We start from the raw sequence: 72089 nt of genomic DNA, 5'->3' as shown, positions 1-72089 counted from the left end.
TTCAGTTCTTCTGTGAACACAATTTGTCTTTACTTTACCATTAGTCAAATACAATCTCTTAAAAAGTAGGTTCTGATAAACTGGAATAGAACAAGAATTTGCATGCTAAAATTTTCAAACCAAGTGGCCTCACCATAGGCTCTTAAATACAGATTTTATTGAAAACCTCTTAAAGTCAATTAAAAGTTTCCCCTTGTCTTTGTTGTGGTGTGGATACAAAAAACACATGCATTTCTTAAATCATACATTACTCGTTAGAATCTAAAGAGGCTTACTACAGATAAAGGTGATCTGGATAATGAAATATGAAGCAATTCAACATTAGTCAGTTAGTACTGATTGATTATATTCCCTAGTGAAGTGGTCACCAAGCAATGGATCTTGATCCACTGGTAGATCTTGGAGCCCCTGCTTTAGATCTCAGATCTTCTTGGAGTTGATGTGAGGATGGGGTGGAGGGTTGAGTGCCCACGTGCATGCAAGCATGCACCCCAGCCCAGCAAGTCAGTCTGTGGGGAAGGGAAGGGGCAGGGGATAGATCAAGGCCCCCACAATGAGGGACAGTGCTGCAAAGGCAGGAGCAGGGGTAAATAGAGTGGGGCTCTGGCTGGGTGGGACTTACTCACCGGGGAGGCACATCCCCCCAGTTATTTTTCTCCCTTTGCCTTTATCTGCTCCCCCTACCTTCCTTCCCCCTAGACGTACCTGCTGGTGGGGGGTCAGGGGTGGGAAACAGAGGTGCGCAGTAGATCGTGGATTGCTTTTAAATGCCAAAGATGATCTCCTACTTTAAAAGGTTGGAGACCACTGTCCTAGTGCATCATTGCCTAGTGCATTAACATGATAAGATGGTTAATATACACATTGTTATCCTCTCTGATGTGTATCAGAGCTACTTAACTGTGTATTATACATGCTAATTGTTAATAACTAATATATATATGTCCCTTAAGTTTACATAGTATAAGCCTGTAATATGAATGAGCAGAAGGATCGATCTTTATGAAGTCGTTAGCAGCCATGTTGTAAAACAATGGATAAGTCTAGGAGCAGGCTATTAAAGTACAATACAAAGTGTTGGTGGGGGAAGAAAAAATCCGAAGAATGACAGTGTAGCCATAAAATAATAATCCAACAGGAGTGATGTGATGCCAGACCCAAAAGTCACTTACACTCTCCAATCAGAAGCAACAGTTTCCCAGCCATTCACTCTGTGTTGACAGAGATAAAACCAATATTAACATTTAGACTAGGGCTATCTAACTTCTAAGTGTCTAGGTGCCATAGGCCATGTACTTCCAGGCTGGATATCATATGAGACACTCTACCACACTCCACGGCCCAGCATGAGCCCCCAACCCTGTCACTACAACATGCAGGCCCTTGATGCTCCCCATGGCCCCAGTGTGCAGAAATGCCTTATAATGCAGGACCCTCTGTATGGATTTGTGATGCATGGTGTGGTTTCACCCTGCAGTTCTTCCCCCAGAAGAGAGGGAAAGCAAAGCCCACCAGACTGACTACACTGTATCTGAATGAAGAAAAAAAAAGCAGTATGGTTAGGAAAGGAACTACCAGGAATTTCAAGTGGGAAATTGTCCATATTGTATATGACAAAAAAGATGTGTATTAAAACCATGCATTAAAACCATACAAAGGCAGTACTGGAAAAGTAGAACCTCAGGAGGTCATTTTATCCAAACAACTACTCAAAGCAGAATCATTTCATCAGAAGCATCCTAGACAGTATTTGCTAATCTGTTGTTAAATACTTCCAAAGATAGATATTCCATTACTTCTCACTAATGCAATGCCAAGAAAGTGTAACCATATTGGTCAACAGGAAGCACAAAAGTAACTGTGTAGTATATTTTCAAGGATATCTTTGAATTACAATTTCAGTGAGTCCCTGGACAAAATAAGGACATACAATGGTCACTCATCAAAAGCTCTTCATAACATACTCCAGTGCAGCTGCCTGTATATGAATGCTATCAGAGGAAATTACTGAAATTTTTGATGATTTTGAAAATCTGAAGGCTAATAATATTGAGGTTCTTTGTTTTTTTCCCTTAATTTTCTTTCTGGTATCAGAAAGCAAGCTGAAAAGGAGTTCTGTGCTCTGAAAAGGAGTTCTTTCCCCTTTCCCCACCTTTCCCCTAAAGGTAAGCATGTGTTCTCTTCTAGGTTGGCGGACCTCCTCTGGCGGGCTTTAAACTAGGCTTGTTGGGGGAAGGGGAAGATGAGGGCAGAGGAAACATCAGACTGCCAGACCAAACAGCACCCACAACTGCAGCCCAGCCCAGACCAACGAGCGAAGTGAATAAACAGGTAAGAAACAGGGGCCAGGGTAACGCTGGGACTAGGGGGTCAGTACACACATCCACAGGAGGCCTCAAATGCCTCTACACAAATGCTCGTAGTATGGGCAACAAGCAGGAGGAACTCACCCTCCTGCTGGCTGACACCAGCCCGGACATAGGGGGATTACGGAAACGTGGTGGGACTCAACACATGATTGGGCAGTGAATGTCAAGGGCTATAGGCTGTACAGGAGGGACAGGATAAGAAAGAGAGTTGGGGGCATGGCACTCTATATAAAGGAGGAATACATATCCTCATCAATTAGCAAGGAGTCAGGGGAGGGGCACTCTGAAGTGCTTTGGGTTAGAGTACAAGGCAGTCAAGGGGAAAGAGACTTAATGGTGGGAGTCTACTACAGACCTCCCAACCAGGGAGAAGAGCTTGACCAGGAATTCTTGGGTCAGCTCACAGAGGTAGTGAAGGCTAAGTATGTGATAGTCATGGGGGACCTGAACTTCCTGGACATCTGCTGGGAAGAACAGTCAGCCAGGTCTGAACACTCACGTAGGTTCTTGGCGAGAGTGCAGGACCTCCATCTAACCCAGGAGGTGCACAGCCCCACCAGGGGAGATGCCTTGTTGGACCTAGTGCTGGCCACGGGTGATGACCTGGTGAGGGGGCTGTTGGTCCTCAACCACCTGGGCAACAGCGATCATCGTCTGCTGGAATTCACCATCCAGCGCAAGGTGGCAAAGGCATGCAGTAAGGCAGCGACCCTAGATTTTAGGAGGGCAAACTTCAATGAGCTAAGGAGGATAGTTGGAGAAGCGCTGAGGTCCTGGAGGGGAGGGGAGCCAGGTGTCCAAGGAGAGTGGTCGCTCCTTAAGGAGATGATCCTCCAAGCCCAAAGAAAGGTAATCCCAATGAGGATCAAAGGGAGCAGGAGAACACACAAGCCTCCATGGCTCAGCAAAAGCATCCGGGAATGTCTCCTTGCTCAAAAGGAGGCTTACATTCAATGGAAAGAAGGAGTCATCACCAGGGAGGACTATTCTATAGTTGCTCGGGGATGTAGGGGGTAGTTAGGAAGGCCAAGGCAGAGATAGAACTGGGACTAGCTTCTCAGATTAAGGACAATAAGAAGTCCTTTTTTAAATACATAGGGGGTAAAAAGAAAGGTCCCGGGTAATGTGGGGCCCTTGCAGGACGCATTGGGAAATTTGGTTATCACACAAGATGGCAAAGCTAACATGTTTAATGATTTCTTTGCCTCCGTCTTCCTAAGTAGGGACCAGAACAGCCACCTCCCTGCTGGGCCCCCCTCGGGCCCCGGGGGAGGCAAACCTGGGCCACGGGTTAGTGAGGATTTAGTTAGGGAGCTTCTGGAGGGGTTGGATGTATTCAAGTCAGCTGGTCCAGATGATCTCCACCCTAGAGTTCTAAAGGAACTGGCCGAGGCCATTGCCAGTCCCCTGGCAGGGCTTTACGAGCACTCGTGGTGCTCTGGTGAGGTACTGGAGGACTGGAAGAGGGCCAATGTGGTTCCCATCTTCAAAAAAGGCAGGAAGGAGGACCCGGGAAACTATAGGCCAGTTAGTCTTACCTCGATCCTAGGCAAGCTGTTGGAGAAAATTATGCTGGCACACATCCAGGAGGGGCCAGCAGTGGACTGCATGCTTAGGGGCAACCAACATGGGTTCATCGGTGGCAGGTCCTGTCAGACCAACCTGGTGGCCTTTTATGATCAGATCACCAGATCATTAGATGCAGGGGTAGCAGTGGATATAGTCTTCCTGGACTTCCAGAAGGCTTTTGACACTGTCTCTCACCCCGTTCTCATTAAGAAACTGGGGGGCTGTGGTGTAGACACCCACACAGTCAAATGGGTCGCCAACTGGCTGGAGGGCCGCACCCAGAGGGTGGTAGTGGATGGGTCCTTCTCAACCTGGAAGGACGTGGGCAGTGGGGTTCCACAGGGCTCAGTCCTCGGGCCTGCACTGTTCAAAATCTTCACCAGTGATTTGGACAAGGGGGTAAAAAGCACCCTGTTCAAATTTGCTGATGACACTAAGATGTGGGGGGACGTGGACACACTGGAAGGATGCAACAGGCTACAGTCAGACCTAGACAGGTTACAAGGGTGGGCGGATGGGAATAGGATGGGTTTCAACACAGACAAGTACAAGGTGATGCACCTGGGGAGGAAGAACCGGCACCATACCTACAGGTTAGGGAACTCCCCTCTTGTCAGCACGGAGGCGGAAAAGGATCTTGGGGTCATCATTGACTACAAAATGAACATGGGCCGGCAATGTGGAGAGGCAGTCAGGAAGGCCAACCGTACCTTGTCATGCATCCACAGATGCATCTCGAGCAGGTCCAAAGAGGTGATCCTCCCCCTCTATGCGGCACTGGTCACACCGCAGCTGGAGTACTGCGTCCAGTTCTGGGTGCCACACTTCAAGAGGGATGTCGACAGCATGGAGAGGGTCCAGAGGAGGGCCACTCATATGATCAGGGGACAACAAGGCAGGCCCTATGAGGAGAGACTATGGGACCTGAACCTGTTCAGCCTCCAAAAGACAAGGCTGAGGGGGGATCTTGTGGCCTGTTATAAACTAGTCGGGGGGATCAGCAAGTATTGTGGGAGTCACTGTTCCCCCGAGCACTGCCAGGAGTGACCAGGAATAATGGTCACAAGGTGGCAGAGGGTAGGTTTAGGTTAGATATCAGGAGGCGCTACTTCACAGTCAGGGTGGCTAGGGTCTGGAACCAGCTTCCAAGAGAAGTGGTGCAGGCTCCTACCCTGGGGGGTTTTAAGAGGAGGTTAGATGAACATCTTGCTGGGGTCGTTTGACCCCAGTATTCTTTCCTGCCATGGCAGGGGGTCGGACTACATGATCTTCTCAGGTCCCTTCCGACCCTAGAAACTATGAAACGATGAATATACCAGTTAAGTGTTTTGTGTATCCAAATGCCTACATATGAGAGGGGGGGAAGGAGTCCCCCCCAGAATAGCCCGAATGCTGATGCTGATAGAAAAGCAGGCTCAGAAGTTTCACAGCTGCTTGAGCCTGCATAACAGCGAGAGCTGTGGGCATGGCTCCCAAGCAGCACAGGCTGCTCAAAAGGCAGTTGGGTTTCAGCTGGGCTGGCGCCAGGGAGTGTGGAGTATAATGCCAGCTGGGAGATGCTGGCTGTGGAGCTTGTAGGCTCCAGCTGCAGCCACCATGAGAAGGAGTTCAGTGCTTGCCAGAGGACCCAGATGGGTGAGGCAGAGGGCAGCTTTGGGAGTAAGGGAGCTCCACTGAGAGGCAGCAGCCTCAAGGGACACCATCAGGAAGCAGAGTGGCTCTGACTAGGACCTCAGGTGCCAGGGCTGAGGACAGCTCCTCAAGCTTACAGGCATCCCCAGACAGCCCTACAGCAGGCAGAGCATGGGGAATCATGAGCTTTCAGGAGGGGGAAGTAGATGGCGCCATCTGGAAGGACCACAGCAATGGGACCACAGGTCAGCCAGGCCCCAGGAAGGTGACACCAGAAGAACTGGCAAGGGCTGGACACAAGATGTTTGCCTGTACACATGGTTATTAAGATAATGGGGACAGACAAGTCTTCCCCAAGGAACTGAGGGCCCAGAGAGAGGGAATCTTGGGAGTCTGCTGGCAGAAGCTTATCATTTTCAGTTGAGTTCTTCAGTTATAGTTTGATCCAGGATGGGACAGGTTTCATTTCTCAGGAGAGGGGAAGCTCTAAATGGACCCCTAAAGATTGATGGCCAGGAAGACCCAACCCTATCAAGGCGGGCAGTATGGGAAGACCTGCAGAGAGCAGCATCTACCCAGGCCAAGGACATTGTAAGGGTGGGGTAAAGGGGAAGTTTGGAGCCCCACAAAGACATAGGGTTGAGACCCCTCTGGGTCCCCTGACAGAGAACTGCCTTCCCAACAATAATACCGAAGACGTGGCAGGAAAGAAAAGGGGCAGCACCCATACCATCTAGGAGGCAACGGAATAGAGTATCACCCTGATGTTATTGGGGGCAGGGTGCCAACGAAGAGGTCTCCAAAGCCATACAACACTTACCAGTGACATACACCCATGATTAAACATATGCGTGTAACGTCCAAAAATATGTCCCAAGCAGTAGCATTGGGAATCACAGATACACTGAAGATTGCAAATATTTGTAATTCCCTTTATAATTATTTGGAATAAAGAGACCAATAATCTTTGAAGCTACCACCACAGTGTTTAATACAATTGCATCTGGAACAAAATAATATTGTCTTTACTTGGTAGCTTAGCCTATCAAAGGGATGTTTGGACATTCTATGAATGCTATTGTTTTCCTGTCCTTTAATAGTGGAAAAGGATCAGATTCCCACCCCAGAAGTTCTGGCTAATGAGAAAAATTGTATCTAGTCTCTGAGAATATCTAAAGATCTTGCAACAGCAGCTTTCAGTCAGATACAGCAGGTTGCATTTTTTTTTTTTTTGTGACAATTAAGACTGCAGTGTTAAAGGCAAGTTTCCATGGCAGAATGCTTTATTTCAACCATAAAAGTCTGTAAGCTCCTACAGGAGAGGAGGTGCTCAATAAATGTAATATATTATTGTTTCAGTACTTTGCATAAAAAAGAACAGCCCTAATAAAAACTCACAAAAGAACATTCTGAAAGTTAATGTTCAACTGATAGAAATAGCCACTGACAATTGAAAAAGATTCTCAAAGTATTGCATTGTATTGAATTGCTTATGTTGGGCATGGGATTACTCAGTCCCAGATTTGCCTATACTTTGCCTAGAGATTTAAAACTTCTGGAAATTTCTAACCAAAAAAAATCAATAATAAAATACTTAACAGTGCTTCCAGCTGATGATTTTAACATTTTTAAATGATGGCAAATCAGTTTCAAGAAATTGCACTATCATTTAAAATATTTTATTGCTAAGCAAAGTGTGGCAGGTCACCTTTGGTGCCTGCCACTTTAAGGGCTTGAGCAGGCAGCAGAGCAGCCTGCAGGTAATAGTAGAGCAAATCAGGGGATCACATGGCAATCAGGAAGCTGCCTGATTGGAGGTGGGCTTGGCTGCTTGAGTATAAGACCAGGCCCAGGGAGCAGGGCCAGCAGGTGCAACCGGAGAGCCAAAGGGTGAACATCTCCAGGCTGGAGTACTGCTGATCCCAGAATACCTGGAGGTCAGGGTAGGAACCGTGAGGATGGAGGAGATTCCTGGTCCTGGGCTATGTCCTGAAACTATGCCCTGTTGGGGTTGGATAGTGTGGTGGGGCTGCTTGTGGCAGGGCAGTCTTCAGCAAATGCCACACCTATGCCTCCCCAGTGAAAGGTGAGGGTGGGGTGCTGGAAAGCCTCAGCCCCCACTGCTTTGTTGGTGACCCTGTGGAGGAGAAAGGCTAAGGGAGCACACCCTTATAGAAAAGCACCAGGCTTGGGCAACAGCACAGGGACCAGGAGGGCCCAAGGCCCAAGGACTGAGAGAGCGAGGCCTAGAGAGAAGCTGGGAGTGGGGTCCAGGCATGTCAACAGACACCTGAGGCCCAAGGAGTGTAAGGCCCAGAAGCCCCAATGAGGGGTGGAAAGTGACTGCTGGAGGCCATGTAGAGTAGGGTTCAAGGGGGTCTGGAGGACTATGTGTAGGTCATCTGGACTTGAGGCCCCAGTGAGGGGAAGAGTTGAGGCCTCAGTGGGGGGCATGTGGCCAAGGCATGACCAAGGGCACCTGAGGCTAAGTTTGAACCAGAGGCTGGCCCTCGCCCAGTTAAGGGGCAGGGGAGTAATAGTGGATTTTTGGATGCCACCTGGAAGGCCTGGGATACAATGTAGGGTTGATATGGAGCTAAGTATTGTGCCCTTGGTATTGGGGCATTAAATGGGCAGCCTCCCACCAGAAGTAACTTCTCTTTTACAACAAAGGCATGACAAGCGAGTCAGGTGGGCAGACTGCCCGAGACAGGTGGGCGGGTCCAAGTTGTAACCAACCCCGAGATGGCTCCCTGTCACACAGCAATGTTAATTCTTGAGCAGAGATGAAACTATTAGTCAACTTTTCTGTCAAGAGACTCTGTGGATAGCCATCCATTGGTTCATATGCAGAGTTCATGTTTGCAACTGGGAAAACTAGACAAGTTTTGCTCATGACTATGACCCAACAGTGTGACAAGGCTACCAAAGGGGCCAATAAAATTCTAGTGTGCATCAGCTGCTGTGTGGTAAATAGATCCAGGGAGGTACTCCTCCCTCTCTATTCAGCATTGGTGAAGCCTCAGCTGGAGTACTATGCCCAGTTCTGGACACCACACTTCAAGAAGAACATAAAGTCGAGAAGGTACAAAGAAGGGCCACCCATTTGATTAAGGGCATGGAGAGTATGCCCTTTGAGGAGAGACTCTGGGAACTGGGCCTGTTAAGCCTGAGGAAGAGAAGGCTGAGAGATGACTTGATAGTTGCCTACAAGTACCTCAGAGGGGAGCATCAAGAATTAGGAGTGCAATTATTCAGGAGGGCAGCACAAGGGAGGATGTGGGCTAATGGGAATACACTATTAGAGGGTACATTCACAAAGCACTCAACAATATACAAATTTATTGCTATAATAAATAAATATGAGCAAGAAACATTAAATATTTACAGCAAAATTAGTATGGGACACCTTATACAATAACCTGCAATCAACATATTGCACCACTTTGAGGGACTGCAAAAACATGAGCTGGGTGATTCACAGCATATGCAATAATTAACCTCCTTGCACAGAATAAGCATTAACACTTTGGAACAGGTAAGTCAAGGCTTCAACACAATAAACACATATGAACATCAACTTGGATAAATGCAGGTAGGTTGAGTTAGCAATACCATAGACATACACAGGCACAATACCCCAGGGCTGGCTCTCCATGTGCTCATCTACACCTGGTAGGCCCCGAGCAGCCTTGAGCTGCTCCCAAGGCCAGATCTTCATGTGCCAATCTACACACTGCCTACCCAGCCACTAGCCAGTTTTGCAGGCTCGAGCCGTCTCAAGCGGCTACTAGATCATGAACACCATGCGCTGATTCACATACTGTCGAGGCTTAAGCGGGGTCTCGAGGACAGTTGTCTCCGGAGCTCCTCTCTCCTCACTGTCCTTTGCCACATTTCTCTTTCCAGTGGGCCAAGCATGCTCTCCTTTTATATGCTTCAGGAGCTCCACCCTGAACCAGGTCCAGACTGCTCCTTGCCCCCTCCCTTCAGGGAAAGGGCATGGCCTTTCTTATCCTGGCTTGCTTCCGATTGGTGGATGGGCTCCAACAATCATAATTGCAGAATCTTGAGCCCAGGACTTATCTGGAACTCAAAAGGTAGGTCTGTTACAGCTGTTTTTGGTGTTTCACAGCAAACAGGATATTAGTAATGGATCTGACAAGATATTGATCTGTCCAGCAGTCATCAGTTCCTTGCATGGCTCACAGAATAGGGACATCCATTCAATGACCTGATTTAGTAATAACACAGTGAAGGAGGTGCCAGTGCTTAGAGAAAGGGTGTATCCATGCGTTCTTGTGACTGTCTGAAGAAGATCTTTGTGTTGACAAGATGATGCTCCACACATTGCTCAGGAGAAGGATTGGGATTTTCCTTGCTTTGCAACAATTTCACCACCAGGTGCCACTTGGATTCACTTGGTAATCCATGAAAATCCACTGAATTTCTATTGCAATGCTGCAGCAAAACTCCAGGGCCTAGTCTTGCAAAATTTTACAGATGATTTAGTTCAAGGTTCAGATTAATGAAAAATACAACTTTTGGGGGATTAAAAAAAAATTGTTCCCTTTGTTCACATGCACTCTGTGGCAACCCAAATTGTTATGGGTTAGGCAATTCAAAGGTTTATTAAAATTACTTTTTGTAGGACTGGGTTTTTGGTTGTAGCAGTGTTGTTCTAAGAATATAGGCAGACCCCTGGGGTTTTAAACTTGTCATGGTTTTTGTCTCCCTGTGGTTCAGGAGCTGTGGGTCAGGAGTCAGGGGCATTAGCTGGGGACTCTGGGTCAGGAGTGAGGGACACTGGCTGGGCTGGGGGGGGCATATCAGGAACGAGGGAAACTGGCAGGGCTGGAGGGGTGGGGGACTGCAGGTTGGGAGTGAGGGGTACTAGCTGCACTGGGGGGAGGTCAGGAGTGAGGGGAACAAGCAGGGGACTCTGGGTCAGGAGTGAGGGACAGTGGCTGGGTGGGGTGGGACAGTGATGGGGCTGGCAGGGCTGGGAGGGTAGGGGTAACCCAGGTGGTAAATATAACCCAGGTGGTACTCAGTTGAAGTACCCCCTCTCCAATTGAAGGGATTTAGCAGGTGCTAGTGTGCTATGGGAGGGGCATGTGCTTATTAGAACATGGTCAAGGTTTGGCTACATTCTTCTCGAATACTACCATGAAAACCCTGCAACAATGTCTTTCAATGAAGATAATTTAAATGTTACATAATAAGAAGGATTTGCCAAACATTAGTAATGGTACACATATTGATGTTTTTCACTAGGGTTTAAGAGGCTGGATAATTTAAATACTGCTATAGGACTTACAGGAAGGCTCTTTAACCTGTACCAATCCTTTCTCTTGGGGTTGCTGTGCAGAGAACAGGAGTTACAAATCTCATTGCATCAGGTACTCCAGAGATAGCTTCCTTGGGGAGACTTAAAGGATTCCCTACAAACAATCAGCACCAACACAGAGATACCAATATGTGAGAAAATTTATTGTAGCTTTCAAACATCTTCCTCCCAAGAATGACAATAGAGATCCCAGATGAACTTCCTAGGCTCATTTTTTTTTCAAATATCAGTGACTGTGTATATTTCCATGTTTGTTTTAAAGCAGCAAAGTCAAGAAACAGAGTGAAAGATAATACATTCCATGTTTCAGTTGTTGTGCCATAAGTTAGGGACAATGACAGATAAGCACTGTGTAATTGCCCTATACTTAAAATGTCTTGGGACACATTCATATTTACAATAACAACAGGGAGTTGGATTCCTGCACTCTATTTTCATGTTTGTTATTAACTTGTTGTGCAATTGTGACTACTTTAATCTGTGTTATCTCCCTTGACCCAACCAAAACAATAATTAACTACATTGCAGGGACTTAGTGAATCTTGTTTAGTATGTGTGAGGCATCACAATCCTTAGAAGATGCTATAAATCTTAAGATATTTCACAATCCTTTAAAATTATAAAAAAGTTAAGATAGTATAGGCTTTGAATCAATGTGTTTGAGTTAATCTTATTTGGCCCAGCAAGTTTTTATCCTCCTTCCCCAGGAGATGGGGTAAAATATGTATTTATTATACCTGAATCCAAACTTGATATGTAGCTGGCCTTCTGGGAGACCTTCTTGAAAATTAAATTTAGAACTCAAAATTAGCTGGTAGTACTTTTTTTTCTCTCATCATCATAGTCATACCCATTTTTATATTTTATTTTTATATGCATATACATATATCAAGGAACTTCCTTCCCTGGTGTAATTCCTATTAAAAAAACAAGGGTTTTTTGTGGAGAGGCCAGGGAGCATAATACTGGTATCTTTTATTTTACCAGCTGCATAGCTGTGCCTTTCTTCAGCTCTGGAAAAGAAGCAGCATTAGACTAATCTATGAACAGATAAAACAATTTTTTTTTCCTTAACTCCATTATATAAATGAAAACAGTCACCTAAACAAGTGGAAAAGGGCTGTAAAAATTATAGAACAATGAAAACCTATGACTACAGAGAAGGGAAAAGCAGTGAAATAGATAATAACGTGAATGTAAAACCATATAAAAGGAAAAGAGCGTCCTTAATACCTGCGGAGTACTAAGAGGTTAGCAAAACCATCAGTAAATTGTAATGAGTGATAAAACTATTAGCTGTACATACATGTTACAGCTATTGCACAATTAACTGGCTAAGTGCACAATTAACTGAGACCATTTACATGTGCGAAGTACTTGTCATGCCATAAAAATGTCCAACCAGCTATAAAATTAGACCTTGAAAATGTGTACTAACTTTATGGGTGGTTGCTATTCAGCTTTAATTTGCATGTGTAGCAGGATCCACCCTGAGGCTTGGAGCCGCATCAGCTGACCAGGGACTTTCAGTTCTGGCAGCACTGGGCAGCTGAAAGTCTGGGTCCCACCAGCTGCAGGGTGTGGCTATGGTCTACTGCCCCAGGGTTATGTGGTACACCCACAGGGCTGGGAGATCAAAGCAACTATCTCCTAGCTGCAGGGGGCTCCATGCACCCCTAGGGCTAGGAAATTGCAATGGCACCCTGCAGGTGCCTGGTCCCAGTGTCCACAGCTTCAGGACTCTGGGCCCCAGGACCAGGGGATACTGCCAGGTCCCACCTTCCACAGTTGGGGAATGTCAGGTATACCAGCAGCTGCAGGATGGAGTTGTGATTTCCCAGCCCTGGGGGTGCTCTGTGCATCCCCAGGGCTGGGAGACTGCAGTAGCTGTGATCTCCCAGCTGTGGGGTCTCCACTCACCCCGGGAGATGGGAGACCACAGCTGATGGGGCTCCCAGCATCAGGAGCTTGTTTCCTGACTCCAAGATCCCTTTCTGCCTCCGTGCTCTCAAGAAGAGAGTTTCCCAACTTATAAGTGTGCTGCTGGTTACTACTGCCCAAGTGCAGCACCCTGCACTTGTCAGTATTGAAACACTTCCTATTTTTGTTAGCCCACTGCTGCAACCTATCCAGGTCTTGCTGCAGTCTTTCCCTCCCTACTAGTGTGCTCACCTCACCCCAAATTTTGGTATCATAAACAAATTTCAACAAGTTGCTTTTCACCCCGTCACCCAAATCGCTGATAAAGAAATTGAACAGTGCGGACCCAAGGACCAAGCCCTGGGGGACTCCACTGCCAACTTCTCTCCAGGTCGAATATGATGCATCCACCAGAGTGCGACCATTCAGCCAATCTGTAATCCATCTGACTTTGTAGGCATCAATGCCACAGTTGCCTAGTTTTTTGATGAGGATGGGGTAGGAGACCGTGTCAAAGGCGTTGCTGAAGTCCAGAAAGACTATGTCCACGGCGACACCCGCATCCAATGCTTTTGTGACCTGATCATAAAAGGCAATCAGGTTGGTCTGACATGACCTGCCCCTAATGAAACCGTGCTGGTTGCTCTTGAGCATCATCTCTGAAGCTGGCCCATCACAGATGTGCTCCTTGATGATCTTCTCAAAGAGTTTCCCTAGGATTGAGGTAAGACTGACAGGCCTATAGTTCCCCGGGTCCTCCCTCCTCTCTTTCTTAAAGACGCAGACCATGTTAGCTATCTTTCAATCATCTGGCATCTGGCCCGAGCACCATGAGTGCTCATAAAGCCGTGCCAAGAGCCCTGCAATACCCCCTGCTAGCTCCCTCAACACCCTGGGGTGGAGAGCATCTGGACCCACTGATCTGAATACGTCCAGCCCCTCAAGAAGCTCTCTAACCCAGTGCTCCCCAACCTGAGGTCTGGAGGCGTTCCCCTCAAGTCCGTCATGCATCACAGTGGGGAAGTTCTGGTTCCTGCACAAGAAAACAGAGGTGCAGAATTGGTTAAAGAGGTCTGCTTTCTCCTCTGGCACAACCACCAGATTGCTCAGCGTATCTTGCAGGGGCCCCATGTTTCCCAGTGCCTTCTTCATCCTCCCTATATATTTGAAAAAGGACTTTTTATTGTCTTTGACCTTGGATGCTAGTCCTAGCTCTATGTCTGCCTTAGCTTTCCTGACAGCCCCTCTACAGGCCCGAGCAGAGGAGGTATACTCCTCTTTGGAGATAGCACTCCCCTTCCACCACGTGTACTCTGCCTTTTGGCAATCAGGCATTCCTGGATGCCCTTGGCAAGCCAGGGGGCTTTTGGGCACTCCTGCCCCCCTTGCTTCTTGTTGGGATGGTCACCCCTTGGGCCCTGAGTATCGTCTCCTTAAGGAATGACCACTCATCTTGGGCACTGAGCTCCTCTGCTGTTGAGAACCCCAGCGCCTCTCCCACTAATTTCCTCAACTTGTTGAAGTTGGCCCTCTTGAAGTCCAGGGCTACCACCTTGCTGCAGGCCCTTGACATCCTGCGCTGGATGGTGAATTCCAGCAAGCGATGATTGCTATCACCCAGGTGGTCAAGGACCTGGAGGCCCCTTACCAGGTCATTGCCTGTGGCCAGGACCAGGTCCAACAGGGCATTTCCTCTGGTGGGACTGTGCACCTCCTGAATTAAGTGGAGGTCCTGTATCTCAGCCAGGAACCTCCTGGAACAGTCCGACCTGGCTGACTGTTCCTCCCAGCAGATGTCTGGGTAATTTAAATCACCCATAACAACTACATCCCTTGCCTTAAGTGCCTCTGCAAGCTGGCCTGAAAATTCCCGGTCCAGCTTCTCTCCTTGGTTGGGGGGTCTGTAGTAGACCCCAACCGTTAAATCCCTCTCCCTGTGGCCCCCTTGTATCTTGACCCAGAGCACTTTACCTTGCCCCTCCTCTGACCCCATTCTGCTGGCAGAGGATGTGTATTGCTCCTTGACATAGAGCGCCACACCCCCACCTTTCCTTCCTTCGCTGTCCCACCTGTAAAGCCTATAGCCCCTAATGCTAACTGCCCAGTCATGGGATGAATCCCACTATGTTTCTGTAAACCCTATTATGTCTGGGTTTGAACTGGCTATTCTGAGGGCGAGTTCCTCCTGTTTGTTCCCCATACTATGAGCATTGTTATATAGGCATTTAAGGCCTTGCATGTGCCATGCCCTGATTTGGTAGACTGTCTGGACCCCTGGTTTTTACCTGGGCACTCCTTGCATTTGTCACGTGTCTTGCTCAGGTGGTGTCTCCACATCTTCCTGCAGCCTCCTCCCCTGGTGAGGCTAGTTTAAAGCTTGCCATATGAGATCAGCCAATCTAGAAGAGAAGACACACTTTCCTTTAGGAGAGAGGTAAAGCCCATCCCGCCCCAGCAAGTCCCCTGCCCAAAAGCATGGGTCATTATTTAGGAACCCAAGGCCAGCCTGGTGGCACCAACTGCATAAGCACCAGTTGACCTCGCCAATGCAGGCCTCATGTCACCATCCCCGCCTATTCACCAGAAGAAGAGAAGAGAATACCACCGTCGCTCCCGTCTCCTTAAACTTGTCCCCCAGAGCCTCGAAGTCCTTCATAATGTGGTCAGGGTTGCCCCTGGCTGCGTCATTCATTCCCACATGGATGACAAGCATGGGGTACTGGTCTGCATGTCGGATGTAGGCCGGGATCCTCTCCGTGATGTCCCTAACCCGAGCTTAAGTGTTTAGTTTTAAAGTGGAGCACTGCCCGTGTGCTATGAAAAGCTCAACACATTTCTCCTGGAGCACTCTACTCCAGAGAAAATATTTTCCTTTCAGTACATCCAATAAGCAATTTCCAAGGGGGCAGCATTCCCGCTAAGCTGCATGGTGTGTGTGGCCACGCAGGCATGCTCATGCTATGCTGTCAGGTGCGCTTGCGCAGCTGCACAACTTAGAAAGCATCCTGCAAGGGGTATATGTTTTCTGAAATCAAGCTCATTTTCTCCACCACTATCATAAGGTGGGGATTGTGATAGCTAATGACTTGCTAAATTTCAGGTTTCAGCATTCAGATATTTCAAAATGTATAAAGCTTCTGCCCAAAAGACCTGTGTGAAAATGTTAAAAAGCAGTAGATTTTTTTATTCCCTTACCCTCAGGTTATATATCTATGGGTGCATCTACACAAGGCTCGTTAATGCACATTAACCTAATTTAATGCCTGTTATAGGTGCATGTCTACACTTGCATGCCCTTAATGCACATTAAAAATGGTGAAATTAGGCTAGTGACACCTAAATTTGATACCTGCGAATGCAGGTACAGGCAATACTTGACTTAAGACATTTTCAGTTACAATGAATGGCACTTACAATGTTTATAAATTGACACCCTGTTTTAACTTTCTGACATCAGTTTCAACTTTATAATGTTTGATCTTATGATGCTTGAACTGATGCCACTCATCTCACCACGCTTGATCTGCATCACCCATCTCTCTGGAGAACATCTGTTGAAACTTCGTTGGACACTTTCTTTAAGAAAGCAGACAAGACTACAGAAAAACCTGAAGCCAAGACTTCTGAGAGGACTCTGGCCAAGAGCCCTTCAAAAAGTCTGGCAAAGTCCCCTCAAAGAAGTCCTTCCAAATCAGTGTGATTGCTATTTACAATATAAATACATTAGTGTAGCTATATTACTCATCTATAATTGATTGAGTACAAAGTTCTGGGTTATTTTTGGTGAAAATAGGGTATCAGGCCTTGGTTCAGGAAACAATCCCAGATTTATAACATTGTTCCTATGGGAAAATTGGTTTGAAATTGTGACATTTCAACTTAAGACGCGGTGTTCAGGAACCAAATGTATCGTAAGTTTGAGAACTGCCTGTATCAAATTTAGGCATCATTGTTAAAGAACATTAATGCACATGTACAGACAACTAGCACTATCTTTAGTACTGGATCTGCACAGCCACTAGGGGCACATGGCAGGGCTGCAAGGACTTGGCACTAACTTGGCACTAACTTTATTGCTAAGTCCCTGCACCCGTAGACACTTGCCAAAAATTGCTTAACGCATATTAGCTTAATGAGCATTAAATTTAGTTGTGCTTAAACACACGTGTAAGTGTGCCCTATATGTCATAACTATACATGATCTATATCATATATAGATACCTATATATAAATATAGATCTCTCTATACAGATATAGATATTGCCTATATACTGTGATCAAGCATGTAAAAGTTTATTCACCAAAATTATAGTTTTTTGGAGATTCAAGAATATCTAATGAAAGAGGATTATAATGTTAACAATTTTGCAAAAGTAACTTCACTTTTTTTTTTAAGCCAATGATGTGTTGGAAGATGTTTTGAAATAACTGTCTAAGTAGAGGATTAGCCTGTCAGAGAAAATCTTCAAGATTTAAGCAGAAGCATGACTGTGAATTATTTGGATTCTTGCAGCTTCAGGCTTGAAGACCATGACAATATCCTTGGGTTAAATGTCTTCATTATACCCATGTGTGCTGCTTTTCATTGACCATTTACCATAGAATGTTACATCATACATAACTGTGGCATTGGAAAATTATAACGGTTTAATATAATGTATATGGATATTAATTATTTCTGTTGATTGAAACAAAATATAGCCTCCCCCTTTAAAACATCAGAGAAAATCAACTTCCTATTTCTTATGACATTTCACATCAAAAGATAAAAGACATGGAATATTTTCAAAATATTTCTGAATATATTAGAGAGAGTATTTTCAGAAACACTAAATATTAGTCACCCAAATCAATCAAGAACAGACCTGTGTTAGTTCCACTACAAACTTTTTGGTATCTCTTTTAGGGTGACGTTAAATGTTACACTTGAACCATACTAAGGCACTTAAAATATGAACATCCACATGATAAAGCTCATTAACTGTTACTAAGTGTTTTCTGAGTGTCTCAAGATTATTCCACTTCAGACAAGGGTTAACTCTGGGCTGAAGGGAGGTTGTCAAGAGTTATCAGACCTTTCACAGAAAAACAAGATAGATCTGGTTAGCTAGGGCAACGATCTCTTTTCAAAGAGATCTACCCAATTTGGATCTAAGACATGAATTCAATCCTGTGCCATAACAAGAGAGGGCCTAAACCAACAGGCTGTTAAGAGAGGTGGACACAAATTCATCCTTCAGGCTTTATAAGCAGAGGAATGCTTAATGTAATAATCCTGCCAGGGTTTAACTGTTTGCTAGTGTGCATACAGATCAGCAGCATCACAGCTTTAGTGGTTTTACTCATACTTGTGACAGCTGAAAATTATGTCTAAAGGTACTTGCTGAAGGCTCTATGAAGATTAGACTAAGTGTTTTTCTGTTATTTGTTTAGGTATTAAGCTATATGTTGTTGTTAAGACCCTAATTAAAGTAAGGCCTTGTATGAAGTAAGGCCTAGTAAATTTAGCAAGGCTTTGAAGTAGTAAGGCCCTGTGGCATAGTTAAAATTAACCTTATCAAAGGAATGCAAGACTTGTACTGCTATTGGTCAGTCTAAAGACAGTTGAAGTAAAAAAAATCTGAATGGCTGTAACTTATCGGCAAAGCTCAGAAATTATAAATGGGCTGGCACATCTGGAAATCATTCAGAAGGAAGATACAGCTCTGTGAAAGGGATTAATTAGCTGTTAATCTGAATCAGTGAGCCCGTGGATCTCAAGGAGCCCAAGGACTGAATACCAGGGTCCTTCCTGGTACCTCTCAGACAGTGCTGATCAGGGGCACCTGACTACACTGAGCTTTGTGGAAAAAGAAACTTGTTGCCAATGCAAATTATTATTGTCTGTCATTATCTGTCTTAATATACTACGCATAGTCATGTTTTTGTTAGATCAATAAACCTTTCTTACCTTTCTACCCCTCCCCCAACCACACTCTCAATCAATCCCAAACCCTCCACAGGCAGCTGGGACATAAATTGGCATCACAAACAGGATTGAGAGGCTCTGGTCCAGAGAGAAAGGTCAGAATGGAGGGAGTTGCATGGACCCCATTGGTAACTTTGCTTAATGAAGTGATAGGGATGGAGAATCCTGGGTATGATAAGGATAGGTTCAGACCTGCTTGGAGTGACCTGGGAACTGTACCCAATCATTGGGCTACGTTTGCTGCTGTTGTCCAAGGTAAGCCCAAGAAGGGATGCCTGTCATGGATGCTGGCTACATGCCTGCGGTTAGGGGCCAAAGAGAATACCTAGCTCTGGGAAAAGGTCACCCAGCTGAGTAAGGAGTTAGAAGACGTGAAAGATTCCAAAAGCATGGAGTGCGAGGTGGCGCAAGCTGCTCAGAGCCACTTGGAAACATTAGAATGGAGGGAAGGAAAAATTACGATCGTGCGCATGGCCGCTTCCCTCCAGAAGAGGGCGCAGTTAGCACAGGCTGTGGAGCCATCCTTCCACAAGTGTCTGTATAGAGAGAAACCAGAAGTTGGGCTCTGGGAAGATCAATGGGAGGAAATTGATGGAGAGGAGGAGATTGATGATGAGCCTGGTGCTGAACCACCCCCATATGTCCCTGCCCAGAGGGAGGAACCTGTCCAGGCCTTCCCCGCCCAGAGGGAGGAACTCAGCCAAGTTTTTCCATGGTGATAACTCATTCAGAGCCACAAGGAGGGAATCCCCGAACAGAGCTGTATTCCTTTACCCATGCTGAGATTAAAAATATACAAATCAGCATGAGTCCAAGCCAGGAGAGCCAGTGATAGACTGGCTAGTTCAAATGCATAGTGAAGGGTCATCTGCAATTTCAGTGAGTAGAGCCAAAGCAGCTGTAACTCAATGTAGCATGCTCCCACTAACCCTGCCTCCCATGAAAGGAGTACACAAACCCCAGTACTGAACTCCCCCCAAGGCCACCCAACCTATCCAGTGTATTATAAGACAGCAGTTAAAAGACAAAACTATTATCCAAACCCACTCTCTGTATAACAATCCAGTGTGGTCAGTGTACAAGCCGCATAGAGAGTGGCAGCTAACTATTGACTTTTGAGCTTTAAATGCTAATAACTGACCCCTTGATGGCTGCCATCCCATCACCACCAGCCTTGACAGAAAGCATCTGGTGTTATAAGCCTGCATGCATAGGATCCATTAATATCAAAGACATGTTGTAACAGTATGTGTTTGTAGCCATAGAAGTTATCACGAGGATAACATTCGCCCATGCCTCGGTGAAAGCTACAGCCCAGGACACTTATGCAACACTGGAAACTCTGCTAGCTGTGTATCCACCACCTATAGAACTACAGAGTGACAATGGCCCTCACTTCCGCAATCATCTTGTGTATGACTGGACCACGAAACATAGCATGTTATGGACATATCACATGCCATACCATCTGCAGTCTAACGGATTGGTAGAGCAAGCCAATGGCATCCTCAAATGCAATTTGCAGTTGGCTGCTAGCCCAGTTCTTAGGGACTAGGACTTGCACCTAGATTGAGCTGTCAATTAAGCCAATAACCAACCCCATTCAGGAAGTAGCCCTACGTAATAGGCCTTTAGATTAGGTGGTCCCCACAAACCAATGGTAGAGCAACCTAGGAGTGGTAAGCCAGAAAAGCTCCAGGCAAGAGTAGTAGTAAAGCATCCTTAAAAAAATAAATAGGAAGAGACACTATTAGCAAACAGTATGCATAATACATGGTAAATATTTAAGTCAGATTCATCTAACAGGAGCCAAGCTCCTTGTTCTCTACAGATTAGATCTGTCCACAAATGCAGCCATAACCATTCCTAATTAAGCCTGCCACTGAGGATGAGTCCTACTCTGTCACTGGTCTGAATTGACTGGCACCATAAAGTAGTAGACTGTTATAACTGTACTCTTTTTATTAATGCCTTATTGTGTTTCCTGGGTAGGGTATGCCTACTATCCTTCTTATTACCCAGATATTAATAAACTTGCTCCTGAAGACCTTAAGGAGTGGCCTGACCCTGAAGAGCAACCCCCAAAAATGCACTCAGATGACCTTCATGTGGTCCAGCCACAGTATCCATACTAAAAAAAAACCTGTCATCCTGGACCAAGTGAAGTCCTGGTCTCTAAGTAGAAAAAACAAAATAGTAGACTGGCAAGGTAGTAACTGTCGGTGCATTTGTGGCACCATTTGTTATCTTGGGTACATTCGTTACCTAAAGGCTAAAGTGGCTAACTGTGGGAGGAGAGGTAATTGTTGTAGATCTGCTCATTTCAGGGTTTGTTGTTACATACTTCCTAAGAAAAACCCCATTAAGCTCAGCGCCCCTGAGTCTGTGCCCACAATTGTGCATTCTGCATCTGTTCAGCCTCTCGAGCCACTGTGTTAATGAGAAAATCTGCCCCCTCCCATTCCTATGGCTGACAACACTCTCCAGCAATGGTGTGAAGCCCACCAGGTGGAAGGGTGGGCAGCAAGTTAGAACAAAGTTATTACATGGTTTATAAATCATACCTATACAGAGGCGTGGTAAAATAGTACCCACTATAATACAACTAAAAAGAAGCTGTATCTGCAAGTCTCCACCACTTATCCCCATCCTTTTATACCAGTAGGGTTCCTAAAGCAAATTAGTGCTATGATTTTGCCAGGGAAGTGCCATTTCATCAACTTGGTATATCGTCCCCATGAGCGACAATAAGAACTCTTTTGCTCTCTGGGAGGTGAAGCATGTTTACAGGCTCACAAGAAAAAAAAAAAAAAAGATCTGTAAGAGGACAAAGTGTTCACCACTATTATCTCTGGCCCTCCGCCCATGGGAGGCCCCAAAACCACCTGTGTATAATTCCATACCCTGGTGGAGGTCACAGGTTAAGATCCCACCCCATTCCCTAATGTAGTGCATGTAGCTTTGGCATCTCAACTGTAGCTACATAGTGCTTCAGCAAGCAAGAGGTTTCATAGTTTCATAGTTTGTAGGGTCAGAAGGGACCTGAGTAAATCATCAAGTCTGACCCCCTGCCCTGCCAGGAAAAATTACTGGGGTCAAATTACCCCAGCAGGGTCTTCGTCCAGCCTCCTCTTAAAGACCCCCAGGGTAGGAGCCAGCACCATTTCGCTTGGAAGTTGGTTCCAGATCCTAGCTGCCCTAACTGTGAAGTAGCACCTCCTGATGTCTAGTCTGAATCTACCCTCTGCCAGCTTGTGACCATTATTTCTAGTCACACCTGGTAGCGCTCGGGGGAACAGCAAGTCCCCCAATATCTGCTGATCCCCTCTGACTAGTTTGTAACAGGCCACTAGATCCCCTTCACCCTTCTCTTGTGGAGGCTGAACAGGTTCAGGTCCCGTAGCCCTGCTGCCCCCTGATCATGCGAGTGGCCCTTCTCTGGACCCTCTCCATGTTGTCCACATCCCTCCTGAAGTGCGGCACCCAGAACTGGATGCAGTATTCCAGCTGCAGCCTGACCAGTGTCGCATAGAGGGGGAGTATAATCTCCTTGGACCTGCTTGAGATGCCTTCCTGGTTGGTCTTCCTGACTGCATCTCCACACTGCCGGCCCATGTTCATCTTGGCATCAATGATGATTCCAAGATCCTTTTCTGCCTCTGCACTAATGAAAAGGGAGTTCCCCAGCCTGTAGGTATGCTGCTGGTTCTTCCTCCCCAGGGGCATCACCTTGCACTTGTCGGTGTTGAATCCCATCCTATTCTCATCTACCCACCCCTGTAACCTGTCTAGGTCTGATTGCAGCCTATTCCTCCCTTCTGGTGTGCCCACATCCTCCCACATTTTGATGTGGTCAGCAAATTTGAACAGGGGGCTTTTTACCCCCTCATCCAAGTCACTGATGAAGATGTTGAACAGTGCGGGCCCAAGGACTGAGCCCTGCAGAACCCCACTGCCCACATCCCTCCGGGTCGAAAATGACCCATCCACCACCACTCTCTGGGTGCGGCCCTCCAGCCAGTTAGCGACTTATTTGACTGTGTAGGTGTCAACACCACAGTCCCCCAGTTTTTTAATGAGAATGGGGTGAGAGACAGTGCTGAAGGCCTTCCAAAAGTCCAGGAAGACCACGTCCACTGCTGCCCCTGCAACTTAGGATTTTGTGACCTGGTCGTAGAAGTCCACCAGGTTGGTCTGACAGGACCTGCCTCTAATGAACCCATGTTGGTTGCCCCTAAGCATAAGCTCCCCCGCTGGCCCCTAAGCATAAGATCCCCCATGGACATGTGCCAGGATAATTCTCTCAAAAAGCTTCCCCAGGATTGAGGTAAGACTAACTGGCCTATAGTTTCCTGGGTCCTCTTTCCTCCCTTTTTTGAAGATGGGGGCTATATTGGCCCTCTTCCAATCCTCTGGCACCACACCAGAGCACCACAAGTGCTCATAAAGCCCTGCCAGGGGTCCTGCAATGACCTCAGCTAATTCCCTCAGCACCCTGGGGTGGAGATCATCCAAACCAGCTGCTTTAAATATGTCCAGTCCCTCCAGAAGTTCCCTGACTAGATCCTCGCTGACCCTTGGCCTAGGTCCGCCTCCCCTGGGGCCTGAGGGGGTCCCGGTGAGGGGGCTGATTTGGTCCCTGCTCAGGAAGATGGAGGCAAAGAAGTTGTTAAATAGGTTAGCTTTGTCATTTGGTGTGACGACCAGATTTTCTAGCTTGTCCTGCAGGGGCCCCACATTACCTGGTGCCTTCTTTTTGCCCCCTATGTATTTAAAAAAGGACTTCTTGTTGTCCTTGACCTGGGAAGCTAATCCCAGTTCCATCTCTGCCTTGGCCTTCCTGACTGCCCCCCTGCAGCCCCGAGGAACGGCAGTATAGTCCTCCCTGGTGATGGCCCCTCCCTTCCATTAGGTGTACACCTCCCTTTTAGTTAGGAGACATTCTCGGATGCTTTTGGTGAGCCATGGTGGCTTTTGTGCCCCCTTTGATCCTCATTGGGATTACCTCCCTTTGGGCTTGGAGGATCATCTCCTTAAGGAGTGACCACTCTTCTTGGACACCTGACTCCCCTCCCCTCCCCTCTGGGACCTCAGTGCCTCCCTGACTATTCTCCTTAGTTTATTGAAGTCCACCTTCCTGAAATCTAGGGCTGTTGCCTTGCTGCAGGCCTTTGCAACCTTGCGCTGGATGGTGAATTCCAGCAGGCGATGATCGCTGTCGCCTAGGTGGTCGAGCACCTGCAGCCCCCTCACCAGGTCATCACCCGTGGCCAGCACCAGGTGCAACAGGGCATCTCCCCTGGTGGGGCTGTGCACCTCCTGAGTTAGATGGAGGTCATTCATTTTGGCTAGGAACCTATGTGGTTGCTCTTCCCAGCAGATGTCTGGAAAGTTTAGGTCACCCATAATGAGCATGTCTTTTGACCTAACTACCTCTTTGAGCTGACTTAAGAATCCCTGGTCTAGCTCTTCCCCTTGGTTGGGTGGTCTGTACTAGACCACCACTGTTAAGTCCCTTTCTCCTTGACTGCCTTGTATTCTAACTGAGAGCACTTCAATGTGCCCCTCCTCTGACCCTGTGCTACCTGATGAGAATGTGTATTCCTCCTTAATGTAGCCTTAGCCCTTAATATTCACTGCCCAGTCGTGCATTGGGTCCCACCACATTTCTGCGAGCCCCACTATGTCTGGGTTGTTGTCAGCTAGCAGGAGGGTAAGTTCCTCCTGCTTCTTTCCCATACTACCAGCATTTGTGTAGAGGCATTTGAGGCCTCCTGAAGATGTGTGGACTGGCCCCTTAATGTCACCAGTGCCCTGGACCCTGTTGCTTACCTGGGTATTTGTTCTGCTAATCTGTCTAGACTGGACTGTACTTGTGGGTTCTGCTTGACTTTACTTTAGTGGTCTTCCTCTGCTCTCATCTTCCCCTTTCCCTGATGAGCCTAGTTTAAAGCCCACCAGAGGAGATCTGCCAACCTAGAAGAGAACATAAGCTTACCTTTGGGGAAAAGGTGAAGCCCATCCCACCCGAGTACATCTCTCATCATGATGTACGGGTCGTTGTTTAGGAAGCCGAAGCCTGCCTCAAGACACCATTCCGGAAGCCACCAGTTGGTTTCTGTGATGCAGGTCTCATGTTGTCTTCCACGTCCAATCACTGGTAGGACAGAAGAGAATACCACCTGTGCACTATCTCCTTCAGCTCGCCCCCCAGAGCATGGTAGTCCACCCTCAGGTGATCAGGGCTTCTCCTGGCTGCATCATTAGTACCCACATGTATTAGGACCATGGGGTAGTAATCGGTGAGCTGGATCACAGCCTGGATCATCCCCATCATGTCCTGAATCTTTGCTCCAGGCAGGCAGTAGATCTGGCGTGTTGAGGGGTCCTGGCGACAGATGGGGCCCTCTGTACCTCTCAGGATGGAGTCACCTATGATGCTCACTCGATGCTTCCTCCTCCAAGACTGCTTAGCTTCGTCGGCCTGTTTGGAGCATGGAGGGTGTGGAGTTGCCTCTTCAGGTGCCTTCTCTCCTTCCTTCTCCTCCAGTGTTGCCAGGGCCATGTACCTGTTCTCCAGCTGGACTGAAGGAACTGGTACTGCTTTTCTGCGAGTAGCCCTGGTTCTGGAGGTGACTGTCTGCCACTCAGCAGTGTAGGGTACCTCCCATGGTGCTTCTTCCTTGGGTTCATGGCCCTGCAGGGAAAGGAAATAACCTTCAATTTCATCCGCCACCTCCCTGATTCCCCTCAGCCTGCTAACCTCCTCCTGGAGCTCCCTCACCTCTGCCTCCAGGGCCCTAAGGCGGGCGCCTGCAGGACAGGTGTGGGGGCCCCCAATCCCTGCTCCCCTGGCCTTGCTGGGCATCCCCCACAGGCTGGGGGGTGGGGGGACACCAGCTCCCTCATATTTCTGTCTGGGTGGAGGCCTCAGACAAGCCCTGGGAAGCTGTGCCCCCCAGGCAGGGGCCCTAGCAGCACTCCGCGTAGACACCATCGTATGAGTTGCTGTTTATTTATAGGTTAGTGCAGTGCCTTCACCCTACCCTAGCAGAAGTCTCCCTCTTGGCCCTTCCTGCCTGCCTGCTGGTGTCAACACCAGCACAAATGCTGGCGCGCTCTTAGAGAGAGCGCCTGTTGCACTCTCGGGAATGCAGCTCCCTACCAGCTCAGCTAAAAAGGATCCAGGGAACTTCCCCTCCAGATCCGGCTCATCTGTGTCCAGTCCTTCTGCCCCACTTACCTTAGGGGGATCAGCTGATGCTGCCCCTGCTGCCAGTTCCACTGCTGCTGCATCCGCCTCCACCTCGGGTCAGGTAAGGGGGTACACATGTGTGTGGGATGCACGTGTGACTAGATTCCTCCTCTCCTCCCTGCTCCTGGCTCCCAAGTGCAGGGGGCTACATAAAATTATGGCTTTTAAAGGCCACCGTTTGAAATTCCCACCGCTGCCCCAACAGCCAATCAGGCGCTCCGGTCTTCCCAGATCGCCTGAATGGCTAAAGTGTGACAGATGAAAATTATATCTGTATGATAAAAGTGCTTGCTGAAGGCTCTATGAAGATTAGATCAAGTGTTTTTCTGTCATTTGTTTAGATATTAAGCTATATGTTGTTGCTAAGAGCCTAATTAAATCTTAAGATGTAGTAAAGCCTTGTATGAAGTAAGGCTTAGTAAATTTAACAAAGCCTTGAAGTAGTAAAGCCCTGTGGCATAGTTAAAATGAACCTCATCAAAGGAATGCAAGACTTCTACTGCTGTTGGTCAGTCTAAAGATAGTTAAAGTAAAAAGAATGTGAATGGCTGTAAATTTCTGGCACAGCTCAGAAATTATAAATGGACTGGCCAATCTGGAAATCATTCAGAAGGAAGATACAGCTCTATAGAAGGGATTAATTAGCTGTTAACCTGAATCAGTGAGCCCGTGGATCTCAAGGAACCCAAGGACTAAATACTAGGGTCCTTCCCGGTACCTCTTGGACAGCACTGATCGGAGATGCCTAACTTTGCTGAGCTTTGTGAAAAGAAAAACTTATCGTACATCAGGCACCAGAGGAGACTGCTGATAAGTTGCTGACACAAATTATTATTCTCTGTCATTATCCATCTTAGTATTCTTTGCATAGTCATGTTTTTATTAAATCAATAAAACTTTCTTACCTCTCTACTCCTGAACCACACTCTCAATCAATCCCAAGCCTTCCGCAGGCAGCTAAGACAACACACATTGGCAAAACCTTGGTACTAAGAAGGGTTCTATGACAGCTGAGTAGGAGTTTTAAAGATCTCAGTGATATCTGAATTTTGGATTTGGGCATCAAATTTCTTCTAGTTTTCCACCCAATGACAGGTCTGCTTCTGGGAATTCCAAGAATTCCCCAAGGTGTGACAGTGCTGAGCAGCTGGGTATCCAAGTCCCATCAGGATCCAAAAAGTATTCTATTGTCCCTGTACATCCCAATACTGTATGTGTTCTAAAAAGCACAAGTATGAGTTTGCAGTCTTTAAGAAACCCAGCCAGAGGAGGAAATACCCTCTTCCCCTCCCCTCTCATCTCTCTTTCCCACCTCCCAAACAAATGATCTAACCACCAAGGTAGAAAATATTCAGAAACCTTCAAGTTCTCTTAGTGCCTACTGAGGAACATAGAGATAGTTCCAGTCTCTGGTCCAATGCACCACCTCACTGATCCATGTTTTTGAGAAAGAAGCCTGCCCCATCTCTAACTGTAACAGAGAATTTGGGTTGAGTCTTGACTGGAGAAAGGTTGAAGGGCAGCCCTCAGCAAACCATCCCATTCCAGGATTTCAGTGGGAGTTAAGGCATAAACTTGCCACTGGATAAAGGAAGGATAAAGCACGCTGGGGAAACAAGGGCAAATAGAAGCCAGGTGAGAGGAGCTCCTATCCGACAGGAGGAGCATCTGTTGATGGACAAAGAGTGTGTGCATGGGAAGAACTGAGGACTGTTTATGTTAACTTGGTAGGGGTCTGGAGAGTGAGTGCATGTGGAGGACTGAAGAAGATTTGTTAACCCTCTAAGAGGCCTGGGGCGGGGGTTGTTTTGTTTTGTTTTGTTTTTACTGTTCATTTTTTTAGTAACACCTTGTAGACCAAAGTGGCTAAAAAGGAAGGTTCAGAGGCCACAAAGAAGAGTGCTCAACACCCTGTGACTTTTTCCCCCATTGTTTTTTAATTCTGTTTACACATCCTTTTTTGTTTCTGGGATGGAGGGAGGTTGAAGACTTGACAGAGCTTGGGGCCAAAACCCGGATTGGTCAGGGGTCTTGATGAAAGCAGGTAGGCCATAGCTCAAAGAAGTCCTAGTCAAAGACAGAGAAACATGGTGAGAGAAAGAGACAGATCCCCATGCAGACTAATCAGACAAGTAGGCTGGGGAGGAATAGGAGAGAGCAAGGCACCCACAGGTTAACTTTGGCTCCCCAAAAGGCAGCCTCCTAAAAACGGTAGAGTAAAACTTTGTTATCAGGCATGAGTAGGGTAAGGAGGGTGCTGATTATCTAAAATTTCTGGTTATTTGGGCTTGCATGCAGTGATGGCATGGGGTGGTAGATGGCAGTGGCCACTGCATGCAAACCCCTCCCCCACCTACTCCTGCCCCCCGCATCCAGTCAGCTGGATGGTGCCTGCAGGGGGGAACTGCTACCCTCACTGCCCCCCAGCCCTGCTCAAAAAATACTTGATGCATATGCCAGATAATAGAGTATTCTGGTTAGTAAAATGACAGTTAACACAGCTTTTACTATATATCAAACCTAATGCCCAGGCATGGCTAGCAGGAGAGAACAGCCATGTTAGGGTGCCATGGTGTCTGGATGGGCACAGTGCAACTACCAGGGAGTGTCATGACTATACCTAGAGATGCACCCTGTTACAGGGTGGACATCTCGGTCCTCTGCACCGCTTCACCTGCAGCTCCCTGCGGGCCCCCCCATGGCACAGCACCTCATGGGTTCTTTGGGCTGCTGGCTTAACCAATGCCATGGAATAGGCTGCACCATCCAGTCCCACCTCCTGGGGCTTGCTCAGACAGTAGAAGCCAGGGGTGGAAAGGGGGCCCTAATCCCCAGCACTTGCTGCAACCAAAGCAAAAGGCAGCAGCAGACAGGCAGGAGGGCCTGGTCTAGAAGTACATAACTTATAAACTGAGGGGTTTAATAAGAAATTATCAGAGAACAAATACATGGTTATCAGATTGATATAAAGAGAGAGAAAATACGAATTCAAAAAGGTACACTCCTCAAATATTTATCGATAAATAGGAGACTACAGGCCAGCTGGATGCACGTATACACCCTTTGACGCATTCTAAAATCAACTGAAATTCTCTAGACATTTGGAGTGTTTCCCTTTTGTTACATCTGTATGGAGGATGGAGGGAGCAGATGGAGAGCCTGCCCTTTGGCTAGCAGCTGGGTCCTGCTCCTGGTCCTGGGACACTGCTGTGTGCTCATTGGGATCCCCACACCTCCCATAGAGGGGTCTACCTGCCAGACAAGGAGCCAGGCTGACCTGTCCCTGTCCCTATCCTAGACCCCTGTTGACTCCCTGGGCCCCTGCTGCTGCCACAACTAGGCAACACAACAGCTCTAGTTTCTTCTTCTAAGAAGGGAAGAGGAGAGGCGGGAGGCACTATCCCCCTTACTTTCCACTCTGTTCTCCCATCCCTTCCCTATGACGGAAAGGGGAAGGGAGCAGCAGGGAGAGCCAGTTTGTTGCAACCTGCTCTACTGCCTCCCAGCTGCAACCCTCTGAAGCATTCCAGCCAGGAAAGGCAATGGGGCATTTATTACATGAAACATTTTGAAGGACACTTGGAAATGCTTCAGATATTAGTTTTATCTACATCCCTATGCTGTTGTCCTCAAGGCATAAATGCCAAGCACAACCATTAAGGTTGATTCCTTATCCATCATCAATAAGCCCATAGTCCCTAGGTAGAGAACAGCTTCATGACACCAGCCGAAGGAACTTTCTGACCATTTTTTAGCATTTGCTATTCTACAGCCTGTAGGGACACACTATAGTGATAAGTTAGGAGTGCTCACTGGACTTTGATACTCCAAGATGGAGGGACCTAACACTACAGGGATTCAGTTCAATGGGACATTGAAATGACACGAGGAAAATGAAATGAGTTCTCTAAGTGTTTAGATAATTTAGACAGCTGTAAATATTTTCCTGTTTTTCTAGTCTCCTTCAGACAGGCCTTCCTGACCAACAAGGGGAGAGGGAAAAAGAATTATTTTTCACCATTCCCCTCACAGAGATGTTGTGCTCAAATGATAATTTTTACAAGAGCAAAAATTAATGCACTCTCTGTAGATGTAGACAGACTATTAATACATAGGATTGCTGACATTGCCACAGTACTTTGCAAAGAGAGAGTGGCTATGGAACAGGGACCGAGAGGTTGCCCTAAATTTCTTTTTATTTTGGTCCTGGCAGGGGGGAAACAGGTGGAACTGATGCAACACTTAGAGCATCTGTTTTATACAGACCCCACAACTGAAACAACAAACTGTTAAATGCCAGGGAATTGAAGGATGGCGTGCAGCAAGAAGGAGTTTAAAAGTCTGCATTTAAATAGCACTGATAGTGCTGAAAATTCCTATTCTTGATTTTCTATACAAAACTACTAGACTTTTAAAAATAAATGGGGCTTGAAGAATGCTAAAGAAGAGGCTATAAAATTGCCATTGGAAAGAAAGCTTAAACTTAATAATTTTATCACTGATGCATAGACCACAGACAAGAGACTCAAGGGCAAATACTGCTGACAGATTAAAGGAATACAGTGAACTTTCAAAACAGATTACTGAGATATCTGATGTCTTGACAACCTGTAAGTGCACAGAGGAAGTCTGGGAACTGAACAATATTTGTTTATTTAGATTTGAGTAGTTTCTGGCTATTTTTGGACTGAAGAAGGGGATGGGCAAGCCAAGAGGAGGAGCATTACCACTTCATTGTGTCAAGGTCTTATGGTGTGAAGAACTAGAGGAATACAAGGAGGAGAAAAATGTTTACAAGAAGTAGTCCTGAGATTTTGTTATGTTGGAAGAACTTAACACTGTATAGTATTTTGATAATAGAAAGTGGTTTTTCTTTACTACATAACTCGGAATTGTCATAAAATTGCATCATTCTGCAGTAAAAGTTTTGATGTAGGGATTAGCACTGGGAAGGAAATATTTTTCCTTTCCTCTGAACATTTTAAAGATTCCAAATACTTTTCATCTACAATTAAGGGGAAAAGTTGAAAAAAAAAATGTTATGAACTAGAAATGGGTGGGGGGAAAGTCAAGTTAGGTCAATCAAAATATTTCAGTACTTCTGAACAAATATTGTTTTCATTTTCCCCCCATTTTCAGATTGCATTTATCTAATTAACTTGAATGTCAAAGCTAAATGTTGTTTAAGACCAAAAAAGAAACACTTCTTCAATATTGAAATAGTTCTCAAATGGTTTCAAGTCCAAAAATTCCTCAAAACGTTTCCCTGTCCCACATATTTCAGTGCTGACAAGGGAACCTTTCCAAACATACTCCAAAATGTTCCTAACCTGCTTTAGAAGGCAAAGGCATCACAAGAAGATTCTTTGCCCTAGTGGGCACAGTGGCTGGGCTGGTGGCAGTGGCTGTCAGCCAGGTCAGCAGCAGCTCTGTTCTTGCTCCCTCTCTAAGTCAGTGCTCAAGACTAGTGCCTTGGTTGGTCACCCACAGTTATAGTACTGTTGGAAGGATTACAGCTTGCAGCATGGGGTAGTAATGCTCTCATTAAAGAGAAACCTAATTAGGGTGCCTATAGTGGAAAGGTAGATTATTATAACCTTTTCACTGTTTCGTTGTATTCACTCCACATCTGTGCCTTTCCCCCCTCTATTATAGCTCTTCAGAGGGAACTTCTGTGAGGCATTAGCCATTTTTGTTATATCTCTGGGCAACGCCTAATTTATTTGGGCCTTAATCCCTAAAGCCCTCTGTACACATTACAGGTATTATGCAATTGAGTCGTTAAATGCACAATTAATTGAGACCAGCTAAAAGTACCTATCACGCCATTAAAAGGTCCAATCAGCTATAAAGTTAGACCTCAAAAATGGTTGTTATCCATGCAGCAAGGTCTCCTCTGCAGCTGGGAGCCCCGTCAGCTGACTGTCACCACCAGTAAGGCAGAATGAGATCTAGTGGGCAATCCCAAAATCACACCTTCTGCCATACACGTGTGGCATGGCAGGAGGCACAATTGTGTGGATTGTGCATTAGATCCCATTGCACGTTTACCAGCACGTGTAGAGGAGCTCTCACAGGATATCTCTAGATGCTGCCACAATACAAGTTAATATAAAATTAATAGTTTTACCATGCTTTTCCTAAAAGTAAAGAGTGTAAAGTCAAAGACATTTCTTACTTTGCAACATGTTATATAATGTGGTCAAACTCTCTGGATAGAATTGCTTATTTTCCCATGGTATCTTTTGGTTTTTCCACTCTGATCCACTTCATTATTCTTGTTTAACGCAACATCAGCTCTCTTGAAATGAGTAACATCTCACCTTCAAATAAGAAGGTCATTCTCTCCAGTTTCCCTATGGAAATAATAGAAAAACATGGTATGCATATAAACAAGATATAATTGTCAATGAACATGAACCTACAGGCTAAATTGTCACACATAACTGATGTGTTCAATTTACGAGGTTTCCTGCATAAGCAATTTTATTATAGTAATATGCATAGTAAAGGTGTCACTTGATGTTGTCCTGAAATGTTTAATGAAGGGTAAAATGTGTAATAGTTTTGAGACAGAATCTGGAGTTGGAAACTCTCTTTAATATTCTTATCTAAACTATTGACTCTGTTACCTTGAGATAAGTAGTTTAATTTAGGACTTAGTTTCCCTATGTCTAAAACATAGAATGATACAACCCTATCTCACAGAAGTCAGATATGAAATCATGTTTTTAAGGTGTTTCATATTTCTCTTCTGGATGAAAGGGCGCTTGGCACACCTGTCTCTAAGAGGAAAGGGCTGACTGAGAAGGTGTGGCAGGTGTGACAGGCACCAATGAAGGAGACACCTGACCAAAAGGGGCAGGGTTTGAACTATTTGAGCAGATCAGGCAGTCTAGTGCCAGGAGCCACAGGGAAAGGAGCTCTTGGAAGCAGGGCTGCAGCAAGGCTCCTACCTTAATGTCTGAGCGGGGAGTAAGTCCTGCTGGTTTGTGGAAGGGACTGAAGGAGGTCCCAACTGGCCCAAAGAAAGATAAGGAGGAGCCAGGAGGATATAGGGCCTGGGGCCCAGAGGGAGAGAGCTTGAGCCCCGGAGAGCAGAGTGTGGGCCAGAGCATTGGAAGGGCAGAGTATGGAGCCAAAGGACCTGATCCCAGAGACAGCAATGTGTCATAAAGGTTAGAGAGCCAAGAGATATGGAGCCCAGGATGGGCAAGCTAGAGCAGGGCCAAAGGAACCCAAAGGTCTCACTAGCCCCGGAAAGGAGACAAAGGCCAAGTAGGGCCACAGCTGGAGACTATTGGGGCTGGAGGAGCCCAGGAGTCTTGCCAGGCCTGGGAGTGGGGCCAGAGCCTTGGAATGGATAGGCCAAAGAAAGGGTGACACAGCTGGAGACTTAGGGGACCAAGGAGCCCATAGCCCAGGAAAGGCATATATTGACAGATCAACTGCAAGGCATGGGAATGGGTACTGAGAAGGATAGAGCCCATGTAATTGGCCCTTAAGGCAATGGCCATGGATACCTATGGCCATGAGAGTGAAAGCCAACTTGGAAGCCCTGGGGGAGCCTCCCTCTATCCAGAAGCAAAAATCAGTTCGCAGATTTCATGTCTCAAAATACTTTTGATTCCTTTTTCTCTTTATTATTGACCCATCTTACACTTCTACCGTTTATTACTGGAAGGCAGGCAGGATGGAAAGACAAACAGATAAACTTCTTGCGGGGTGGGGGAGGAAACAAGAAAAAAACTCTTGGGGGGAAAAAAAGCACTCTTTCACCAAAATTGCTGGGTTCCTTGGCTAGGACAGTAACTCACAATGATTTATACAAATAACCTCCATAATTCCCTGCTTTACAGCTGCTACTTCAAAGAGCAAGACATTTCAAAATGAGCAACAATATAACATACTGCAGAAAGGATAAGGTCCTTTCTAGATATTTAGTAAGGTAATTACTTTTCTTCAGCTTTTATGCTGCTTTATCTTTCAGCTTTTAAATTACTTAGGATTTTCTCTCAGTGCAAACGGAAAACATGACAGAGGACTTCAATGAGAAAAAAATAAAAGTAAAACTGATAGAATTAACTCCCTTCCCCTGAACTCTCTTGTTTATGAAGCTATTAAAGGTGATAGGAAACCCATCACCGTGTACAAAGCTTTCTCTGTGTAACTTCCTATCACTCATGGCTCAATTCTGATACTATTTCATAAAGCTGATTTACAGCTAATTTACTGTAGACTTAATAGTGTGGAAATGCTACTCTCTTGTGGCATTACTCTCTAGATAAACTGTTGGTAATATATTAGTATACTCGGCTATTCGGTAATATATTAGTATATGTTAGTGTACTCGGCTACCTTCCTATGAGCCATTATCATGGCTTCCTAAGCAATACAGAAGGACAGTTGTGGAAAGGTAAAACCTATCAGATAATGGCCAGAATGGCCTGCTTCAAGAGAAGCCTGTGATGCTGCAGTGCTGTTCAGAAGGTTTGAAAGTCAGTGTAAATGAGCTCCATGCATCTTTTTCCACCTCTCCTACACATGCGCTGAAGTTACTTCACATCCAGAGCTAGGGTATGCATATGGTTTAGTGTAGGAGTCTGGGGAAGGAAGGAAACCCCCATTATTTTATGAATTCATGTCATGTCTTATCCTCTCTCTTCACACCACCAGTCATTTGAGAGAAGCAGTTATTTTTCTCCAATAGTATACTGGGATCCTCCTTTCTCTGCACTAAAAAAATAGATAAATCCATAGCCACTTACGATATCGGTGTATGCAGACGCGGAAAAAATGACTTCAAATAAGGATTGCCTCTGTATGTGTACACATGTATGTGTGCATGTATCTAGATAGATATTGATATAGATATAGCCAGTAGGGTTTGAACTACTGTGTCACTTAGGCTGAAAAAGCATCTTTTTAGCATGTAACAGTATAAGAATACGGGCTCTATCCATCCAGTTGAATAGTCCTTCTTCTGTTCTTTAGAGGCTCTGGCCCGCTCACAACTGTATGGAAATATCCTCATAATTGTCCTGTTGTAATAACATGAAGAAAACTACTTCTCCTCCTGACTTTTGGATTTACTGTCCTAACCTGAAGTCATTTTTCCTTCAGGAAACTGCCATGTACCGTGTGATAGACAAATTGGATAATAAAGAGCTAATGGTTCTTTTTCAGGCTGGATGTGGGAAATTATAGGAATCACTGTAACAACTGATGCAAAAAAGAGAAAGAGGGAGAAAGTAGAAAAGAAAAAAAAAACTATAAACTAGATATTAAGAAATCACTGCGGATCATAATCTTCTAGTCCCATTGTTGAACCCTAACAAGGAGGTGAAGTGCTTAAAAGAGTAAAGAAAGATTTTATTGAGGATGACATATCGGCCTCAGTTCTATTCCTAGTAAGTCCTGTCTTATACAGTCTTATTGATGTATTGTGCTTGACAAAGCATTTGCCTTTGGACATGTTTACAAATTTAAAATATAATCAGTTAAACACAGCTATGGTAGCCAGCAAGTTGTAGCCAACATCTGCTACCAGCTATATACATTCTTAATAATAATTAAAAACAAAAGTCTCTCTCCCTATCTCTACCCCTCAGGCCAAAAACTGACTGCATAAATATGTTCAAAGACTTTCCAAGGGAAATAGTTTGCCTCTTGTCTCCTCCAGGTCAAACCCTGAGACTGTGAGAAACCTCCCTGTGTGAAAGCTGGAATTCTTTTAAAAAACAGCTTTTTACATAAACAGTTTCCTGACGCAAGACAATTTTCCTCTGAATGCGGACCATGTATTTCATATTGGTCTCCTGCTGTGTTCTTGGAAGATAGTAAATCCTCATAAAAGTATAATCTGTTGAATAGAACTTAATCTGCAACATGGAACATACTGGTGTCAGCCCACATAAGACTACAGGAACATAAGACTAGAATGGACCTCTCAAGCATTTGCAGGCAAGCATTTGTCCAGAATGGTCCACGTATATCACATGCCTTCACCTTACCTATGAAATCCATCCTCTAGTCTAGAGCATCTGAAAATATGTGAAAATAGTATTATAGAACTGGTCAATCTACTCATTATGAACAATATTTCTTATCGTTGGGTTGTCATCACTGGAACCCAGTGATGAAGTAGTTGGACTAAGACCCGTATAAACTTCTTCAAAGGAAGGTGCAAAGAAACCTGCCATAGGCAACTATTAAGTAATATATCCTCAAATGGTTCTTCTTAATTTCTGCCAAACTAGGTTAGCACAGAGGGTTACTTCTTTTCCCTTCCATTATCCATACATATTCCCAAACCTTCTTTTAATGTTATTACGGTATTAAATATAAATACTCTCAGTGGTATTTATGACAGTGAGTACATCAAGGAGAAGAACATATTTTTTACTATCTTCAAATGTGTATTCCAATTTTCTAAATCCTCTTCTGTTATTTTATTATGAAAATTCGTGATTTTAAGTTTCTGATCCCTATTATTGCTACCAATAAGATTTTTCAGATTCTTACCATAGCCTTTTTTCATTGTTTGTTATGTTAAGCCAGGGATGTACAGCTGATGGCCCGTGGGCTATGTGCAGTCCCACCCAAGGGGTTCACATGTGGCCCTTGGGCTGCTGCCTGGCTGCCACTGCCTCTGCCACTGTAGCAGCTTAGGTGACCTCAATGTTCAGGCTTCCCCTTCCTCCTCCAGTTTCTGCTTCCTTCCACACATGCTGAGAGAGAAGCTGGGCAATAGTAGGTGTTGTTGGGAGTGGGGGAGGAGGGGGATCTGGGCTGCCCATGCCACAAGAGAGGAGCCATGTGCAAGTGGCCTTGTGGGGTATATGACCCACTTGACATGCCCCCTCTGCCCCCTCCCTCCTTCAGTGTCCATAGGTTGGACAGCCCTGCATCAATTAAATCAAAATTTCTAATCTCTTTCTATGAATTTCTTTATTTTTGACCTTTCTTGTCACTGTCTCCGAACCAAAAAGATCCCACTTACTAATTCCTAAATTGTACAGTTAGACTGTTACTTGCTTTTGGAATTAGTCATCTATGGGCAGATCCAGATCCTTCTTCTAAGTACCTAAATGAGACTTAGGCAGAATTAGGTGTGTGAGCTACAAACATGATTCAGATGAACTCGATTCCAGGGACCGCAGAATCACTTAGGCATTCATCACCAGGTTGCATACTCAAACTCCTTCTTGCTTGTTCTCCCTATCCTGAGGTTGTTAGTCTGAGTTAGGCTCACCTATATCAGGAATACAGGAGACAAACAAATAGACATATACCCAGATGAAAAATATGAATGATTATTAATCTGATTCTTCATTGTCCTTCAACCATACAAAGAAGTTATTTCTGAGTAAGTCATAAGTGGTAGATGTATATGCTGAAGCATAATAGTTTATAATCCTTATACAGTTGAATCTTAGCTGGGATAACTGCAAATATTGTTACTATCCATAAAAGTATCTAATCTTTTTATAACCCTACCAAGACTTTCCAGTTACTAGAATTTACTACTGACTTTATATTTTCTCCACAAAGATGCAATGCCTCAGATACTTACTCTGTGTTCACAGGTCAATGCTGAATATTTTCAAAATGAGTTGCATACAAAAAAGTCATTAAAGGAATGTTAAGGTTGTAAAGTGCATACACCTCAAAACCGTCAGTACAAATGTTGCCCACACAGTCCCATTGAATAGTGCTGAATAACTGACAGTTCTTCAATATTTATTTTAAACTTCAAAATTCAGCCTGCAGCACATGCTATTTCCTATACAAACTTAAATTACTTCATTCAGTTTAGTAACTACACCTTAGATTACTGCCATAGAAAGATCATCATCTTGCTTTTTGTCTTAAAGGCTGTTGCTTTTTCATTTCACTTTAGACAAGAAAACGGACTAGCCAATTTCACTTTCTGAGAAGACTTCATCACTTTTGCACAGCACTATTGTCATGTCAGTCAATGTATTTAATGAAACAGAACTGCTTTCTTCCAGTTTTGAGCTTCAAAGTATTTTCAGATTCTATTTTGCTCAATAAAGTGTCTGACTGAATCCACAAAAAATATATGCTGTGGTCTCCATGGCCTTCATCAGAAATAAAGATGGAAAGTATTTTGAAATCTGAAGTTGAAAGTTCTGTTTTGTAAAGTCCATAGCAAAATTCACCAATTAAACTTCACTGCCAAGTCTTTCCTTTTTCTGGTTCAGTTAGACCATTTTACCCTTAGGGTAGCAAAAAGAGTTTTGTTAAAGAAATCAGCTATGGAATTAGAGGAGTCAAGTGATATAGGAACAAAATTGTCTCTGCAGAGTTCTGCACAAGGAATCAACTGCTGTTTAAAACGGTGTGTTAAATGCATGCAGAACATTGGATGAGGAAGGGGCTTCACAGATAAAGAATAAGATCTGAAAAACTATCATTTGTTTTTTATAGGAAAGTAGTGAAAAGTGTCAGAAGACAGCAGATCCAGTAAGTCTTCTGTGCATGATATAATACTTTTGCAGCAGACATTTGCACAAACTGAAGCTTGGCAATCAATCTGCTTGGCAGGCAAAGCAAGGTGATAGCACAGCCAGTAGGAGATAAAAGCAGAGACATGTTTCCTGAACAGAAGCCCTGAGCCAAAGTTCAGCTAAAACAGGAAAAAAAAATACAACCCAGTCTCCTTAAAGAAGGATCTAAGAGAGAGATTTTAAACCATAAGAGGGCACCATCAATTGCACTCAATATGTGTGTTCAAAAACACTAGAAGTTCAGTGGTATAGAATTATTGAGGCTCATATTGGTACTCATTACTGTAGCATCTCAGTGCTTCTGTAACACCAAGACAACATCTCCATCTTGCCAGGCATCAGACACCAGACTACCACACCACATTTCCATATGAATGTGCAGTATTTGTTGTTTGCAGCATTTTAGATGTGCACCTAGTTTTTAACCACATACCTAGGAAGAGAAGCACGCTTGGAGGAATCTAGTCAGATGGTACGACTGCTTGTCTGAAACCAACTTCCCACTGTCCAGCTTCATCTTTACGATGGCTATGGGCAGTGTGCAGTTCAGGGTGGAGAATATTAAGACAATTTGGAATTGTTGAGATTCATAATAAAAGAGGTTTTCCCACAGGTACGTAGTACTCCCAAACAAGTTTGCATATGTGGCAGCCCTATCTAAGAACTTTTGATGTCTATTACTTCAGAGGCATTTACAGGACTTCAATACATTTTCTCCCAAAGAATAAGTTTGCAGTAATCTAAGTCAGTTGATTTTCCCTGAAACTCGGCCTCAGCTGAAAGTAGGCCTGCAAAAATCTTGAATATTTCTGAACCATAGATTAAGGGAACCTCAACGATTCTTGATTCTGGATGCGTGAGACTGTCATACATTTGTTGTAAAGTTAAAATGTGAATACTTATTTTTCTAAAAGATGTGAAGGAGAAATCTTCAAATTTTGTTTGATGGGATTTTACCCGGCAAGCTAGATCAAAAGCCTGTGAATGTGCATTCTGTGTAAATACTTGTTATTTAAAGGTGATTATTTTTTGTGAAAAATTCAGGCATAGACACATTGCTTTTCAGAATAAAATACTTTCATCTTTTCCAGTTACACTAACCTTAAACAAACTTCACTTGTGTTGAGCCATCAAATCCCAGAGTCGTACATCAGACCAATGTATTCAGCAAGAGGAAACCTACCCAGAGTGCTTGGGATGTCGTGTGCTTGTCAGTTAATCTAATTAAGTGGCTTGTATTTTTGCTTGGTTGGCCCAGAATTTTCCCTTTCTTTTCACCTACAATATGTGCCTGACCAGGCAAAAATACAGCAATATGCTAACTCTCTTCTTATCCCTTAGTAACTGGTTGGCTACTGGAAACATCATACATGTAACTGCTGAAGGGAAGGGAAAAAGAAGGAATCAACCATTGGAACAGCTAGGTCCATAACGTAAGAAGGATAATAAGCACTATCACCTACTAGCAATTCACAGAAGAATCACCAAAGGGTGGGGGAAGAGTACTAGGAGGATCCATAGGTTCTCTCCGTGTATCAGGAAGCAGGTTGTTGAGGCTTTGCATTATCTGTGTATTCTGGGGATGCACTATGTGATTCTGGGGAGGAGAAAAGGGATCTGGTACAGGAATATAATAAAATCATGCAATAGCTTTTATTTATTTATTTAGTGAATGCAAATCTGTAAAGCCAAGCAATAGCCTTGGTATGCAATAGGTGAATGAGACTTTTTATTATATGCAAGCGGGACAATTCCAGAAATCCTTGCTCTGAGAGACACAGACAGACACACATATATGCAGAAACAGGCTAAATGCTCATGTGGGTAGAATGAAGTGTGCTAAGCCACAGATGAGCTAATGTAGGAGAAAAGGTGAGTGAACAAGAAGGTAGGCCAGAGAGGATCTAGGAGTCCAACTCCCTCACATCTAGGAGGAAGTTCACTAGGAGTTAAAAAAAAGAAAAGGTTTTATGAATTGGGAATAACAAGATAAGCCTGTGTGGAACTTAGGGCTAGTTCTGACCAGTTTCTAGAACTCAGAATAAGGTGATATAATGAGAAACCTAAGGATAAAATGGAGGAAAAGGGGAGTTCTTTGCAGTGTGAACTGATCTGCTGGAGCCGGCCATCATCGGACAGCTGAAATCTCCCTTGCTATCCCAACGATATCCTGATCAAATAACTAATTACCATGTGGGTGAACTCAATAAGCAATGGTGTAACTATGAGTGGGCAAGAGGGGCAACTGCCTTGGGCACCAAGTTAGGAGAGGTGCTGGAATCACCCCCAACCCCCCACGGAGTCCATGCCCTGGCATCATACCCACGCAAGGAATTCCAAAATAGTCCCCAGCTGTTGCTGCCTTCTTCTGCTTTAAGACCAATAGCCACAGCAGGCTGAGCATGCAATGGTGGCAGCAGCCGTTCATCCGGCAGGTATTCAGGAATTGTTAACATGGGTAAGACTGCTGTACCACCTCCAACCCAGCACTCTCAGAACCTGCCCCCCCGCCCCGACTATCCCACAGGGGTGCCAACTCTGCTATTTACAACACTATTAATAAGTACTGTAATATGGGTGTCTAAAGTATAATTAGTATTTTGTTGTAATATTTTAGATTTAAAGGGTGTGTCTAGATGAGACATTTAGTGTACAGTAGCTCATTACTACTGTGCAATAGCGTCGCCGGCCACAAACCATGATGGGACACTACTGCACAGTAACACTGGTTACCGAGTAGTCATTTAATACTGGTTCTGCAAGTATTAAATGACAGTGAAGTAACAACTGCATAGTTGGTGTCTCATGTAGATACACCCAAAGTAATTGTACAACTTCTATTAGCCTTTGGATTTAATAAAAAGCATTTTAGCTGAGTTACTGACTGGGTCATTTGAATTTCAACATTTGGTTAGTGAGTGAGGATTGCACTGGGGAAAACACTTTATTATTAAGCAGATAAATTAAAAAATTTTCATTAAATATCATTTAACATGTAGGTAGAGTTAAGAGATGCTGTCAGGAGTTCACTAAACCATTTGCAGGACACACATTTTAAAATAGGATCTATACATTTGATCTCTATCTACTGGTGCTATAACCATTAACTCTCTGGGCTGGGGTGGCAGGAGTGCTAATGCACATGTTTGACAGAGCAAAGTGTGCAAGGTTGAGACTATTGCAGAAGCTCTCATGGTGTGGCCTGTCAGATTCCAACGAATCTGCAGATTTTGCTAAATACCTTGTCATAAGGACATGAAAAAGGAAAGGAACCGTTCTATTACCTAACAATGTACATACACACCAACATTGCTTATATCAAGTAGAAATGTGGCTCAACAATAAACCTTGCTTTGATAAAGAAGTTAAGGTTGTTGAAACAATTTGTAATCATATTTCTCTAAAAAACATTCTAAACGCATTTAGGGCATCTATTTGCATAGCCTATAGTAATTATTTTTCCATTTAAATTAGCTAAATTAATTTAATTGCTCAATAAGCTGAAAATTTGTCTCCAAACTTAGACTCTTGTAATTTATTTCTGGGTGGCCTCCAAGAAGCCACTATTATATAATGTACAATATAACATTTTTTCTTACTTAAGTTCATGCTTTATATGTAGCTGCCCCCATAGCCTCAAATGGTTTACACCAGCGGTGCTCAGACTTGTGTCATCCAGCCTGTGAATCTGGAAATTTGGTGGCAGAGGAGCAGTGGCAACATTAATTACCACTCTCCTGCTGCCAAGTGTCCATATCTGTGGGGAAGTCCCATGGGCCAGATGACATGACCCAGAGTGCTAGACTGCCTCAGCATGCATGGCCAGATATCGCACCTGGATTAGAGCCACCATGAAGGGCCAGATCCAATGGTCAAGTTTGCATTCATGGATGGACCCTGCATATCAGATCCAGCCCACAAACCAGCCCTGCACCATTCATCTAGCCTACAGTGCCAGAGGGGTGAACTGAGCACCACTGGGTTACACAAATGTACTGAACAAGTATTTGGGACAAAGAAACCTACGGGATTTAAAAGCTAGTCTGCCTCAAAGAAATACTTATTCAGCTTTAGGATGTCTAAATAATTTACAACAGAGCATCAGTGTATTGCCCAGCTCACTCCAATGCCCTTCTAACCTAGTAGTTGCCACTACTTCCCCTGCCACCAGTGCTGCCCTCTGCCAACCAACCACAACCCTGCTGAAGCCCATAGGTCATAAATTGCCAACCCCTGCTATACATGATTCTTATCAACCCTATGCAGCAGCCACAAAGCTACTAGGGATCCTAGATGCATCTCTCTTTTGCTTTTTGAGCATGCTCAGAAATACTTCACTAAGACATTTATCTTCTTTTGCCTGGAAAACACCTTATTTCACTTAATTTTCCCATCTTTAGTCACAGGAAAATGACAAGTCCAATAGCCAAGTGCCCAGGAAGTAAGAAATCTAGCTTCTAGACCAGATAAAATGTGAATGCACTTCTCCCTAAATACCAGGCAAAGGGATAGGCACGACCACTGTTATCACCCTCCCGCCCTCAGCCCCTGGACAGACACAAGGGAAATAGTCATGGGGCCAGGAGATAGCATGTAAAAGTGTACAGTGTTACAATTAGCCAGGTACTATCAAGTGAAAGAATGAGCCTTGGCCTTTGTTCTCAATACTGGGACATTTTATCCAAGTACTATTTATAGGCACTGAGGAGCCCTTGTTTTTCTAAAAATTAATACAAGTTGGACACAATTTTTTATACCTAAAGATACAAATGGTTATCTAACAGGGTTTTCAAAAGACAGCCTGACTCCTATTGATCTAAACAGGAGTTAGACTACTAGATACTTTTGAAAAAGAAAGCTTAGACTCTTTTTATGACATTAGGCTCCCAAGTGCCTAAATCACTTTGAAAAAAATGGCATAGGCTTCTAAGTCACTTACAAACTCATTCAAGAAATATCTCTAAATAGCAATCCATTCAGACTTCATAAAAAAAGAAAGAGTCTAGATACTACTTTCCTAGCAAATATTTTCTTTTACTCTCATTTACCATCATTTTTCAGGTAGGAGCATTTGCACAAAGACAGAATCTTTTTTTTTGTGAGTTCCCCCAGCATATATTGACTTTTTTGCATCTGAAGTCCACTTCAGAGTCTACTAAATAGGCTGTGTCCACATGCAGGCACAGGTGGTTGTGGTGCCACAAACTGCATGCATTGCATGTTAAACCATGTGCGGTGCTGCTTTTTTGCAGTGGGGGAGGGGGCAAAATTTGCTACTGGGATTTCCTGGTAGGAAAATAAAAACAAAAAAAAAGAAAAGAAAAGAAAAAAACAGTGCAAAACATGCCAAAATGGCATGCACTGGGAAAGATGTCAGTACAGAGGAATAGGCAGCCCAGGGCTGCTTGCTCCCCTGTCTCTCATGTTCTACAGAGCCTTCATGCTGGGGTGCAGTGTGCCATGTCTCCGTGTGCCTTAGGATGGTGACTGCTGCATAGGCCCTGTGCTGAGGAACCTGTGCCCCAGCCAGCCCCCCTGCAGCCCCTGAAGCCTGGTCAGAGCACCATGCCAGGAGAAGCTGGGCATGGGCAGTTTGCCACAAGTGGGTCAATGTGTCCTACAACAAAATTCAGGACTGTGCACTGTAGCACAAACATTTGTGCCACTATTGTTTGTGCCCCAGCCAGCACACACACCTACTCGTCTGGATACAGCCATAGTGTCAGGCAGAAGTGTCTCTAAAGGTTTGGCCTTCTGTCCAGGGGACTCAGTTACAATGACTGGGATTTAACACAGGATCAAGAATTCAGTTAGGGATTGATGAGATGAAACACACAAATATTGAGATTTTCTTGTACGTATCTGCAATGAAAAAGTCAAATAAAGTGAATAATAGTATAAGCCGAGTTATTTCTTCCTTATTTAACATAACATTTTTAAAAGTATTCTAAACAGAAACTGACACTGCAAAAGGTGCAGCATCAACATTGTTATTGCTTTCTCATGTTTGAAAAGACACTAGCTGTTATTTCAGTGTTTAAAAAGAGACAGCAGAGATTAAATAATGTGGTTTAATAATACCATTAGAAAGGAATAACAGGAATCTTAAAGTAAAGAATGTATAAACACCTGGTACTGATAATTGTGCCACCACAGTAGCAGAGGGATGCTGGTCATAGTCAAGGTTAGGTTCATATTTTTTTAATAAAAACAGGAAGTGCAGAGTCTGTCTTTGTCATTTAACTTGGCTAGGGTGACCATATGTCCCATTTTAGCCAGGATAGTCCTGGATTTCAGAGACTGATCCCAGCTGACTGTTGGGAATTATAACGGACATGTCATAAACATTAGTACAATACTGAGCTGCAACATTGGGAACCTTGGTTATAAAAAAAGTAAGTATCTCAGGATGAAGCATTGTCATAATAACCTATTTCAGCAAGTCTTCCATCCACTCTGAGCAGCTTGATCATTAGTCAAGGGGAAAGGTTTGTTGCAAAGAATGGTCCCTTAACATAAACTACTACCAAACATGTCCTGCCCTACTTAGTCTGTATATACATGTCCATGACTGATGAACAGTGGCAGGTTGAAAGAAAGTGTAAAAGATAATAAATTTAGTAAATGTCCTAGGCAGGTGTGTTGTGTGGAACATAATAAGGCTATATAATACATTAGTTTCCCAAAACATGTCTCTCAGCATCCAAAGATCAGATACCTACTTAAATCTATAGGGTGAAATGGACAAGTAGATGTCAATCTATCTTCACCATAATGGAGCCAAGTATATACAGGTCTGTTAATAAGTGTGGATCCTGACCTAAAATGAGGGTGTATGAATCCATGTACTTCACTGCTATGTAACTGTGTATATTGTTACATCTGGATTTAGAGACTGTATGGCTTCAGCAGACAGTTAACGGTGTCAGGCAATGACAAAGAGAAATGGGAATACCCACGTCCATATGCATGGACTCTGTGGGATCCATCAGTGACAGATGGACGTATGGTTTTATTTTATATGATGGATTAGGAGCAACTAAAAGCATAGACTTGAGTGGTTTAAAGATTTTACTAGAAAATACATTATTACTGAGAGAAGAAGCCACAAGTGAGTTGTGAGAACATCCTAACTGACTGCTAATTACAGCTTCATACATCACCTTAAATGGATTTTGTATGCACCATACATGACGCTAAATAAGTAGTTTATAAAATGCCTTCAAGTTTTAAACAACCAAAAATTATGAATATGAAACAAATCTGGAATAAATATAGCTTGATTTAACAATCTGTGATTAGAATGACTCCAGAATCTGAGAAGTAAAAAATAACATATAGCTCAACATGTCTATTGTCCATAAAAACCACTTGTCTTTACAGAATCTCATTTTCACCCCAGTCTGTGTATGAATCTAAAGTTACTAGACTCTTTACAATTTTACAGAATATTTGCAAATCTCCTTGCTTCATATCAGCCAACAAAAATTTCTCTGGGTTCAAATTCAGAGCATATCTTTGCAGAACTTGACAATCGCCTTCCATATTAACAATGAACCATTCATGACTTTTATCATTGCTCATAATTTTAATCTAATTTTGCAATTAGTGTAACTCAAAAGTCAATAGTTTTCATGTAGAGAGAAATCAGGAGCACAGTACACTCAAATCTAGGTGCACTAAATTCATTTAATATTCCTTCCCACAGAGGGGCAGTCCTGCATTCATTGTGGACCGACAATCCTCATTTCTTGCAATAGTACTTTTAGGATGACAGGAAGGAAAGTTTAAACCATAAAGCATGGTATTTTACCATAGCTGAGCTGGTTTAGTCTGAGTTGTAGTACTTTTAAATCTAGATTTCATGTTTCCAAAAGTTATGTTTCATATGGTTAAAAAATTGTCTCTTCTCTTAATAGGTATAAAATTTTAATTGACTGGGCTATAATTACCTTGGGCCTACTTGAGGAAACTGTAGTTGCTAACGAAGCCAATGAGAATAACAGAATGCTGATATTTCACTACTTCCCTTTCTTAAAGATAGGCACAGTCCTGAATTTTGTTGTAGGACACATTGACCCACTATACTAGCCTATTTCCAAATGTTTGGCTTTCCCCATGAGTTTTCCAAGTATTCAACTATCCCTAAGGTATATTCACCAGTTACTTTATTGCTTTCTCATTTTAATTTGATTTTTCATACATTATAAGGCCAGAGGTCATTCCTCACTACCACATAATGTATTTCAGTACAAACTGTTAATGTGAAAATGCCTAAATCTATCCTTTTCTGAATAACTTTACATTTCGTAATTGTAACCTCTCCATTTTCTCAAGAACTGTGTAACTATTACTGAGATGTTTTCCCAGTATTCTATATTTTTATTGAAAAAAAAGGACAGAAAAATATCTTATTAAACATTTCAGCCTTCTCCTTAGCATCTGTTATTTGCATTCCTTCCTTGGAAGGATAAAACGTTCATCTAGCAGAATGTGATTGATTAACTGAGCAGAAGGGATATTTTGTGTGTGTTCATGCTTGGAAATGCCATGGGTTGCATCTATTCTCCTGCCAACCTCTTCATGAATACAGCTTAATAGAAAATTCCAGTCTTTATGGGATCATGCTATCTAGTCTGCTGTTTTATTATCATCATCCTGGAAAATTACCTGTATTTCATGCAAATAGGAATGACCCCATACACTGTAAAAAAAAGGCCACCTTTTAAGTACATGAGTGGGCTTAGGCACCTAAAAACAATTTTAATTCACCCTGAAAATCTGTTAATACAAAAGGTGGCTAGGTCATCCTCCCCCTTGCTAATGTACTTATTTATTTTCTCAGTCTTAAGGGTAAGATGATGTGCTACTCCTAAATCATCTTTATCCAATGTTTATCTAGCTTCCTCTTGAAAACTAAGATGACTATTTCAGTCACCATACCTACTCATCCTTTGGTTTCTATAAAGAGTTTGCTAATAAAGGTGCCACATTTGTACTACTTTTTCCTTCACCTCAGTGCCTTTTCCTCGGAATATTCCTTAGAGATACTCCTCAGAGGATGCATCTACACAAGACAGTACTGTGCAGTAGCAATGAGCAGCCATGACACTACTGTGGTGTAATGCTCCTGTGCAGTGCCATCGGAAAAAAATGGTGCAGGGCTGGTGCTGCACAGTAACGCTGGTTATTGTGCAAGCTGCTGCTCATGTAGACATGGTCAAAGTATCTCAAAGCAACAATACCTTCATCATTAACCTGTTTTCATATGCCCATTTAGTTGCAATTTCCATCATTTCTTCATTTTTAAGTCACTGTATATACCTTTTGTGAATATTTCCTAGACTCCCCTTTACCAAAGCCTTTTCAGATTATTTTCCATTCAGTAGCACTCACAGTTCAGTACCCAGTTTTATAAATAATAAGAAATGAACACTACTTTTCCTAGGATATTCATCATGTATCAGACAGGATTCAGGAAGCTGAGAAAAGAGAAAAACAGTATTTACACTACTTATTACATCAGCTTCAAGGCATCTGACCTTAACAGATTTTCAATGAATATCAAGTCATATATTTCTTCATGATAACTATGAGTATGTTTTTAGAACATGCATTCATTTCCATTTGGAAATGGGCCAAGAATTAAATCTTATTTTGATTAGCATAAACCACCAAATATAAGGGATGCTAAACTCTGCTACAGTATGTCATTAAAATGGAACAGTTTGACAAGGACTATCCCATGTAACACTAACATGGTATGGTACAAATTTCTTTTCAGTTAAATCAAACAGCAACATAGAGGTTAATGTAAAAGCACAGCTTTCTAAGTGATCCAAAAGAACACACGCATGCTTCTGTTTACAACGTGTTACACTTCTATTCGACTCTTTCAGCACTGTAGGTGTTACTAGCTTTAATCTTGGAAACCTCTTGCTTAAGTTAGATAAGGTTTTTTTTTAATGCGTATAAAATAGTTCTGGGCAGAACATAAAATTATAATATAATTGACATTCTTCATTCCATCCAGGAAGAGCACACACCAACTGCAGAGACTTCCTCAGCCTGAAAAAGGATTTTTAAACCCAAAAGCTTGCTATAATTTTTTTTCCAACTATTTAAGTTGGTCTAATAAAAGATATCATATTCACCCAAAAAACCTTGTCTTAAAAAATAATAAAGATTTGGCTTTGGTTCCTGTTTTGATAGCCTCCTACCCACATTTAAGCAGCTAGGATTTACTTACCTGAATGCTCAAAAAAAAGCATATTCTCAGTGCTTTATTAAGTATATTCTCAATTCTCAATAGGGATGCTGCCTATTATCACGGCAAAAGGACCAAGTTTCTAAAACCTGACTAGCAGAGCCCTAGCATTCAGTTAAATGAACTCTGTTAAAATAATGTATCTTTCCCCTTTACATCCATCTTTCCTCTTCCCCTTCCCACATGTGCAATATTACTGTGTGTCAATATAATAAGAGCAAATTAAATGCTGTGCAAATTTTACATTCAGCCAAAAACAATTATAAATGTGCCTAAATCTTACCAGGCCTACAAAACAAGCAGTAGAAATATTTTTACAGCTCCTTAATGCTGCTTTATCTATTGTTTCTCACAGACAAATCTAAATCCTCACTGGTTCCTTCCAAAACCTAAATAGATTTTTAATTCTCGCTAGCACTAATAGGAGTATTTTAAGTAATTTCATTGGAAATGTGAATAGGCTCTATTGAATTTACATTTATCGAAGGAAAGAGCAAAAACACCATATGATCTATGTGACCAACTGTAACTAAGCAACAGCTCCATTTTCAAGCACCAAGTCTTGGATGATCAATCCATAAAGAGAAGGGAAAATATCACAACAAATTGGCAAATAATTTCAAGTAAACAATTCCTTTTTCTTATACCAAGTAAAGAAATTATAAACTTCTTGTAGATCTTTGCTAAATTTGTCAAGTAACATTTTCACTTCAAATACTTCACCCAACACCACTAATGATTAAAACACAGGGACCTAAGGGGATGAATTAGTAACCTTCAGAAGCTCCAAAATGTATCTTGTCTGACAAGGGAGTACAAAGACTCATCTACTTCTTACAAAATCATAATCCACAAATAAAAGAGAAAGTATGCATAAAACTTCCATTGTTCTGCTTGTCACTTACATGAAATAATACTGCAGGCAGGATGCACAGAAAGACAGACACAGCTGTTGCAGTCACAGACATTTCCTTTAATTAATTCAAAAATCCCTCTAGTGTAAACAATTTATGTAATATTGAGAAATAGCCTTGCCCAGTGTTCACAGCACAAGACATCTGTGCTCTCATCCCAGCCCTGCTGTAGATTTGCTGTGAGCAGAAACTTGTGCATCAGTTTCTCATATGGATCCACTAGGGAGGGGCAGAAAAAAAAGTGACATATATAAGGGCAGACAGAAGTGCAGCTCCTGGGCCTAATACATCGTGAATCATAGAAATCATCAAGAGTTAGACCAATCCCCCCAACCCAACAGACGTTACCTGTTGGATTGGGAGGGTGGAGGATTGACTCCAATTTGGAGCAGATCCAGAGAGAGAGGCTGCATCTTCCCATGGCTCCACCCCCACTCTCATAGCTCTGTTGCTGTCTCTGGATGGGAGGGGGAGAAGGCTGCAGAGTCAAGTCATTTTGGAGTTTTCTGAGCCCTGCTGGAGTGGGAGCCCCTAAGGTGAGAGGCTCCAATCCACCCCACCCCTCTACTCCAACAAGGCTGAGAAAACCCCATAACAGACCTCCCTTCCTACCTTCTCCCCTCCCATCCAGAGACATCAGCTTGGCTGGGCGGCTGCTGGAGCAGGCAGAAATTAATTAAGTTGCCCCTTTTAGGAGCAGCTTAATTTGAGCCCTCATATAATAAGGGTTAATATGTCATGCGATAGTATGTCATGCGATAAGAGGGTTCTGCAGTCATACTGTTCTCTTTGGGTATGGTTTAAAGCATTTTCAAGGGGTCGATCATGCAACCAAAGTCATTTCCGTCTGCACCCTATGGGCCTCAATCCTAAATTAGGTTCCCCAGTACTAGGCACTGTACAAATACATAACATTTAGACACATTCCCTGTTCTAAGAGGTTTATAATCCAAGTTTAAAAGATGACAGCAGATACATAAAACAAGAAATAACAAGGTAACAGTGAAACCCCTCTTAACAATATGGGCTACAAGTATGTAAGTCTGTGTGAATAGGGAAGTATTTGATTTGGATTCGGCCAATTCAGAGAACAGTGATTCAATTCAGAGATTCAGATCACTGTCCTAAATCAATTTGGCTGAATTGGCTTCAAAAGATTTGGCGTAAATTCGGAGAGATTTGGAGATTCAGCCATAGACTATAATGAGGAATCTCTGAAATACCTATAAGTTTGTCATTTTTTGGCTGATTGAGATAAAAATTACAGGGATGATAACTCCTGATGAGGCCATGAAGTCTGACAGGTTTCAAGGAGATAGGTGCAGGGGTTTCTGGAAAACTGCACCTCAGGCTGCTGACAAGCAAAACTTGTGATGTATGTGACTTTGTGTGTGCATCAAGGAGCAGCCTCACTGGTGCTGGGGCCTCTACATGACATGACAGCGTGTCCCATTGAGGTCTCCTCCTCCCCTACAGCCTCAGTCTGGTCCACCACTTTAAATAGCAACAGGTAAGCAGTGCACTGCAGCACAGTAGCACTAGTAGCATCTCAGGCAGCCAAAATGTCACAGCCTTTCTTTCCTTTCCTGAAGGAGCTTCTTCTTCAGCAGCTGCCACATAACTCTCCCTGCCAGCCCCATCCCTGGGTCTTAGATGTGCCCAGGGCCCTGCCTCCTTCTGGTCATCTGACTGGGGACAGGTGCTAGGGGTGTTGGTCAAAGGACACAGCACTGTGTACTGTTCCTGGATGGAAGGAATAGTAAAGAAGCCAGAGGCTGGCATGCAATGCAGGCAAGAAAGCCAGTCAGTAAAAGTAGAAATGGAGGCATCAGGGGTGAGAGAGACAGGCTGGGGTAGAGGGGAAGGGGGATGTAGCAGGTAAAAGTGGAGAGGTACCTGGGGAGTCAGATGTCCAGTAGGCTGTAGCATGTCATAAATCCAATGTCTATATTGGGACCATGAGTTTCTAGGAGGCTGATGAAGTGAAGTTCATAGGCCCGGCTGTGAAAAGTGGTTTGTAAATTCAAAAAAGCAGCAAACCTTGCTAACGTCATTACCAGAAGCCAACTTCCTACATCTCAAAACACAAAACCTGCCAACATATCTCCAGTACCCCCACAAACTGTACACCAGAATCTATCAAAGACAAAAATATCCAACTACCTGCTGGGGCACATTTCTCACAAATAAACCACTCTGTCTCTAGTCTCTCAGGCCTGATCCTGAAAGAGAGATGACAAACCCATCACCATGGGGCCATAGATAATAGTCAAAGCTCTCAGTTGGTGTCACTGCTACTGGAATACCATATTCAGTTCTAGTACCTCCCATTCAATAGGAATATGGAAAAAATGGAGTGGGATGGGAATGCGTAAAAAGTTTGAAAATAGTCCTCATAGTGAGACACCAAGACTACTTTATTTATTAAGCAAAAGATCTGGGACTGATGTAGTTTGTAGGTATACCCATGGGAAGATAAATTTCATATCGGAGGGCTGATGACAAGGATATATTAAAAGCCAGTGTTGGAAAATTCAAGTTTAGAACAGCTTAGGCTAAAAATGACATGAAAGTGTTTAATTATTACGAAAAATGACTATCGGAACAACTTACCAAGAGCTGTGGTGAATTTCTTAACATTGCAAACTTCCAAATCAAAACTAGGTTTTTTTCAGACATATGCTATAGATTGAACATGAATTAATTCACGAGTCCTGTGACCAGTATCAGGGGTTTTGCACTCATTTGGTCCCTCAGGCCAGAGTAGCCTGCGACCAGTCCATGGGCTAGATCAGGCTTGTCCAACATATGGCCCACGGGCCGCCATGCGGGCTGTCAACCCATTTTATCTGGCTTGTGGCAGCAGTGCCGCCGCAGACAGCAGAGTCACTGCTGAGCGCGGAGCTGTGGCAAAGCTACCGCCACTGCCGCAGAGCACGGAGCCATGGAGGAGCCACCACCACCGAGTGCGGAGCTGCTGCCACGGAGCGTGGAGCCACTGCCATGGAGCGTGGAGCTGCGGCGGAGCTGCCGCCACCAAGTGCAGAGCCATCGCCACAGAGCATGGAGCCATGATGGAGCTGCTGCCACCACCATGGAGTGCGGAGCCACCACTGAGCGCGCAGCCACGACAGCGGCAGTGAGGCGAGGCGGGTAGGGCCGGCGCACGGGCCCCAGATGGCAGCAAGGGGAAGGGAGCTTCTTACCCCCGCGGGGCTGGGCTCATCAGTGAGTTGGGTCCTGCTGCCGCTGCCCCGAGGGCTGAGCAGCATGGGGCTGCTCCAGCCACGCCTGATTAGACAAGCTGGGGACAGTGCTTGCAGCTTCTTCTCTGGCTCTGCCCCTTGTCCCCGGTGTGTGGCCAGGGGAGCTGCAGCATGGCCCGCACCCTGCCCGCATGCGTGGTGGATGGAGGTACAAGGTAAGTTCCCACGTGGAGCTGGGGGCACCTCGGGGCCAGGCCGGGGCTGCGAGGCACACGGTTGCCGGAGCCGGGCTGGGTGGGAGGCAGAAGGAGCCTGGCCCAGAGATGCTTTACATCCAGCTGCCTCCTTGGCGGTTCAGGTTCTGCTAATGTAGCCTGCATGGCTGAGTATGGGGGGTCTTCATGCTGCTGGAACAGCCCATGCAGTGAGGGGGTCTGAGGGGCCAACCCCCACAGTGTGCAGCATGTGCGACACATGCTGGTGTTATCTGGGGCCCACAGCCTCACCAGATCTGAACAGCCCTGGACTAGCTTATCCTTGAGACCTCTTTCACGTCTCTGCAGTATATGCCTACAATTTCTATTTAATTAACCATAATGACCATGATCAAGTTAGTAAAGGATCTCAAGGGTAAGTTTGACATATTGTGCCCAAATCTAATCATATATTTAGGAACAGTTTGCTCACGAAGGAACTTGGAACTTGGATTTACATCTGAGATTTTCAAGGGCAGTTTTTAGGGTACAGATAAACAAACTATTTACTACAAAGGAAAAATGACTGTGTATCAGCAATGGTAACTATTCAAGTGCATGCTATTACCCTTCTGCAAATAAAAACTAAACTATGGTAGCTTAGCCTGTTTTCCTTGAGGGTATGGTTTGGAGTGTATTTCTAAATTGCCCATGAACAGTTCTCAATTTTCCATGTAAAATATGAAATATAAAATATTAACTTTTTTTGCAAAATCTATATTCCCTAAAACCTTTGGAATTTGGTAGAACTTTTCTATCTTCGGAGCACTGTCCCATTGTAACTATGTAAGTGCAAGTGATGCAAGTTAGCACAGAATTTGGGCTGTTCACAGATTCACAGATGCTAGGGTTGGAAGAGAGCTCAACAGATCATCGAGATGAGATACTGTATTAAAGGCCTTGCTGAAATCCAAGAAAATGACATCCACCTCTACTCCTGCATCTAAGCATTTTGTGACCCTGTCATAAAATGAAACAAGATTGGTCAGGCATGATCTACCTGCTACAAATCCATGCTGGTTTCCCTGCTTCATTATTTCCCCCCCTGGACTCCCACAAATATGATCCTTCATAATCTTTTCAATGACCTTTCCAAGGATGGAGGTGAGACTGACTAGCCTATAATTATTTGGATCTTCCTTCCTCCCCTTCTTGAAAATACGGACTACATTGGCCCTTTTCCAGTCCTCCGGGACCTGACCCAAGTGCCATGAACACTCAAACAGCCATGCCAGTGGTTCTGCTATGACACCAGCCAATTCCTTCAGTACTCTCAGGTGCAGCTCATCCAGCCCTGCTGACTTGAACACATCCAGTCCATCCAAGTGACTCTGCACCAAGTCAGCGTTGATAGTTGGTAGGCTGGTGTCCCTCTGATGCCCATCTAAGAACCCATTAGGAGACTTATCTTGCCCCCTGTTCAGGAACGCTGAGGCAAAAAACTCATTTAATAGCTCAACCTTTGTCCCCCCTGTCTGTTACTAATCGCTCCCTGTTCAGTAAGGATCCTATGCTGCCCTGTGCCTTCCTTTTACCCCCTAAATACCTAAAGAAAGACTTTTTGTTGTCTCTATTTTATGTTGCCAGCCTCAGCTCTGTAGTTGCTTTGGCTTTTCTACTTCCCTGCAAGTGCGGGCCAAGTAGGTATACTCCTCCTTGGTAGTTTCCCCCTGCTTCCACTGCCTATATGCCTTCTTTTTTTCCCGTAGTTTCCCCTGGATTTCCCTGTTCAGCCAAGGGAGTTTTTTGGCTCCTTGCTCCCTTTTCCCTTATACTAGGATAGTCTCCCTCTGTGCCTGAAGGATCGCTTCCTTTAGAAATGACCACCCTTCCTGGTCTCCCATCTTGCCAATACTCTTATCCTGCAGTGCATCATTGACTAGACTCCTAAGTGCACTGAAGTTAGCCTTCCTAAATTCAAGCATTTCCACCCCACTACTTATCTTACAGACCCTATGCCGTATGGTGAATTCGATTGATTGGTGGTCACTGTCCCCAAGGTGACCATGAACCTGCAGCTCCCCTACCAGATCTTTCTCCATAGCCAACATCAAGTCCAGTAAGGCATTCCCCCTAGTGGAACCGTATACCTCCTGTGTTAGGTGAAGGTCCTGCACACACATTAAGAACCTACATAAACGGTTGGATTTGGCTGACTGGTCCTCCCAGCGGATGTTAGGGTAGTTTAAGTCCCCCATAACAATCACATCCCTAGACTGTACAGCTTCTGAGAGCTGCCTCAAGAATTCCAAGTCTAGCTTTTCCTCTTGGTGTGGAGGTCTGTAGCAGACCCCCACCACCAAGTCCCTTTCCCCTCGACCTTCATGCATCCTAACCCACAATGCCTCAACTTTCTCCTCTTCTGATCCCATTTTCATTAGAGTAGATGTATAATCCTCCTTTACATAGACAGCAACCCCGTTCCCTTTCCTCCCTACTCTGTCCCATCTGTACAACCTGTAGCCCTCAATGTGTATCACCCAGTCATGGGTAGGGTCCCACCAGGTTTCCATTAGCCCCCACTAAATTGAAGTTATTGTCTGCAAGTAGAAGTGTGAGTTCTTCCTGCTTGTTCCCAATGCTCCTAGCATTAGTTTAGAGGCACTTGAACCCTCTGAATAGTGCCTTTGGTGCCCCCCTGTTGTGATGCCCAAAGGGCCCCTTGGTACTTACCTGGGGTTTACTGCTACATGTCTCACAGTTTGTAGGTTCTAGACTCTCTCCATCTCCTGCTTCCCCATCCCCCATCATACTTAGTTTAAAGCCTGACGTAGGAGGTCAGACAACCCATAAAAAAAGAGACTTTTACCTTTTGCAGAGAGATGAAGCCCATCACAACCCAGGAGGTCCCTTGCACGGAAATGCAGATCGTGGCCCAGGAAGCCAAAACCCACACGATGGCACCAACTCCGGAGCCACAGGTTGACTTCTCTGACACAGGTGACATGATGTCTAGTGTGCCCACTGACCAGGAGGATCGATGAGAAGACCACCTGCGCCCCTGTCTTCCTAAGCCTGGTCCCCAGAGCCCTGTAGTCACTCATGATACAGTATGGACTACTCCTGGCTGCATGATTTGTTCCCACGTGGATGATGACCATGGGATAGTTGTCAGAGGGCCGAATGAGGTCAGAAATTCTCACTGTGACATCCCAGATCCTGACTATGGACAGGCAGCAGACCTTGCATTCCGTGGGATCCAGATGACAGATGGATTCCTCTGTTCCTCTCAGCAAGGAGTCACCCACAACAATGACACAGCATCTCTTCTTCTGCTTAGCTGGCCAGCACTCAGCTCACTCAGTGATGGTGGCAGGCCTCTCCAGTGCACTTTCCCCCACCACACACTCCTGCAGTCCAGCCAGGGCCTCATATTTGTTCCCCAAATACACCAGGGGAGCTGTCTCTGTAGCGAGAGGTCTGGACCCTGAGGTGACCATTCTCCACTCACCAGCATCTGCTTCAGGGCATTCCCTCACAGCTTCTCCACCAGGCATCTTGTCCTGCAGAAAACAAAAGTCCATCAATCTCTTCATCAATTGCCCTGATCCCCCACAGCCTGCTCACCTCTTCCTGGAGTTCCTTCACCTGCCCCTCCAGGGCCTCAATCCAGGCATATGTGGGACAGGCAAGGGAAACCCCAGCCCCTACACTACTTCCAGGCCTCAGAGGTCCAGCCAGGCAACCCCTATAGACAGGGGGACAGGGCACTGGGGTCCGTCTGGGTGGAGGCCTCACAAGACCTCCAAGCCAGAGGCAGCAGCAGGGCAGGGGCCCTGGCTGCACTTTGTGTCACCACCCCCATAATAGCCCCCCCCCCATTCACTTACCTGGAGTCTTTGTCAGAAGCTCCTGTGTATTCCTCCCCACAACTGGCCTGCAAACTGCTCCCCTGTTGGCAGCCCCTGGTTGCCTGGGGAGTCTTCTTTTATACCCTTGTGGGCCTGGGCTCATTCAGGCACAGGCAGCAATCACACAATCAGCAATCCCACAGCAACCAAAAATCAACAGTCACTCAGCACTCACTCCCAGCTTCTCAGAGCACCCACCCGCCAAAAAAACAAACAGTCAGCTAAACCAAAGGTTCAGGCAGCTGGATCACTTACCTTTCCTGGGCAGGATCGAGAGCCTGGCCTGGATTCTCTCCTCCTTCCTCCCTCCTGGTGCCTCCAACAACTGCCTGCAAACTGCCCCCTTGTTGACAGTCCCTGTTTGCTGGCTCCCTGGTCACATTGTAAGAAGCAATGTAATTTTTCATTATTCACCAACTCCTTAAGCAAAACACATGTAATTTTTCTTCTGATCATAGCTCTTGCTCTGGCCTCACACTTGGTCATTCATGTCCCTGGGCATTATAACATCATACTATCACTGGGGAAATGAGACTGTAAACAGATGCACTTTTGAGCAACTATATAACATCTGCTCTAGCTAACATCTAGTGTCCAGATGTGGCAAGGTTTCAATCAAACTCTTCCAGCTAAAAAAACATGGCAATGATAAAGAGGTTATTTATCACTGAATAGCACAAAAGGACTGATACAGGAGATGGTGATTCCAATTCATAGTTTCATAGTTGATAGGGTCAAAGGGACCTGAGCAGATAATCAAGTCTGAACCCCTGCCATGGCAGGAAAGATTACTGGGGTCAAAAGACCTCAGAAAGGTATTCATCCAACCTCCTTTTAAAGACCCCCAGGGTAGGAGCCAGCACTACTTCTCTTGGAAGTTGGTTCCAGATCCTAGCTGCCCTGACAGTGAAGTAGTGCCTCCTGATATCTAGCCTGAATCTACCCTCTGCCAGCTTCTGACCATTATTTCTTGTCACTCCTGGGAGTGCTCGGCAGAACAGAGACTCTCCCAATGCCTGCTGGTCACCCCTGACTAGTTTGTAAACAGCCACTAGATCCCCTCTCAGCCTCCTTTTGTGGAGGCTGAACAGGTTCAGGTCCCTGAGCCTCTCCTTGTAGGCCCTGCTCTGATGACCCCTGATCATGTGAGTGGCCCTCCTCTGGACCCTCTCCATGTTGTCCACATCCCTCCTGAAGTGCAGCACCCAGAACTGGAGGCAGTACTCCAATTGCAGCCTGACCACTGTCACATAGAGGGGGAGTATCACCTCCTTGGACCTGCTTGAGATGCATCTGTGGATGCATGACAAGGTACAGTTGGCCTTCCTGACCATGTCCCCACACTGCCGGCCCATGTTCATCTTGGCATCAGTAATGACTCCAAGATCCTCTTCTGCCTCTGACAAGAATGGATTTCCCCAGCCTGTCAGTATGGTGCTGGTTCTTCCTCCCCAGGTGCAGTACCTTGCACTTGTCAGTGATGAAACCCATCCTGTTCTCATCTGCCCACCCCTGTAACCTGTCTAGGTCCAATTGCAGCCTTTTCCTCCCTTCTAGCATGCTCACTTCCCCCCACATCTTAGTGTCATCTGCGAATTTGAACAGGGTGCTTTTTACACCACATCCAAGTTGCTGATGAAGATGTTGAACAGTGTGGGCCCGAGGACCAAGCCCTGGGGGACCCCACTGCCCACATCCCTCCCAGTTGAATAAGAGCCATCCACCACCACTCTCTGGGTGCAGCCCTCCAGCCATCTAGTGACCCATTTGACTGTGTAGGTGTCAATGCCACAGTCTCCTAGTTTTTTAATGAGAATGGGGTAAGAAACAGTGTTTAAGGCCTTTTTAAAGTCTAGAAAGACACGTCCACTGCTACACCTGCATCTAAGGATTTTGTGACCTGGTCATAGAAGGCCACCAGGTTGGTCTGACAGGACCCACCTGTAATGAACTTGTGTTGATTGCCCCTAAGCATAATCTCCCCTGCTGGCTCCTTGTGGACAAGCACCAGGATAATTCTCTCAAAAAGCTTACCTAGGACTGAGGTAAGACTAACTGGCTTATAGTTTCCTGGGTCCTCCTTCCTCCCTTTTTTTGAAAATGGGAACCACATTGGCCCTTTTCCAGTCCTCTGACACCATGCCAGAGCACCATGAGTACTTATAAAGCCATGCCAGGGGTCCCGCAATGACTTCTGCTTATTCCCTCAGCACTCTGGGGTGGAGATCATCAGGACCTGCTGATTTAAATATGTTCATTCCCTCCAGAAGTTCTCAAACAAGCTCTAGCCAATTTTATCGATAATTTTATGTTGCCTATACCGAATATACTAATTTTGGGGGAAGCCCAAAATTCTAGGACAAAGCAAATGCCACTTTAAACAAGAAACCATCAAGGCTTTGAAGTTCGCTAATATTTGAACATGTTTGCTTTGCTGATCTAAGTCAATGATAAATGTGTATTACTTTCAGATCATCCCTATAAGCAACTGCTGTAAGTTGCCACAACAAGGCCGGTGAGCCAGGACAGGCATCTATCCCTGCTCTAGGTAGAGGTGTGTGAGAAATGAGTTGGAGGTACAACAAGTTTCAGGTTCTTGAGGTAACATAACATGATGTACATTGCCCTGAGATACAAACCTGGAGTCCTGAAGAATTAAAAGAGTAAAGAACTGACTATTAACACCAGCTGGTGAACAAGAAGAAAGGCAACTCACAACAGCCTGAGAATTACAAATGGATAAAGGCTCCATGGGGACCATAGGTAACTGGTCAGGAGGGCACGGGGGAGAGGCATGTGCCCCCCCTGACAGGGCTGTCCCCACCCCTGATGCCACTGGCAGCTTCTGCCAGAGCTCACCTGCCACCGCCAGCCACTTCTGTGGATGGTCCCCCAGACTCAAGAGGCACCAGTTGCCCATGATAGGGAATTGTCTGAAGTTCTGAGTTGATACAGAAGCTGCTTTGAAGCCATGTAGTCTGGAGCTGAGACAGTATGGAAGAAGCTTTGAAGATATAAGACCACTTGACAGAAGCCTCCAACCTATGCTCACGTAGGTTCCTAGTGAGATGCAGGACCTTCATCTAACCCAGGAGATGCACAGCCCCACCAGGGGAGACGCCTTTTGGATCTGGCCACGGGTGATGACCTGGAGAGGGGGCTGCGGGTGCTTGACCACCTGGGCTACAAGACTTGCACACATCCAGCTTTTTTAAATATTTCATAACCTGTTCTTTCACCACTGAGGGCTACTCACCTTACCCTCAAAATATGCTACCTAGTGCAGTAGTCTGGGAGCTGACCTTGCCTGTGAAGACCGTGATAAAACGGGCATTGAGTACTTCAGCTTTTTCCTCCTCATCATCTATCACTAAGTTGCCTCCCCCATTCAATAAAAAATCCACATTTTTCCCTAATCTTCCTCTTGTTGCTAACATACTCATAGAAACCTTTCTTGTTACTCTTCACAGCACTTGCTAGCTGAAACTCCAATTGCACTTTAGCCTTCTGAATTTCATCTCTGCATGCCTGAGCAATATTGCTCCCTAGTCATCTGTCTTTCTAACTGGGTTCTAGCATCAGGGCAAGGCCTGTCAGAACAGTTATTTTTATATATTGTAAAACATATATTAGTAAAAAATGCTAAGCCCAACTGGTCACTTGCCACATTTGCTATTCTTCTTGCACATCAGGATGGTTCGTTCCTGTGCTTTCAGAGAGGTGCTTGTAATTAGATCATTTAGTAAGCAAAATTAAAAGAAACTGTTAAACAAATTATCAAAAAAATCTAAAATGTCTACTATGTCTCCTTACAACCTTTATATGAGCAGGAACATTAATTATGTAAAAATAATTAATATTTCAGATATTTAAACTAGATAGTATAGCTCTTCATGGATTTAAAATGTTTGTCCATAATTAAATCTCTATCCTTGAATGTTATGGCCAAAGCCAGGTCTTGCTGAAATAATTTGATCTAGCTGAATCACTTTAAAGACTACAACTAAGAAAATTAAAACCTGATTTTTTAAAAATACTTTTACTTGGATCCATTTTATATGTTTTCTTTTGCGGTCATAAAGAAGTAGCACATAAGCTTCCTGACTTTGTCCATCTGATTGGCTTCTACCTGTGCCAATATGCCACCTACAGCTTTGAGAGGGTAGTTTCTTGAATTAACTTCTAAAATGGCCAACCAGGGTGCCAAGTTGTGCTATCTTTTGAGTGGATTCTCCTTTTGTGGATGCTCATTAATTAGGAAAATGGACTACCTTCACACACATACCTCAAAATGGCTTTCAGGTTACTGTGATATTAGTATGCTGGTTACAAACTAATGACTGTTTCCCAAAAAGAAAGTAAGGTTCTTCTAATTTTTTTCAAAGAAAAGCTCATTGGGGAAGAAAATTTGAACAGAAAATATTCATATCAAAAAAGATAAGGATCCATGTACCTATTCTCCCCTTGAGAGAGAGATTATTAGCTTTGTGTATCAGGCCAAAGTCACATTCTAACAGGGTCAGTCAGTCTCAGGATCCACCAAGAAATCAGAAGTTAGCTCTAGAGAGAATCAGCCTCTTCTCTGTGATGTTCTGAGTCCTTTTCTGAGTGTCAATAGATGCCCACCTTATTTCACCAGAGAAGGTCAATTATAAAACCACAGTGAGGAAGGACTCTTACCAGAATTAACCATTGTGGGGTTTTGGTTGGAAATCGATATGATCCGGAAATGCCAAAAATCATGCTGCTTCTCTGTGGTGAAATGTTGCTTACTCCCTCCCATTCCAGAGTAGACTAGGGACAGACATTCAAAAAGACTTAGCCTGAATTGATTCAATCTTTGCAGGTTAATCTAACTTGGCTAGGCTGAACCAGTTTGCAACTGCACAGCCATTCTCTCTGGACTGAGAAAATGTAGGCACATGCCAGCAGTGGCTTAGGCTAGAAGCCAGGGGGCACTTGAGCAACCCTGCTTTCCCTTCTACAGAACTGAGATGAGGGGGGGCATGGCCAGGCCCCAGTAGGATGCTCTGATTATAGAGGGGTTCCCCCCTCCACCCCCACTGCTCCTGACCAGAGAGGGAGCCAGCAGGGAGTTGATAACACATTATTTAGCACCCCATCTAGAAAACAAAAGCTTTTCTCATTAGTTCAAGCTCTTCTTCAGCAGCTTTTTCCAAGGAAGGAGAAGAGGGACATTACCAGCTGACCTGCTGATTAGCTCCAAAAAGTCCTAAGCAGACATTGTCCTGTCTGCCTTTGTCCTGACTGCCTTACATGAACATATCTCAGCATTAGCTAGCATACCACATGCTGGCTATGGTCCAGCCCATGCTGTGAGAGACGGGAGGGTGGAATCCCTGCTTGACCAGGGAGTGGTTGGGTGGGGACAGGGGAAAGCCAAGCAAATGCTGCTGTGCTTGCAGCCCCCACTGAAGCTTCGGCTAGGGAGCAGAGGGGCTGGGCCAGCCCCACTCTGGACCAGAGAGCCCAGCTCAGGGTTGCAATGTATCTGGGATGATGGGGGATGGTTTAAGTTAAACCAGGAACGGGTCTGGGACAGACATTTCATAAACTAGTTGGACCCAAATCAGTTCAGTCTGATACAACATTCAACGAGGTTTATCTCAAACTGTTTTCAGCCATTTTCAGACTGGTTTAAACTTTATGTGCAGTGAACATCTGTTCTGTTACAGGTTTGAACCAGTTTCTGATCACCTAAACTGGTTTATTTGCAATGCCTGTCCTTAGCCGTATAGATTAGGAATAAAATATAATTGTCTTCAACCACTGCTAAATCTGGTTAGTGGTGTTTATAAAAAGATTAACAAAAAACCACTTCTGGTTAGTGTTAATAAATTAATTAGTATAAAATGAGTATGAGTGTGTGTGTGTGTGTGTGTGTGCACATGTGTGTGCGTGCACCTGTGTGTGTTATGTATGTATGTATGCATATAATGAGTATGAAAATACTTCCTCCAATGGTTAGATAAACAAAATTAAAAAAAAAAGAAATGCAAAGAGCAGAGAGGGAACATATGCTTCAGTAAGATACAAATGATAGTCTTTGCCTCCTAGAAGATATCATCACACAGGCAGGCTGACATTCACAGAGGGATGGATACTATTCACCACTCAAATCCATGCTAAAAATACAACACAATACATTGTTGAGGAGGTGGGAGGAAAAGAGCAAACAGCAGCAGCATTCACACTGCTATACAAGAAGTGCCTTGTTACGAGGTTAGGGAATTGAAGAACACTGATGAAAGTGACACTGTTTGACCTTTTTGTACTCTTGTTCAGATGGGCGTGCTGGTAGGTCAGTGGCCTTTATACTGCTACCTCCACTTTACATGATGAGTGACTTATTAAGTGAGACATATTAGCTACTGAATGAAACCCCACTGGAGACGCATTAAGAGAAGGGTCATACAGGTGATTTTTTTTTTCTTTTTGCGCGTCTTCAGTAAAAAAGAGACTTAAGCCATGCTCACACTATGCCAGGCCACAGCACCTTCGAACATACTGTGTTGCTCTGTATGGGCCACTCTTTAAATTGAAACTGGCATAGACATATTCGTATGGTCTTTTAGGTTAGTTAGTTAATCAAGTGCAAATTTGCTCACCCCATGCTGATTAGCCAGCCTGTATCACTGCATAGATGTAACTATACTAGGAGACCTACTTAATTCATGATTTCATGGATTTTGCAGGAACTACAAAATCCACAATTGTTTATGAAACCATCTTTAAAAAATTATAATAAAAATAAAATACTGGCTCTCCAGTGGGGGCTAGCATTCCTCACTACCTTGCAGCCCTTCTGGGAGGGGAAGGCACAAGCTGGCAGGGTGCCATTAAGGGCAGCCAGCATCCAGGCCACTGCCTTATCTTTCCTCTCCACCGGGGTCTCTCTGCCAATCAGCAGTGAGGTGTGGAGCCACTGGGAAATGCCCATGAAATCAGCTCTTTATGCCACAACCAAGCCGCAAAAAAATTCCTTTGTCTGGCTGTGAGCTAAGTCACTAGCTATACTGCTTCACATTTAAGAGGCAACCCAAGCAGAGCACAGCAGGGCATATTTGTCAGTACCACTCCCTGGCACACTACCTTTGCTATATAGACACAATTATATAACCAAAGGCTTTTAAAAAAAAATTTCAAATGCAAATGTTTGACTCATATTCAAAACACAGGATTGCAAAGTTGCACCCAGGACAGAAGCATTACTGGGAAATGGGGCAGAACAAGAAATCGTCCATGGGCTTTATTGTATTTACAACATGGATTTTAAAGGGATTATGCTGTTGACCCCAGTGACTCTCCAGCTGTACACTGTCTTGTTCATCTCAATTGATCTAATTAACCCACTGATTGACTTTCTTAGTAGCATGTCCTTCCTTTGTCCCTTTCCTTATAGTATGGATTTTCATACCCAGGTTGCTGTCTATGAAAGCTCATGCCTCTGAACCAGTCAGTCTTTAAAGCCACATCTAGATGTACACAAGCATGCACTTGCAATGGCACAAAGAGTAGTGGCACAAATTTGTGCTGCTACATTATGCCACAGTGCACACCCCGTATGCATGCTTTGTTGCAGGACACATTGTCCCACTGTGACCAAACTGGCCTTTCCCAGATCTCCAGCTCACGGCATGGTGGAGCAGCTGGACCACAAACAAAATGTAGAGATGTGCTGGTCAGCAGCCAGAGCATTGCACTGGAGGACCAAGCCTCCATTTGTTCTAGTGCACACTATTGTAGCACGAGTCCCAGCACCATTTTTTTTGCTAACAGGAAATCCCAAAAGCAAATTTTGTCCCCATGTGGCAAACCTGCAGTGCAGGGCACATTTTAATGTTCCATGGATGCAGTTTGTAGCACTACGAAGAGGTTTATGGCACCACAAACCGCACAGCCCTGCTCGTCTGTACATGGACTAAGGTGCCACCCTGCCTTACCTTCTGCCTGACTTCAGACCAGGGGCAGCAATTGGAGGTAGCTTGAGGGGGATATAGCCACCTCAAAATTTACCTTACTCACCCCTGATAGCTGCTCCAAGTCCCCCACCTCCCCCTCGGGCTACTGCCACTCGTCCCACACAGCTGAGCTTGCCCTGCTCCTACCCACAGCCCACAGAGGTACAGTGCTCCTGGCCTGGCCAAATAAGTATATTTGGCCAGAAGACGTATAGTGCAGCCCCTCAATTTTCTGTCTAGCCCACTTCAGCCCCCCACCAGGAAGAGTCTGGTGCTGCCCCTGCTTCAGCTCCTCTTGGAAATGGTGCTAATTATGTTTTGCATTTGCATATTTCATATACAACAAAAGACCTGCTACTGGAGACCATGGCTTGAATATTTGGCTTTGCTTTCTTTTTCCCTGTCCTCTCATAATTGTGGCTATTGCATACCATACATCCACAAGACACACTGAGGATAGTGAAGGCCAATTGCTTGTGTTCCCCAAAGGCTTTTACACGCAGGTTCCATCTTATCATCTTGTTCAACTGATCTGTGTTGCCAGTCAGAGAGATTGTGGGTTGTATGAGCTGCAATGTCATCCATAAACTGTTTACTATTATCTCAGTCTATTTTATTCAAGCCTCAATTCTACAGGCTCATTACTTTCTAGGGATCAGGCAAAGATAAGATGCTGGAGCAAAACAAAGCAGATAAGATAGAATTGAAGCTTAGTGGTAGGGAGAAGAAGTAATGCAATGGGTTGGGATCCCAGTTGAAAATGTGCGCCAGCATTTCACTGATGTAGTTCTAAACCTTGGGGCTCTGTCAAATGTATCAGTGTTCCTGATTTTGAAGGCACTTGCAATGAGTTTTGCTTCTCTAATTAACTGTAGTTGGCCTGAACAAAAACAAGAAACTCCTCTTCAGTTCATAATTTACAACATGAACCTATATGTTTTATCATATCCAAGTTTAAAAAATGTAATGATTGTAACACACAGGAGGACAGCTGAAATATGATCCTTACTCCCTAGCCCCATCTCCTTATAAAAAATCCTTACTGATTTCACTGGCTCCATTTAAGGTCAACACAATACAATACTACTTAGAACTGTCCACAAAGTCAAAGACCACCCAGAAGCTCCAACTGGAGCTACCTTTGTCTGAGTCAGTCTCTGAGGTTACCTGCTCAGAGTCTCTGAGGTCACCTTTTAACAGCAGCTTTCTCTTCCTTTGTGACTGACATTCAGGATTTTAGAAGACTTTCTAGAGTCTTGAAGTCTGACACAACAGCTATGAGAGCTGTAACCTTGTAAACCTTGTTCCAGTCAGCTGGGTGGTTACTAGCATAGGCCGCAGGAATTCAAACACTCTATGGGCACATCTACACCTGTTATTAGTGCACATGAATAAACTCTGGGGCTTATTGCTCCAGAGTTTATTGCTCCCAAGCACCACATCTGCACCCAGGACTGCAGCATGTTGAGCCCAGTTGGAGCAGCCCCAGCTGGCAGGGGGCCCAGAGAGTCAGCCTGCCAGCCTGGGGCTGCTCCCCCCAACTCAACTTGCTGCAGTACAGCTGAGTGGCACATGAGGGTGCTTCAGTGTGAGGCTAGCCAGCAGGCAGTCCCCACACTTAAGCACCCTCATGCCCCAGCCAGCCAGGTCAGCATCGACATGTGCACTGCTGAGGAGTAAAAAACTCTGCGGCAGGATAGTACTTGTAAATAGTTTTTTATTTTTTATATTTGCAAGTATTATTGTAATTGTAATTTTATATTTACAAGTATTATTATTTTTTGTATTTACAAGTACTATCCTGCTGCTGAGTTAATTAATCTACTCCAACCTACTTACTTTCTCCCTGCCACTTATATTTTTCTCCTTTACACATTGGTAATGAGCTTCAGACTGCTATTAGGGCTATCTCTTTTAACATTTGCCTTGCTTTTTATTGGGAACTGTGCGAAACTGTGAGTGTTTTCATGTTTTTAACGTCATAGCTAGTACACAAAATGCTTTGGTGACAGTTGCTTTCAAAGCAATGTATGAAATAAGGAATAGACTCCTGAGTTCTGTTACCTTGGCAGTTTTGAAAAGAGAAAACACCCACAGTGTTGGAAGCAGTTTCATTTGCTGCTCACTCTCTCCTACTGCATTTTTATTATGTAACAGTCTACTTCTATCACAAAGTGTTGTGCCCAGGTTAACAGCCTGCATGACTCTGCAGTTTATTCTTACAGCTACTGTAATTCCCTTTTGAAATGATTTGGCAGCTCACCATCTGCAGCAAAGGGCATATCTGGAAAATGGCTTCTCTGCAGTTTCACAGCATCTGTGATTAAACTATTTAAGTCTAAGAATCATGCTCAAGGGAACTGAATTTCCATACCTAATAATTGCTGTCTGCACTTGCCTCTCTTGTGAGTTCCTTACACAGTTGCAAGTTCTGGATAAAATGTGCTTATGGAGGAGGGGTAATTAAACCACAGTGGGAATCTGTGGGAGGGTAAGTTTGATGCAAGTAACTTAAAGTATGGGTGCTTATAGAGAGTACCTAAACCCCTTCATTGATGTGTAAAATTGTGCTAGAAATTTCAGAGCACCAATCCTTCTTGTAAGTTTTCCAAAATTTCGAGTTCTGGTTACAGTAAAAAAATACTGCAATAGCATTTTCTTGTTAAAAATGGACACCCATCTGCATAAATGTGATTGTCTTTCTTTGTGAGGAAATGAAACAGCTTCAAAACTCTGTAATGCTATCAACCAGTGGTTACTCATCTTTAGTTCCAATGAAAGTGTACTATGGTTTTTCGGAATGAATATCAGAATCCATCCTGAAGATTTAAGGAAGCTTGTATGTTGCTATGGATCTATTACAAATATTTACCACGTCTAGTAAAAACCAATGTCAAACACTCCTAATTTATATAAGAAAGTGTGAGTGTAAACTGCGTTCTCAGTGTGGAAAAACTCTTGATAATGAGTTCAAGGTTTTATATTGTACTTGACTGGTTGTTTACTCCTAATAAACTTGAATTTTTACTAATTATCATTTTCCAGGGTTTCAATTTTACTATCTAGCCAGGCTCATTACTGACATATACAATTCAAATCTAGATGTTGTCGGGGAAAACCGAAGGATCGGGCCCCAAGGTCACGGTGGGCCGGGGTGGCAATTAGATACGGACAGGTGGGATTAGCGGCGTAGAGTCTGGAGATAGGGACTCGGAGCGGATTGATAAAGAACAGGTGAGTTTATTTGACTTACGCTTCAGGCATAGGCAGAAAGGTCTTCAGTTACAGTTTGGAGCACAAACAAACAATTAACAACAAAGGGGTCTGTTGGCCCACGAGGTTCAGTCCGAAGACCTAGTCCCAGGGCTGGTCAACAGCTCATAAATGGGGATCACAGACAACAAAACGAACTGTAACACGGTGATGATGAACCGCGTGACGCCAGTCCACAGCACTGGACAAATCGGGTGGTCGAATGAGAAAGCCGAGGTCAGGAGCCAGAAGATGAAGCAGCGAAGACGGCAGTTGGAGGGATGAGCAGAGTCGTAGTTGGTGAGGAAAGCCGAGGTCGATGATCCAGAACCGGGTTAAACAAAGTCCAGAGGGTGATCCAAAATCGTTAGCCGTTAATCAGTTCGAAAGGTAAGTCAGGAGCCAGATGAACGTAGTCAAAAACCGCAATACAATGAGTACTAAGCCACGGAGTCAAAGGAGGAGATCAATAGGCCTTGAAGTTGTCGGGGAAAACCTATTGATCTCCTCCTTCGGCTCCGTTGATACTTGCTTTGTGTACTCATCTGGCTCCTGACTTACCTTTTGAACTGATTAACGGCTTACGATTTTGGATCACCCTCTGGACTTTGTTTAACCCGGTTCTGGATCATCGACCTCGGCTTTCCTCACCAACTACGACTCTGCTCATCCCTCCAACTGACGTCTCCGCTGCTTCATCTTCTGGCTCCTGACCTCGGCTTTCTCATTCGACCACCCGATTTGTCCAGTGCTGTGGACTGGCGTCACGCCGGTTCATCATCAACCGTGTTACAGTTCGTTTTGTTGTTTGTGATCTCCATTAATGAGCTGTTGACCAGCCCTGGGACTAGGTCTTCGGACTGAACCTCGTGGGCCAACAGACCCCTTTGTTGTTAATTGTTAGTTTGTGTTCAAAACTGTAACTGAAGACCTTTCTGCCTACGCCTGAAGCGTAAGTCAAATAAACTCACCTGTTCTTTATCAATCCGCTCCGAGTCCCTATCTCCAGACTCTACGCCGCTAATCCCACCTGTCCGTATCTAATTGCCACCCCGGCCCACCGTGACCTTGGGGCCCGATCCTTCGGTTTTCCCCGACAGAAGTCTGACTCAGAGACAGTCCCTGCAGCAGCAGCCTCTGTCTCTAGTCCACGCGATCTCTCCCCACCGAGGGAGGGGCTCACAGAACTTTTATATCAATTTGGTAGCTAATCAACGTGCTCTCAGCAGAGAAATTTCTAGTCCGATTACCTCATGTCAGGTTCTGACTGAGCATGCTCTCAGTCCGGAGCTGACACAAGTCCGAGCATGCGCCTGTGGGGAAAGTAGGTCAACAATGATTGACAGCTCCGCAGGTCACCCAGGGGGCAAGGACTGGGTGAGCCTTGGAAATTTCCACTCACAGCTTCAAACCGCGCATGTCAGTTTAACCTCTTCTGTACTGGCAGCACATACTCAAAAAATTTCCATGACATGCCCCCTTGCTGTCAGCACAGAAGCTAGATGACCGAATTATACCTCCTCCTCCTTGGTGTCGTCGTTGTTCCGAAACTTAATCGGGAGAGGGAAGGGCGGAATACACGTGTACAGACAAATTTGAAACCTTATGTGTCAGAATCTTAAAAACACAACTAACGATAAGAACGATAACTAAGAACACGAATAAAAATGATAACAAGGGTGTTAGCAAGGTCAGTAGCCACGAGGAGGCATTCCACCCAAACCTGAAAAGATATACAACTGGAGGATTCAGACTACACACAATGGTTACTGCGGTCATGACTCGAGGATTTAAGGATGACAATAATGACCGATAAAATAAACAGGAACACAAAGACAAGTACAACAAATATAAAATTGGCAAGATGCATAGAAATACAGATTTGAATGGGTACACTCACACTTCCTACCCCCTGCTGTCCTGTCTCTTCATCCCCAGTGTTATTAGCCCACAATGAGAGCAGGTGCAGAACAGTATTTCTAGAGTGATCAAGCTCTGAAACCAGCCCGATTGGCTGTCCAAACAGAATAATAACTATGTACACTGTCGCTATGTTTGTGGTTAACATTCTTTTGTCGTGGATTCGCAGGTGCTGGGGTGCAGTGCTCTTCGGCAATTCGGGAATTTGGATGGTTGCTCGGACTCTCAATGGCTTGGTGATTCTGCAAAATAAAACAGAATGGGACAGAACAACTTCCTAACAAAATTATTTACATTATAACCTAAGGGCCTATTTAACAGTGGTTGCCGTAGGTCGCCTCGCCAACATAGCATTATACTGCTTTTCCAGGGGTGTATAAGCCTTGTTGGTACGATGATGTGGGATCAACGGCTTGATGACATTAACCTGGGCCCCCGTATCTAATAGGAATCTTGCCATAGTGGTATCGTGCGGATCATCGGGGTTCTGTATCTCTATTGAGGCGTACGGTCGAGGATCGCTATCAAAGAGTTTCATGTGGTTCGTCGCTACCAATATCTTTCGTTTTCCGGTTCGGGCTTCCATGTCTTTTACTCCAACCCTCTCCTGCACTCCCTCAGACAAAATAGTTTCCGTTACGCTTGGTTTTTCTTGGTTTTGTTTCGATTCGTTTCGTGTGGTTTCATTACGCTTCAAGTTTAGTTTCGTTTCATCATCTCGTTCGCTTGGTTCTGGTTCGTCTCGTTGAGGGTCGGTTTGAAGTTCAGGTTGCTTTAAGTCGAGTTGTTTTGGTTCGTTATACTTCTGTTCTGCTTGTTTCGGCTTATCTTGCGTTGGTATGTTTCTCTTACGCATGCTTTGGGTGGTCTCAACTCATATTAGTTTTCCACTCATTGATTCGTTTCGTGTTTCTTCGGTCTGGCTCGGTTTTAATTCGTTCGCTGTTTTCTTGTTTGAGTTCGGTTTAGGTTTGTTTCGCTTATGTTTGCTTTGTGTTACTTCAATTGTTGAGTCCGTTTGTTGCCTTGTTGGGTCAGTCAAGCCATCGATCGCCGGACTTCCGCCGATGGCGATCACTCGTTTTTTGGCTTCTGTCTCTCGATGAACCCTAAAGCTCTGGCGAGAGCTCGCTGTCCCTCATCTCTTAAAGCCCTTAGTTGTTCTTTATTTAGGCCAGATTTTTCCAGAAGGAACCCAAACGTTGCTCTTTCTAGAGGGGTCCTCTGGGGCGGTGAATAACTCGTCCGGACTCTTTGTTGTGGAGGTGGAGAAGTTCGAGTATAATATTTTCTTGTTTCCTGTGGTGACACTCGAGGTGGTTTCCGTTGGTTCTTATCAGTAGTTTTTTGATTGTGCTCAATCATGTGTACATATCTTGATTCCCTTTTCTCATCCCTGTCGAAGCTTACATTCTTTTGATGTCGTTGCTTCTCCATGGCTCCTCTTAACTGGTCGAGCTGTCCCAGAGTGTGTATCACCGGTCCATTTGCTGATGTGCTTAGTAATAATCTCGCGGTAATACTTTGATTCCCACTGTAGATTTCAGTGGCGGCATCGACCGCTTCTTGTAAACAAGGTACATCCCCAGATGACAGTACATATCTGTGTGGCCATGCCCCCTGCACCTGAGCAGGTGTCAAATTTAAAGCTTGGTGGGCTGGGTTCCACATGGCGTATGACACTCCAATCACTGTATACACCAGTGAGGTAGCACTCGCACGACCCGCATGTCCCTCGTGCCAGGTGTAGATCTTCCTCTGAAGTGCCTCGGTAACCAGAGCTGGAATGGGTATTGGCCAATAATAATTGGCCAGCACTGGCACCGGGTCCACTACTTTAGCTCGGC

The 72089-nt window shown here is 44.5% G+C and overlaps 1 pseudogene; it reads right to left on the bottom strand.

Moving 5' to 3' along the window:
• Positions 1 to 21524: 21524 nt before the first annotated feature.
• LOC149872623 (uncharacterized) lies at positions 21525 to 41052 on the bottom strand (annotated as a pseudogene).
• Positions 41053 to 72089: the final 31037 nt, after the last annotated feature.

This window comes from Crocodylus siamensis, chromosome 1, assembly GCF_052110815.1.
Source record: "Crocodylus siamensis isolate JL-2025a chromosome 1, ASM5211081v1, whole genome shotgun sequence".
NCBI classification, from domain to species: domain Eukaryota; kingdom Metazoa; phylum Chordata; order Crocodylia; family Crocodylidae; genus Crocodylus; species Crocodylus siamensis.
This window is presented reverse-complemented; position numbering and strand designations above follow the sequence as displayed.